Raw genomic sequence first — 72,089 nt, forward strand, 5'->3', positions numbered from 1 at the left:
CGCAAACCGGATGGAATAGCATGCCGCTGCAAGATGCTGTGGTAGCCATGCTGGTTCAGTATGCCTTCAATTTTGAATAAATCCCCAACAGTGTCACCAGCAAAGCACCCCCACACCATCACACCTCCTCCTCCATGTTTCACTGTGGGAACCAGGCATGTAGAGTCCATCCGTTCACCTTTTCTGCATCGCACAAAGACACGGTGGTTGGAACCAAAGATCTCAAATTTGGACTCATCTGACCAAAGCACAGATTTCCACTGGTCTAATGTCCATTCCTTGTGTTCTTTAGCCCAAACAGGTCTTTTCTGCTTGTTGCCTGTCCTTAGCAGTAGTTTCCAAGCAGCTATTTTACCATGAAGGCCTGCTGCACAAAGTCTCCTCTTAACAGTTGTTGCAGAGATGTGTCTGCTGCTAGAACTCTTTGTGGCTTTGATCTGGTCTCTAATCTGAGCTGCTGTTAACCTGCGATTTCTGAGGCTGGTGACTCGGATAAACTTATCCTCAGAAGCAGAGGTGACTCTTGGTCTTCCTTTCCTCATGTGAGCCAGTTTCTTTGTAGCGCTCGATGGTTTTTGCAACTGCACTTGGGGACACTTTCAAAGTTTGCCCAATTTTTCGCACTGACTGACCTTCATTTCTAAGTAATGATGGCCACTCGTTTTTCTTTACTTAGCTGCTTTTTTCTTGCCAAAATACAAATTCTAACAGTCTATTCAGTAGTACTATCAGCTGTGTATCCACCTGACTTCTGCACAACACAATTGATGGTCCCAACCCCATTTATAAGGCAAGAAATCCCACTTATTAAACCTGACAGGGCATACCTGTGAAGTGAAAACCATTTCCGGTAACTACCTCTGGAAGCTCATCAAGAGAATGCCAAGAGTGTGCAAAGCAGTCATCAAAGCAAAAGGTGGCTACTTTGAAGAACCTAGAATATAAGACATATTTTCAGTTGTTTCACACTTTTTTGTTAAGTATATAATTCCACATGTGTTAATTCATAGATTTGATGCCTTCAGTGTGAATGTACAATTTTTATAGTCATGAAAATACATAAAAATTTTAAATGAGAAGGTGTGTCCAAACTTTTGATCTGTACTGTATCTCTCTGATTTAAGGGCATAAAAATTCAAATTTTGAAAATTGCAAAATTTTCTAAATTTTCACCAAATTTCCGTTTTTTTCACAAATAAACGCAAGTGATATCGAAGAAATTTTACCAAAATCATGAAGTACAATATGTCACGAAAAAACTATCTCAGAATCAGTGGGATCCATTGAAGCATTCCAGAGTAATTACCTCATAAAGTGACAGTGGTCAGAATTGTAAAAATTGGCCTGGTCATTAACGTGCAAACCACCCTCGGGGGTTAAGGGGTTAAGGCCCAGGGCACAGGGACGTATTATTATGCCTCATGTCAGAAGGGGGTTGATATTAGAGATGAGCGAATGTTTCAATGTTCGGTTTGGATTATGATCGTCGAATTTGCAATAATCGCCGATTTATTTGTCGAATATTCGTCGAACATTACCGAATGCCATTGGATTCAATGGGGGGAAAAACAAACGCATACACAACACCTTCAAACGGGCCCAAAAGGTGCCAAAACACACCAAATTAGGGGCAGACACCAGGAAAGTGCCATCAATTGACCCAGAGTACAAGTACTATAATTATTATTATTATTACAGCGACATTTATTTTGTGGCGCTTTACATGTGAAAAGGGGTCACTGACTGGTACAAGAGGAGAGTGAACCCTGCCTGCGTGGGCGCACAAACAATCTACAAGGGATGGGTGAGGATACAGTAGGTCAGGGTATAGCTGGTTGTGCAACAGTATGCTGGAGCAAGGGTTACCGCAGATTGTAAGTTTGTCAGAAGAAGTGGGTCTTCAGCTTCCTTTTAAAGGTTTCCATGGTAGGCGAGAGTCTGATGTGTTGGGGTGCATAGTTACACAGTAGGGGAGATGCACGGGACAAATCTGCTGAGAGCCTAAATGAAAGTAAGCTTCCAGGAGCTTACAACTGAGCTGAGCAGATTAACCCCTGTATATACAGTTATATGGAAAAGTTTGGGCACCCCTATTAATCTTAAGCTTAATGTTTTATAAAAATTGGTGTTTTTGCAACAGCTATTTCAGTTTGATATATGTAATAACTGTTGGACACAGTAATGTTTCTGCCTTGAAATGAGGTTTATTGTACTAACAGAAAATGTGCAATCTGCATTCAAACAAAATTTGACAGGTGCATAAGTATGGGCACCCTTATCATTTTCTTGTTTTAAATACTCCTACCTACTTTTTACTGACTTACTAAAGCACTTTTTTTGGTTTTGTAACCTCATTGAGCTTTGAACTTCATAGCCAGGTGTATGCAATCATGAGAAAAGCTACTTAAAGTGGCCACTTGCAAGTTGTTCTCCTGTTTGAATCTCCTCTGAAGAGTGGCATCATCGGCTCCTCAAAACAACTGTCAAATGATCTGAAAACAAAGATTATTCAACATAGTTGTTCAGGGGAAGGATACAAAAAGCTGTCTCAGAGATTTAAACAGTTTCCACTGTGAGGAACATAGTAAGGAAATGGAAGAACACAGGGACAGTTCTTGTTAAGGTCAGAAGTGGCAGGCCAAGAAAAACATCAGAAAGGCAGAGAAGAAGAATGGTGAGATCAGTCAAGGACAATCCTCAGACCACCTCCAGAGAGCTGCAGCATCAACTTGCTGCAGATGGTGTCACTGTGCATCGGTCAACTATACAACGCACTTTGCACAAGGAGAAGCTGTATGGGAGAGTGATGCGAAAGAAGCCGTTTCTGCAAGCATGCCACAAACAGAGTCGGCTGAGATATGCAAAAGCACATTTGGAGAAGCCAATTTCTTTTTGGAAGAAGGTCCTGTGGACTGATGAAACCAAGATTGAGTTGTTTGGTCATACAAAAAGGCGTTATTCATGGCGGCAAAAAAACACAGCATTCCAAGAAAAACACTTGCTACCCACAGTAAAATTTGGTGGAGGTTCCATCATGCTTTGGGGCTGTGTGGCCAATGTCAGCACCGGGACTCTTGCTAAAGTTGAGGGAAGCATGGATTCCACTCAGTATCAGCAGATTCTTGACAATAATGTTCAAGTATCAGTGATAAAGTTGAAGTTACGCAGGGGATAGATCTTTCAGCAAGACATTCATGCAGAGGAACAATTACAATGTTCTGGAATGGCCATCCCAGTCCCCAGACCTGAATATCATTGAACATCTGTGGGATCATTTGAAGAGGGCTGTCCATGCTCGGCGACCATCAAACTTTACTGAACTGGAATTGTTTTGTAAAGCGGAATGGTCAAAAATACCTTCATCCAGGATCCAGGAACTCATTAAAAGCTACAGGAAGTGACTAGAGGCTGTTATTTTTGCAAAAGGAGGATCTACTAAATATTAATGTCACTTTTCTGGTGAGGTGCCCATACTTATGCACCTGTCAAATTTTATTTGAATGTAGATTGCACATTTTCTGTTAGTACAATAAACCTCATTTCAAGGCAGAAACATTACTGTGTCCAACAGTTATTACATATATCAAACTGAAATAGCTGTTGCAAAAACACCAATTTTTATAAAACATTAAGCTTAAGATTAATAGGGGTGCCCAAACTTTTTCATATAACTGTATGTAAGCAAAAGGATTCTAATGAGTGCAGGAGTTGGAGGAATCAGACGCTGCGGTCTTCTGGCTCCTCTCTGCCACGGTAAACCCATGACACCTTGCAAGCTTCAACACAATGTTGAGGTCACAATTTCCTTAGATTGCTGCTGGTATTTTTCTGTGGGAATGAGCTTGTCTCCAACCAGTCTGGAATATTTCCAGTGAATTATGGTACGTCATGGTATTAGCAGTACCAGAAGTGAAGCAATCCACAAATTCCTCAGGAATTTTATTTGGTAGACTGAGTGGCTGCCCAAACATTAATTTATCCCAAAGGAGCTGAAGATACTGAGTGGCAGTAGGTGCAAGTTCCTCCAACATGTTAGTTATCAAAGAGAGAACAGAGAGAGAAGCACGGTGTCTCAGTGGTAAGCACTGCAGCCTTGAAGTGCTGGGGTCCTGGCCTGGGTTCAAATCCCACCAAGGACAACATCTGCAAGTAGTTTGTATGTTCTCCCCGTGTTTGCGGAGGTTTACCTCGGGTTCTCTGGTTTCTTCCCCAGTAAAAAGCAGCCATACAGTGTCCAGGAACCTTCACACAGTCTTTTCTTAGCCAGGGCTGCTTCTCGGCAGGGTTGGATTGGCCCACCAGGAACTGGAGGATCCTCCAGTGGGCCCTGGCTTCTCATTCAGGAGAGTTCATAGCGCAAATCCTACAGCTGCTATGCTCTTGAGCGGGGGAGAAAGGTGGGCCCTCAGAATCAAATCCTTTGGTGGGCCCAATGTTCTTCAGTTTGACACTGCTTCTCGGTGAGAGTTGTATTTCACCTCAGCCATATTCTTTAGGTCCATGAAAGGGCTGGCATAGAGGGAAACTGTATCTACTCTAGCTGTAGTAAAGCCATGCTTTAGGCTACTAAAAGTCATCATTAAGCGAAACTTATACAGATTTCCCACAGACTGAAAGACAGACTTCCAAGACAGCCAAGACTTCCCTGTCCTCACCAAGAGGACTACTGTCCATGTTCTCCTCCTCCTCATTATCACACAATCCGCGTTGAGTTGAGATGAGATGAAGCTGGGCTGTATAGTGTCACCCCGTATAGTTCCTTGCTCCGCCTGCAATGTCTCCTCTTTAATTGTGAGCAGAGGGGGTTTCAGTAGACAGAGAAGCAGGATGGTGATGCTAATTATGGCGTAATCGACGCTCGCCATCTTGGTGGAGTCCTCAAAGTTTTGGAGGACAACATAGATGTCAGACATCCATGCCCACTCATCAGCTGTTATGTGTGGAGGCTGACCTGAATTTCAACGGGCGTGTTGAAGCTGGTACTCAACAACTGCCCTCTGCTGCTCACAAATCCTTCCAAACATCTGCAGTGTAGAGTTCCAACACGTGGGGACATCACACACCAGTCTGTGAGCCGGACGCTGCAAACGCTGCTGAAGCACGGCAAGGGCGGCGGAAGATGTAGCTGACTTTCTAAAATGGGCACACAGGCGGCGTAATTTGACAAACAGATCCGGCAGCTCCAGGTAGGATTTGAGAAACCGCTGAACCAAGGTTAAGCACATGGGCCAGGCATGGTACGTGTGTGAGCTCACCTCGCCTCAGAGCCGCCACAAGGTTCCGGCCCTTGTCAACTGCAAAGTTGATTTCAAACATGTGGTGATATCGCACAGCAGTCGGTGAGCTGGAAGCTGCAAATGCTGCTGAAGAAATGCCAGGGTGGCGGAAGCTATAGCTGAGTTTTGGAAATGGGCACACACTAGTGATGAGTGAGTATGTTTTCTTAACCCTTTTGCCGAGTATGCTCGGGCGAGTACCGAGTAGTTACAGCTGCTCAGTGTTATGTTTGAATAACTTCCGTGTGCATGATTTGCAACTGTTTGACAGCTTTAATACATGTGAGGAATGTGTAAGAAATAGACATTCCTCACATGTATTAAAGCTGTCAAACAGTCGCAAATCATGCACACGGGAGTGATTCAAACATAACACCGAGCAGCTGTAACTACTTAGTGCTTGCCCGAGCATACTCGGCGAAAGGGTTAACAAAACATACTCGCTCATCACTAGCACACACGTGTTATACTTTCACAAGCAGCTCTGGTAGATCTGGGTAGGTTTTGAGAAACTACTGAACCACTAAGTTAAGCATATTTAGTGCTCGCTTATCACTAATGTGTACTAGTGATTAGCGAGTATGTTTGGTTAACCCTTTCGCCGAGTATGCTCGGGCGAGCACCGAGTAGTTACAGCTGCTCATTGATATGTTTGAATCACTCCCGTGTGCATGATTTGCGACTGTTTGACAGCTTTAATACATGTGAGGAATGTGTAAGAAATAGACTGGGTGAGTGAGTGAGATGCAGGCTGAGATGTTATAATGGATTGATAAATTTGTGGTGTGCTCATTCTCTGAGATCGGTCAAAAACAGCAGGCATGTCCTCTTCCGTTATAGCTGACGGGCTCTCACTCAGCTTGACTGGAGCAGGTAGAGAACCCGAGGTTCAGCGGTCGGAGACCTGCACAACAATACTTGGCACGGTAACAGATGAGGAGGAAGAAGCAGCAGATGCCAGCGTTGCCAGCGTAACGCATGTTGATTGCGCATGTGAAGGTACATGCATGTAGTAGTCAAATTATTGCATTTTTTCCCTCTAATGAGTTTTTTTCTTGCAAAGTTTGCAGATAATGTGAGTTGGCTCATCTTTTGCAGTCTCAAAAAAGGCCCAAGCTAGGCAACCCTTGCTGCCCCTGTGAGCTGCAGACCCGCGACCGCTACTGGCCTTATCACTCCGTCTCTGCGCCGTAGGGCGAAACGTAACCTCCTCATCTTCCTCCTTCACCTCCTCAGATAAGCTACTCGGCTGCGTGACTCTGAGTTCACACCAAGTAGGATCTTCAATCTCATCATCATCCGATGTGTTATCCCATTCCTAGCCCTGAGACTGACCCCTCTCCTCTTGTTGCCCTGACAGCACAGTACAGTTCGCATGAGCCTCAGGTATCTGAGTCTCATCAGGATCACCTCCCTCCCTGGTGGTTAACATCTGGTGATGAGGGTCAGGAACCTGCTCGAACCCTACTTCATCCTGCCCCAAATCCAAGCTAAAATAATTTTGGGCATCGGTGAAGATGCTTTCCTCGTCTTGACACTGTGAATGGAGTTCACTTCTGATGCCCATGGTATAGAATGGGTGAACAGTTCTACAGACTCACCCATCTGTGGTTCGCTACAGTCAGTTGGGCAGTTGTGATGCAGGGGGAAGCAAGGGTAATTGGGGTGCCACCTCTGTGGATTGTACTGTATGTGATGTTGAGGTGAAGAATAAGAGGAGAGGCCACTTGAAGCAGCGCTTGCCATCCATTGCAGCACTTGCTCTTTCTGACTCTTATCAACAAGGCGTATCGCTGTGCGTCTGCCAAAGAAAAGGAGTGGAGTAGCCCGTCCACTAACAGAAGTTGTCAGTTGTCTTCGGATAGGACATGACGGTGTTGGTTCACTAGTGCTTTCACTAACATTACCACCTACCCCACATATAACTTGAACACCAAGCCTATTTCCCCTTCCACCACGACCTCTCTATTTTCCCACTCATTTTGCTCAGATAGTGCGGTAGGAGCAAAAAAAAATAGATTTTTTCTTCTTCAACTGCTCCGCACACAGCTGAATTTCAGCGGCACTAAATGAAAATGTAAGATATGGCTTGCTGTATAACGTTAGCAACAGAAGAAAGTATTTTATTAGTGTGGATGAGGCCTGTATAACATACGAGATATTCTCCAAACTATTTCAAGCTGAGATGTCCCTTGCTGTATAACGTTAGGAACAGAAGAAAGTATTTTTTTACTGTGGATGAGGCCTGTATAACATAGAATATATACTCCAAGAAATTTCAAACTCAGATCTAGCCAGCTGTATCACGTTAGCAACAGAAAAAATATATTTTTTTACTCTAAAAACCGCTGAAGTTCAATGCCACAAAAGAACTAGGTGGCTTATAGCAGACTGTATCACATTTGCGACAGAAAAAAATATTTTTTGGATTCTGGGTAGCAACAGAATAAATATATATATATTTTCCTGTGCACAGCTGAATTTCACCCCAAAAAAATGTCAAGGTGGGCTACTATAACTTGTGCTATCACATTACCAAATGAAAAAAATAGTTTTTTGTACTCTGTGTGGTATCCCACAAAGTGGCCATTTCTATGGGATACTTGATATATAGTGTGTTTCATATAAATGCTGTGTTTTTTTGTGTGTAAACTGTGCATTTTAAATACATTGTAAGACCTGCTGACAGGCAGCACAAAAGGGTTAATCTTGTGACCCTGCTCTGTTTAATATGCAGAAGCTTCTGGAACAACGCCTCTGGGCAGTCAGCCAATGACTGCAGCTCTAACAGTCACATGGGAGTGTGAGGAGCTAAATCCTGTCAGGTAGTTAAGGATTGAAGTGGCAGTTGGTGGCCAGACATTTTGAGAAGAGGAAGCCATTTTGTAGGTGAAGGAGTTACCTACCTTCTCCCTGACTGCTGTACTTAAAAAGGGGACATACACAATAAGGGGAGCTAATAGTCTTCATATTAGGAAAATTACAATTGCACCTCTAGGAGGAAGAATTACCTAAGGGCAGAAACAGAGCACAGTGCTGAGGAAGGAATATTCAGATTTAATGAAACCAGAGGTTACCAGGATCTGCCTGTCTGCAGGTACACAGCAGTCTTCAACCGTGAGTGTAATCCTGTACCTCAGTTCCCTACCATTTGTGAATAAGAATTTGCCCCATTATCTTCAGAAAAGAGACTTCTGTTTAAGTTCTTAAGGCTTCTTTATGACTAGGGCTCGGGTGCACAGACTACTACCACCATCATCACCCTCTACCTGGAGGCATTTACTGGAAAAACATTATATTGTGGAGTTTCATGTGTGTGTGTAATTTGAGAAGAGAGGACTCTTCTCCTGACAAAAAATGGCCACAGTGAGATACATTGTAGATTGCCAGGAGCGCAACACCCTGCCATACACCACATGAGAGTACCACATCTGCACTCAGAAGCTCTGCATACAGCTGAATTTCAACCCCACAAAATGAAAAGGTGGGCTAGTAGGGCTTGCTTGCTTTATCACATTAGCAAGTGAACAAATAGATTGAAGGGATACTCCTGCATAGAGCACAATACAAGCAGGGCACAACACAGTTCTATGACATGGGCCCTGCTGTTTTTGTCTGGACCTCAGTAATAACACAAAAAAAAATCTGCTGAAAGGTCGATTTCACAGACACGCAGGACACTAGTTATCTAAACTATCTGATTTAGAAGCAATCGCCTATCTATCTAGCTAAAATCACTCAGTACACAGCAGCAGGGTGCAGCAGCAGCATCTGTGACCAGTTACATGCATAAATTGGCGCTCAGAGAAAATGGCCACTCTTTATATAGAGAGGACATGTGATTTCAGCAGCCAATGGCACAAGCCCTTGTGTCTGGACAGTGTGGATGCTTCCTGCGCTCTGATTGGCTAGCCGCAATTTGCACACATTAAGTTAGAGAGAAAAAAAATTAGAAGCATGGCGCTGCTCTCAGCTTGTGTCTGCTCTCCCCCCAGCCCCTCTCCTCATCAAACACGTCCCCACGCTCATCATACACAAGCAGTATGCTAGGCAAAGCATTAAAAACACACCACAATAATTTTCCCTCACTTGGTCCCCGAATGTTGCCGATTTTAAAAAAAAATGCTCGCGTTTCCGATCACGAATCCGAATGTGCCATATTCAACATTTGAGATTGGAATTCAAACATATTCACTCAACACTAGTTAACATATTTATTAATGACCTTGTAGGGGGCATACAGAGTAGAATTACAATATTTGCAGATGACACTAAACTTTGCAGGGTAATCAACACAGAGGAGGATAATTTAATAATGTACATGAGTTTTTTCATCGGAATTGTTTTGTCATTGGTGATACAAGGATTTTCTATGGCAGATATATCAGGATAGGTATTAGATCCTCTATAAATCCAGTGACACACAGGTGAGTTCTCTGATAGGAAACATTCTGTTTCCTTTTTCTTCTCCATCTGGCTCAGACCGCTATTATTACTTTTACTGAACATTGCTCAGTTTGTGAGACATAGCACCTCACTTTTGCCTCCACTATCAGCCTTTATAAACTGATTTTACCATGTTATTGTGAGAAATTGATGTGAAGAAAATAAATATAATTTATTTTAGAATATGTCTGTAACAAAGTGAAAATAAATACTTTTTAAGTACACTGTATGCTACTTTGACTTAGAGCTCGTTCACATGCTATGTTTTGCTATGATTTTTTCCATGCATTTTTACCATGGAAAAAAGTTATTTTGAAGACTAAGTGTTCTGTAAAAAAAAGAAAAGAGACATGTCAGTTTTTTTTAACTGAATGACAGATCAAAATCATTCATACAAGTCTATAGGCCTATGAAAATTAAGCATGATCAAATTTTAACATTGTAGTAGATAGGAAAAGCTTTTCAATATATTTTTTTAGCATGTGAGAAAATCACTGATGAAGCACTGATAGGAAAAACTGACCAAGCACTGATTAAAAATTTGATCCAAATTGGTCTGATTTTTGTGTATCAGATAAAATACTGACGTATAAATGAGACCTAAGGCTGTTGTTACCCACGCAGATTTTTATAGCAGTGTTTAGTGCAGTTTTGATGCAGCTTTTAAGGAGTCAATATAAAAGGAATGGGAAATATAAAGTAGGCGCTTATATTTCTAATTCCTGCTGGACCCTCTCCTGGCTTTTGGCATAAAACACTGCATCTAAAACTTAATTTTAATTCCTGTTGATTTATGTTAACTCTAAATCTAAAGTTTATTCTGTAACAATTGCAAATCTAAATATAAAGTTTATTCTGTAACAATTATTAATATGTGACCCTATCTAACTCTTGAACTTATTCTATCTAGAGAAAATGACTTGTTAATTTAAAGCATTAACATAGATGTTTGTGGATAAGCTTTACATATAAACTAATGAGTAAAATATAAAGAAAAGTTTTTTTATTCCTTTAAAAATATAAAGATTGACACTGTGTCTTCTCTGGAATGGTTGAATTTTTAACAGTTTGTTTTTGCTGTGGTTTTTAAGATATACAGTATTTATATGAGCAACAAAAGGAAAACCATCAATTTTGACGTTTACAAAACCTTCTTCCTAGCATCTGGTTCATGAGAAAAGAGAATAATTAAGAGGTCCAACTTTTTCTAGCAATGAAACCTTGGAGGAGGTAAATAGTTACACATTTAATTATTTAATAATTTATTATTTTAATTAAAGTAAAGCACTTGAGATTAAGATTTATTTTCACAATAAAACCTTTTAATGGTACATACACGGAGTCTATTTCAGCTACATTCTGCCCAAAATACACCAGAAAAAGCACCCCATAAAATGAGCATAGCGCACCACAATGTCAAACCGATATTGCTGTGCACACGTTCCGTGAAGTGGTTAAAAGAAGTGTCATACTCATACTACATGCCCATGATGAGTATTTTCTGAGCTTTGATGCTACAGATTTTTGCATCATTTCTGCACCTATTTGGTTATCTCCATTTTTTTCTTTGCATTTTTAAGTGTGTTTTAAACATGCATTTTTATCGCGTTTTTTGACGTTGTGGTCTTTTTCTCATTTTGGCATGTCAAAATTTAAATTAATTTGATTTGTTTTTCATATCTCCTGGTGTTTGGCTTAGACAAAACTTTATTGATACAGTCCTGTATCTTATACAGTTGTGCTCAAAAGTTTACATACCCGTCAGAATTTTTCCTTTCTTGGCCTTGTTTCAGAGAATATGAATGATAACAAAAAACCTTTTTCTCCACTCATGGTTATTGGTTCTGTGAAGTCATTTATTCACAAACTACTGTTTTCTCTTTTTAAATCTTAATGACAACCAAAAACATCCAAATGACCCTGATCAAAAGTTCACATACCCCAGTTCTTAATACCATTTATTGCCCCCTTTAACATCAATGACAGCTTGAAGTCTTTTGTGGTAGTTGTGGATGAGGTTCTTTATTTTCTCAGATGGTAAAGCTGCCCATTCTTCTTGGCAAAAAGCCTCCAGTTCCTGTAAATTCCTGGGCTGTCTAGCATGAACTGCGCGCTTGAGACCTCCAGTGAGTGACTCAATTATATTGAGGTCAGGAGACTGAGATGGCCACTCCAGAACCTTCACTGCTGTAGCCAATGACAGGTCGACTTGGTCTTACGGTTTGGATCCTTGTCATGTTTGAACGTCCAAGTACGTCCCATGCGCAGCTTCCAGGCTGATGAGTGCAAATTTGCCTTCAGTATTTGCTGATAACGTGCTGCATTCATCTTTCCTTCAACTTTTATTAAGTTTACTGTGCCTTTGTAGCTCACACATCCCCAAAACATCAGCGATCCACCTCTGTGCTTTACAGTAGGAATGGTGTTTCTTTCATCATTGACCTTGCTGACCTCTCTCCAAATGTAATGTCTATGGTTGTGGCCAAAAAGTTCAATTTTGGTCTCATCACTCCAAATTACCTTGCTCCAGAAGTTTTTAAGCTTGTCTCTGGGCTGTTTGGCATATTGTAGGTGAGTTACTTTGTGGTATTTGCGCAGTAATGGCTTTCTTCTGGCGACTCGACCACGCAGCCCATTTTTCTTCAAGTGCGTCCGTATTGTGCATCTTGAAACAGCCACACTGCTAGTTTTCAGAGAGTCCTGAATTTCAGCTGATGTTATTTGTGGGTCTTTCTTTGCTCTCGAATAATTTTCCTGGCAGTTGTGGCCGAAATTTTTGTTGGTCTACTTGACCGTGGTTTGGTTTTTAAAATCCCTGATTTTCTATTTGTTAATCACAGCTTGAACGCTGCTGACTGGCATTATCAATTCCTTGGATATCTTTTTCTTTAACTTTCCTGTGTTGTACAGTTCAACTACCTTTTCCCGTAGATCCGTTGACAATTCTTTTGCTTTCCCCATGACTCACAATCCAGAAACATCAGTAGCTGGATGAAAGATGCAAGAGTCTGTCTGGATCCCAGAAACTCACTCAGCTTTTATGCACAGGCACTGATTACAAGCAGACAAGTCACAGGTGAGGATGTTACCTTTAGTAGCCATTCAAACCCATTTGTGTCAAATTCTGAGCATGTTATCAGGCCAAAATCACCAGGTTATGTGAACTTTTGATCAGGGTCATTTGGATGTTTTTGGTTGTCATTAAAATTTAAAAAGAGAAAACACAGTAGTTTGACAATAAATGGCTTCACCCAACCAATAACTATGAGCGGAGAAAAAGTGTTTTTATCATTCATATTCTCTGAAACAAGGCCAAGAAAGGAAATATTCTGCCAGGGTATGCAAACTTTTGAGCACAACTGTATATGTTTATAATGCATTTTTACAGTGGAAAAGCACTAAAAATGCATTGGCATTTTTCACCTGAAAATGTTTCGCATTTATGCAATTCTTCTTAAGTCCGCACATTAAACCTTAGCGTACCCGCAAGAGAGATTGACATGTTGTGGATTTCAAAGATGCACCACAGGTCAGTTTACATGGTGCCAGCAAAGCAGAATTGCCGTGAGATTTAGCTCTCACTCACACTACCATATATCACGGCCGAGTGATATCCGATGTTTTATCGGATAGCACTCGGCCCAATGTTATACTATGGGTCAGTGCTGATCTGCGATTGTTTTCTCATGTTGATTCGGTATGAGAAAACAATCACAGCATGCTGTGAGTGGCTATGGGTGCATTGTGAAACATCGCACTGCACTTGGGTGTCATCCGAGTACAGTGCTATGTATTCGCACAGAGTCAATGGAGAAGATGGAGAAATTAAGTTCTCTCTCTTCTCCGCACCTGTGCTGCGATTCTCTCATGCGAGAGAATCGGATCACACTAAGATGACACTCGGATCAAACTCTGACAGGAAAATCCTTTTAAGATTTCAGGATAATTTAAAGGATTAAAACTAATAGTGTTGAAGACTCTATAAGTACGGTCGCTTAGTCGTTAGCACTGTTGATTTGCAGTGCTGGGGTCCTGAGTAGAGATGAGTGAACTTGTTCGGAAAATGTTCGCCAATCTCAAAGTTGGCACAAACATTGCACATTCGGATTCGTGTTCGGATCCCCAAGCATTTTCCCCAAATCGTCAAAATTCGGCCAAAGTTTGGAAAATGATCGCATTTCCACTAATGCTTTTGTTGGGACTTTGGCTAGGACATTGAGGGGGATGTGATTGATGAAGGGAGGTGGTGGGGAGAGGTCAGAAAAGCAGCAGACAGTTATTTATTTTTTTTTATTAACTTAAAGTGAAGATTCTGGCAGCCAGTCAGGGCTCAGAAACCATCCACAACGTTAATACACAAGGGCTTGTGTCATTGGCTGTCGAAGTCACATGTCCCTCTCCATATAAAGAGCGGTCATGTTGATTTGGCGCCATTCTATCAGTGTAACAGCGCAGAGAGGCTGCTCCTGCTACTGCTACAGGATAGTCAGATAGTTATCTAGGCAGTTGATTGTCAGTCAGTTAGTTCAGTTCGATAGGATTCTGTGTGAAATCGACCTTCCAGCATATCAATCCTTTGTGTTTATTGTGTGATCCAGACACCAGGCCACATTTCAGCATATAAATCTTTTCTGCTAATATTGGGCTATAGCCAGGAGTCCATATTTCAGAATCTAAATCCTTTGTGCTAATAGTGCGGTCCAGCCACACTATCTCAGCAGATAAAGATTTTCAATTTAGTGACAGGCGACTGACAGGTCTGGGACTAGGGTTTTTAAATAGCTGGTTAAAAGAGGGGAAGGGTACATTCAACATGAGTGGGAAAAAGCAAGGTTGTGGTGGAAGGGGGAATAGGCTTGGCGTTCAAGGTGCACGTGGAGTAGGTGGTAATGTTGCTGAAAGCTCTACTGAACAAACACTGTCTCGTCCTATCCAAAGACAACTGACAACTTCTGTTACTGGACGGGCTACTCCACTCCCTTTCTTTGGTAGCCACACAGTAGATAAGGGCCAGAAAGAGCAGGTGCTCCAGTGGATTGCAAGCGCTGCATCAAGTGGCTTCTCTTTATCTTCCTCCACCTTAATATTACACACAGTACAGTCTTCAGAGGTGGCACCCCAATTACCCTTGTTTCCCCCCATGTCACAACTCTCCAACCGCCCAATTGACTGTGGGGAGCCACAGATGGGCGAGTCTGCAGAGCTGTTCACACATTCTATTCCATGAGCATCAGAGGTCTGCTCCAAAGATTCACACACTGAAGAGGAGGAAAGAATCTGCACAGATGCCCAAAATTTTTTTCATTTGGATCCGGGAACCGGACAAAGTAGGGTCCGAGCAAACTTCAGACCTTAGTTACCAGACATTAACCCCCGGGGGTGGAGGTGATCCTGATGAGACTCAGGTACCTGAGGAGCTTGCGGACTGTGCTGTGCTGTCAGTTAAGGAAGAGGAGGAGGGTGACTCTCAGGAAGAGGAGTGGGAGAGGATGATGATGAGGTTGTAGATTCCACTTGGTGTGAACCCAGAGGCACGCAGCTGAGTAGCTCAGCAGAGGTGGTGGAGGAGGAGGAAGATGAGGTGGTTACGTTGCATCTTCCCACAAAGACACAGAGTGATGCAAACATGACAAGCACTGCATCTTCAGCCACAACTGTGGCTGTGGTCAGTAGCGATCATGGGTCTGCAGTTCGCAGGGGCGACAAGGGTTGCCTAGTCTGAGCCTTTTTTGAGAATGCAAACGATGACCCAACTCACGTTATCTGCCAAGTTTGTAAAAAACGACTCCATAGAGGCAAAAATTGCAATAATTTAACTACTATATGCATGAACCGGCAAATGCGCAATCAACATGCGTTAGTCTGGGAATCTCACTGCGCTAAAATGCAAACTAGCGGGCCTTGCCAACCACCGGCTGCCCCATCAACCGCATCTGCTGCTTCTTCCTCCTCCGTCACTGTGGCAAGTGTTCTCACACAGGTCTCTGGCCGCATAACCTCCACTTGTTTACCTGCTACAGTCAGGCTGAGTGAGAGCCCATCAACTGTTATAAAATTGGACATGCCTGCTGTTTTTGTTTCACTGAGCACACCACATCTTTCTCAATCCACCATAACATCTCCCCTAGCACCTCACTCACAGTCCAGCAGTTTGTCGTGTTCACTCTACTCCACTCTCTCGCAGCACAGCAGCCAGCCCTCAGTCCTGCAGTTGTGGTCACATAAAAGAGTGTTTCCTTCTACACATGCCAAATCCAAGAGTTTGAAAGTCACCATCTCCAATCGGTTGGTCATGGAAATGCTGCCTTTCCACTTAGTGGATACAGATGGTTTCTGGGAGCTGATGGCTGTCGCAGTCCCCCAGTACCAGTTGCCATTACTTCTGCCTGCGCTACACCAGCATGTCGCAGACAACATCACCCGTTGCATAAAAAAATCAGTGTCTGCCAGGGTGCATTTCACCACTGACACCTGGACGAGCAAGCATGGCCAGGGGCATTATATCTTGCTGACTGGGCACTGGGTGACTCTGGTGGCTGTGGATGCAGGCGGGGAAGGGGCTGCTCTACAAGTCTTGGAATTCCCAAGGCTTGGGGGACAAACCTCTGTATCTAAGACTTCCTCCAATTCTTTTTAGCAATGGCTGTCTCCACTGAACCTGGAGCCAGGGAAGTCTGTGTGCGATAACGGTGGGAACCTGGTGGCGACCCTATGCCAGGGCAACCTCACACACGTGCCTTGCATGGCTCACATCCTCAACCTGGTAGTACAGCAATTTCTCTGCCACTATTCTGGCCTGGATGCGCTGCTGCAGAAAGCACGGTTGCTCACTTCCACTGTTCGAACCCCATGGGTCAACGACTTGCATCGCTAAAGATGTCTTTCAGCCTACAGGTTAACCGTCTGATATGCAATGTGCCAACACAGTGGAATTCCACTCTGCACATGTTGCAGCGATTGTGGCAGCAGCGACAAGCCCTGGTGCAGTATGTCATTTTGCATAGCCTGAGCCAATGCAGTACGGATGTGGTGCAAATCACGCTTGCGGAGTAGGAACCGATGAATGACCGCTTCCCCCTTCTGCACAGTTTTGAAATGGTTAGCGCTGATGATGTCATCTTCAGCATCACTATTCTGGTCATCTACATGCTGGAGCACACTTTGAATATTCTGTGGGAGGAGATGGTGGTCCCAGAGGAAGAGGAGGAAGCAGAGGAGGATGTGGAAGGGATAGCAATATCTCTAAGTTCCGGACTGTCGTTACACAGGTGGGTGCCAAGTGAGGATGGATTATAGCAATAGAGGGGGGCTCATGGTACCAGAAAAACTGTTAGTGAAGGTGCCGGAGCCAAGGAACAAATGGAGGAGGAGGAAGAGGTGATGGGCGCGTAACAGTCAGGAGATGAGGAGGATAATGATGCCCTCCCTGTTGTCCGTGGTTGGCAGGAGGGGATGGAGGAAGCAAGCTTCAGTGTTACTTCGCCACCCATACACCATGGACTTGGACCTCATGAAGTGCCCAACACATGAGTGCCTTCTTGCTGCTTCTCTGCAACATGATGCCCATATTGTTAGGATTAGAAATAGTGCTGACTACTGGTTTGCCAATCTGTTAGATCCACGGTAGAAGAGTAAATTTTGCCAGATGCTTCCCACCCTGGAAAGGGACGCTCATGCTGAAGTATTGAAACACCCTTGTAGACAATCTTAAGGGTGGTTTTCACCAAGACCGTAGTGAGGCACACAGTGTGCATCGCAGTTCCAGACTTCCAACCCCGGGATCTTCGAGTCATCAATACAAAAACATTAGTAGCAGCAGCAGTTTAAGTGGCAGAAGCAATTTCTGTGAGTCATTTCACACATTTTTTAGACCAGCCCATGCACCAGCAGAACAAGAGTATAAGTCTGACAACTATTGAACGACTAAACTAGATGGTGCAGGAGTATCTCGAGCTCAATATTAATGCCATCAGTAAGGGTTTGGATTCATTTGCATTTTGGTCTCCAAAAATGGAAGAGTGGCCTGAGCTCAACTGTCACGCCTTGGAGGTTTTGTCATGCCCGTTAGTCAATGTTGTCTAAGAACATGTCTTCAGCACTGCTGGTGGTGTGTCCTGATAGATAAGCACATCTGGCTGTCCCCTGAAAGTGTAGACAGCCTAAATTTCATCAAGATGAACAAGTTATGGATCTCCAAAGACTTTTTCACTCCAGTCACAGACTGGGCAGACTAGGGGATGGTGTAGTTTTTAGTGTACTGCATTGATCTTGCGTTATTGCAGTCTGTGACACCTTTGTCATGGCTTCTGTGCCTACTGTTGCTACTGCTTCTGATGTTACTAACAATTTTTTGAAATGTGGAGACTCCAAGTTAGGTCTTCATTTGGTGGGTTGCCTGTAGTGGGAGGGAAGTCATAGACCCATATTCTATTTCTGCTCTGTGGAAATTGATGCCACTTTAGTTGTGTGTAGCAATATTTTTTTGAAATGTGGAGACTCCAATTTGGGTCTCCATCTGGTGGGTTGCCTGTAGTGGAAGGGGTGTCAGAGCCCCATTATACCATTTCTACTCTGGGGAAATTGATGCCACTTTAGTGGTGTCTGGCAATATTTTTTTGAAATGTGGAGACTCCAAGTTAGGCCTCCATCTGGTGGTCTGGTGGGTTGCCTGTACTGGAATGGGTGTCAGAGCCCCATTATACTATTTCTACTCTGGGGAAATAGATGTCACTTTAGTGGTATCTGCCCCTAATTTTTGGAAATGTTTGCATTTCAAGTTGGGTCTCCTTCATGTGAGTTGCCTGTAGCAGTAGGGCTCCCAGACTGGCAGGCCTGCACTTACTTTCAGTCAACTATCTGTGTTTCTATCCTTAAATTTTTCTAACAATAGTAGTCTATGAAACTGATGTTTGTGCCACCTTAGTGCGGCTGAGCAGAAACGCAGTTTGAGCTGTTGCATGAGGTATCAGGGCTCCCAGCACTGCAAGCCTACACTTACTCCTCACCAACCTCATCTTAATTTGAAATTACATTCAAAGCTGCAAATGCTGGCCCAGACCCTGATACCTCATGCATGGCTGACTGCTGCTGTGCCATTATCTAGTTTCTACTGTGGGTTGGTTAATTGATGCCACTTTTCCTGGTGCCTGCCACTAATTTGTGCTATTTGGGCAGCTTTTGGGCCACCCTGAAGGTGTTGTCTATGCATTTGGTTTTGCCTCCCTCCTATTGAATTCAATGAGATTCGGATATGTTCGATGAATTGTTCTGCGAACATCGGGGCACTCGCCGATCCGAAGCCAACCGAACCTTGAAAGGTTCGCTCATCTCTAGTCCCGGGTTCAAATCTCACCAAGGACAATATTTGCAAGGAGATTGTATGTTCTCCCCGTGTTTGTGTGGGTTTCCTCTGGTTTTCCTCCCCCCACTCCAAAGACATAATGATAGGGAATTTAGATTATGGGGACAGTGATGACGATGGCTGTAAAGTGCTGTGGAATTAATAGTGCTATATAAATAAGCATGATAAATAATACAACTTCTAAACAAAATACAATTGTCATACGTCACATTGTTCAATTAGCTGTAAACTGTGTTTTCAGCTCAGGAATTGGGTGCCTGGTATTTCACTGCTTGCACGGTTATTATAGCAGGAAATCTCTGTAACACAAGGCCAGGTCTCCAGCTGCATATCTTCAAGCCTCACAAAATCCAAGTAAACTTTAACTTTTCTGGTGTCCACAGAGCATCAAAGCTCATCCACATTCACTGCTCATTACTTCATATCAACAAGTATATGTGATTCATAATAAATGATGCATCTAGGATTATCAGTGCTTCGCACAAAAGATTTAGTTGTTTAGAATATTGTTGAAGGATTTGCGATTTTAGTTTCATTTTTTCGCATTCATAAGGATAAATTATTTTACAGCCCAATTGGTATCCTGTCTGTAGGGCCTCATTCAGAAGTCTGTTTTTCCTGTACGTCATCTATCCACGGATAGAACACATACCCATTACAGTCTATGGGGCTATTCACATGTTTGTGAGTTCACAAAAAATCACAGAGACATGTCCATTTCTTATCATCACCGATTTCATCATGGATGAAAATCACACACAGGTCTATGGGTTCGCGAACAGCACACAGGTGGCTCCAGTGTGTAATCCAAGTGCCGTCCGTGATTAACATTTTAATGGATAGGAGAACCTTTGTAACTTATTTATTTATCTATTCGAGAAAATCATTAATGGTAAAAACAGGCACTGACCAAACACTGTTGAAACTTGGATCCAAAACAATGATGACACTCGTACCATTTTTTTTTTGCATATGTGAAAAATCACTGACGTCAAAATGAGACCTTAGGCAAAGTTCACATGACTGTAAAGAAAAAAATAGTCAGATTTTCATCCAGAAAAAATAGACAATTTTTCATCTGTATTGTCACCCTTACGGCATTTGTTTTTATACATCAGCAGTGAATAAAATTTAAAAGACCAAATATGTATCCGTGAGAATCGGATGCTATATGGTTGTTCTTTATGATATCTGATTTTTTTCCCACACCCATAGACTTGAATGGGCGATTTTCACCTGAAATACAGGAGAGTAATGCGTGCTGCGATTTTTTTTTTTTTATGTGGACATTTGGTCCATGTTGAAAAACGGCCATCAGAAAAACCCTATTCATTACTATGTAAAAATGACTTTCTGTTCATATGAAACAAATTAAAAGAAAAAATCAAGAGCCACATAGTTTGAAATTGTAAAATAAATGTAGCATGATAAAAAAGGTTCTCATCTTATTAAGTTGTGATCAGTTAGAACTACTTTAGTGAGTTTAGAGATAAGGATGAATAAGCACTTCCAGCAGCAGAATTTCTGAAATAACGAATATCTAAAGATGAAGATATCACAGCCTGTAGCAATGGAGATAAAAATTAATTCTTGTAAATACAAATAATTAAAAACAGAGATCCAGTGCAAAGAAGGCAAATCACAATATTTGTTGTCTAATAACATATAATGTTTTCTCGGGATGAAGCCCCTCTTCAGATATAGGTGGTATACCACACAAACAAACTGTCAAGTTTAAATAGGAAAAAGGTTGGCGTCAAGCAAGTATTATGAGTGGAGAAATTGTTGGATAGACAGCTGTCAATATGGATAAAACAGATTTTCCATTGTGAAATAGAATTATGCATAAGAATCAGTATGAATATTTTTATAAAGAAGATGCACCATACAATAGAAGTCAATGGGAACCTTAAAAATACGCTCCTGATCACACCCGGGCATTATGAGTGTTTTGTAAGCTTTTCCGTCACAAAAAACACTAGGATTTTCTTCATTCCATTATGGATAGCAAAAAGAGTCCAAAAAACTCCCCCCAAATACTTAAAAATGCCCCAAATCATTAACCCCTTTACCCCCGAGAGTGGTTTGCACGGTAATGACCGGGCCAATTTTTACAATTCTGACCACTGTCACTTTATGAGGTAATTACTCTGGAATGCTTCAACGGATCCCCCTGATTCTGAGATTATTTTTTCGTGACATATTGTACTTCATGATAGTGGTAAAATTTGTTCGATATCACTTGCGTTTATTTGTGAAAAAACCGGAAATTTGGCGAAAATTTTGAAAATTTTGCAATTTTCAAAATTTGAATTTTCATGCCCTTAAATCAGAGAGATATGTCACACAAAATAGTTAATAAATAACATTTCCCACATGTCTACTTTACATCAGCACAATTTTGGAACCAACATTTTTTTGTTAGGGAGCTATAAGGGTTAAAAGATGACCAGCGATTTCTCATTTTTCCAACAAAATTTACAAAACCATTTTTTTAGGGACCACATCACATTTGAAGTCACTTTGAGGGGTCTTTATGACAGAAAATACCCAAAAGTGACACCATTCTAAAAACTGCACCCCTCAAGGTGCTCAAAACCACATTCAAGAACTTTATTAACCCTTCAGGTGCTTCACAGGAATTTTTGGAATGTGGAAGAAAAAAATTAACATTTAACTTTTTTCACAAAAATGTTACTTTAGACCCAATTTTTTTATTTTCACAGGGGTAACAGGAAAAAATGGACCCCAAAATTTGTTGTCCGATTTCTCCTTAGCACGCAGAAACCCCATACGTGGGGAAGAAACACTGTTAGGGCGCACAGAAGAGCTCGGAAGAGAAGGAGCGCCATTTGAATTTTTGAATGTAAAATTTGCTTGAATAATTAGCGGGCGCCATGTTGCGTTTGGAGAGCCCCTGATGTGCCTAAACAGTGGAAACCCCCACAAGTGACACCATTTTGGAAACTAGACCCCTTAGGGAACTTATCTAGATGTGTGGTGAGTACCTTGAACCCCCAGATGCTTCACAGAAGTTTAGAACATTGAGCCATAAAAATAAAATTTTCACATTTTTGCAACAAAAATGTTTTTCAACCTCCAATTTTGCATTTTCATGAGGGTAACAGGAGAAATTGCACCATGCAGTTTGTTGTTCAATTTCTCCTGAGAAAGCAGATACCCCATATGTTGGGGAAAACCACTGTTTGGGCGTACGGCATGGTTTGGAAGGGAAGGAGCGCCATTCAACTTTTGAATGTAAAATTTACTTGAATACTTAGCGGATGTGCCCCTGATGTGCCTAAACAGTGGAAAAACCCCACAAGTGACACCATTTTGTAAACTAGACCCCTCAGGGAACTTATCTAGATGAGTGGTGAGTACCCTGAACCCCCAAGACTTTGCAGAAGTTTAGAACATGGAGCCGTGAAAATAAAAAAAATCAAACTTTTTCCACAAAAATAATGTTTTAGCCCCAATTTTTTTATTTTCACAAGGGTAGGAGGAGAAAATGGACCCCAAAAACTGTTGTGCAATTTCTCTTGAGTACGCCAATACCCCATATGTGGGGAAAATACAGTGTTTGGGCGCACGGCAAAGTTCAGAAGGGAAGGAGCATTGTGTGACTTTTTGAATGCAAAATTGGCTGGAATTGAGAGCAGACGCCATGTCGCGTTTAGAGAGCCCCTGATGTGCCTAATCAGTGGAACCCCCCCCACAAGTGACCCCATTTTTGAAACTACACCCCTCAAGGATTTTATCAAGGGGTATAGTGAACATTTTGAATCCAGAGGTACGACACAGAATTTGATAACATTAGGTCATCATATTGAATAAGTTGTCATTAGTCTTGAGCGCAAGTGCTCACTACTTGAGTTTGCATCGGGTACTCGGGTATACAACATGTATCGCGTGTGCTCGAGTGACATGCTTGAGTCCCTGCTCGCATGTTTATGGTTATTAGACACCCAAAAAAAACATGTGGGGATTGCTCGTGCATGGCAGGCAATCCCCGCAAGGTTTTTTTGGCCACGAAGCATATGGGGAAGAGACTCAAGCATGTCACTCGAGCACCCGCGATACTCAGTGCATTCCTGAGCACCCGATGCAAACTCAAGTAGCGAGCACTACTAGTCGCCATATCGTCATCTAGCGCAACCCTAACCCTAACCCTAGAGTTTATTTTTTACGCCGTTCCTCATGCAGTATAAGTGATTAGACGACTTTATTCTTCGGATCGGTGCGATTACAGCGATACCAGAATCATATCGGGTTTTTATGATTGACAGCTGTCACACACTAAAAGATGCATTTTTTTTGCAAAATCTAGTTTTTGCATCGCCATATTTTGAGAGCTATAATTTTTCCATATTTTGGCCGACAGAGTCATATGATGGCTTGTTTTTTGCGGGATGACTTGACATTTTTATTGGTGCCATTTTCAGGCACTTGACATTTTTGATTGCTTTCTATTTCGATTTGTGGGAGGCAGAATAAACAAAAACCAGCAACTCCAGAATTTTTTTATGGTTTTTTTTTTATGCTGTTCCGTGTGTAGTAAAATTGATAAGGCAGCGTTATTCTTCGGGTCAGTACGTTTACAGCGGTTCCACATTTATATAGTTTTTCTATGTTTTGCGCTTTTACACAATAAAAGCTATTTTATAGAAAAAAATATTTTTTTGCATCGCTTAATTCTGAGAGCTATAACTTTTTTATTTTTCGGCTGATGGAGCTGTATGGTGGCTTGTTTTTTGCAGGACAAGATGATGTTTTCAGCGGTACCATTTTTATTTAGATTCATCTCTTCGATCGCGTGTTATTTCATTTTTTGTTTGGCGATATGATGATAAAGCATTGTTTTTTTGCTTTGTTTTTTATTTTATTTTTTTACCGTGTTCACTAAAGGGGTTAACTAGTGGGACAGTTTTATAGGGCAGGTTGTTACGGATGTGGCGATACCAAATATGTGTACTTTTATTGTTTTTTTTGGTTTTTTTTTCATAATAATATTTATTGATGGGTACATTTTATTTTTGGTGGATTATTTTTTTTATTTTTTTTTTTATATTTTTACAATTTTTTTTTTTCATTTTTTAACACCTTTTGGACTTTTATTTTGTGTCCCACTCTGGGACTTTCACTTTTTTTATTCTGATCTCCTGTATAGCACAGGAATGCAGCACCATCCCTGTGCTATACAGGCTGTCAGTGCTGCACAGGGAGAAGATTCTTTGGTTATGCACTGCGCATGATCAAAGAATCTTCCTGCTGTCTGGTGACCCGGATGTTGTCATGACGACATCGGGTCATCATGGCAACATCCAGGAAGCCGCGGCAGACAGCGCTGGAGGCTGGAAGAGGAGGTGAGTATTGCGATCACCTCCCCTTGCCACCGCAATGCTGCAATCGACTTCACATAGTACCGGGTGTCAGCTGTGACAATCAGCTGACACTCGGCGGCGATTGCCCCGCACCGCTTGTGTACGTTATTGGTCCAATCGTCCCAGGTCACCAAGACGTACTATTAGGTCATACATCAGAAAGGGGTTAACATGAAAAAAAACAATTAACAAAGCGCTTCAGTAAAAGTTAAAACGTTTACAAAAATGCTTTGGGATAAAGAAAAAACTTTGGGGTTTTCTAAAAGAGGTTTACACTTGAAAGCCTAGTCACCTGAAAAAAATATGTCAAGTGAACATACCTCTAAAAGGCAATAAAAATTAGTCCTGCAATAAATGGAAGAAATTTGGTAAAATGGTATTTTCATGCCTTGTCTCTTTCAGTCAAAAATGTCAGTTTTTTTAAGCACAAGACTCTTCAGGAAACTCTTTTAGATTCCATATTTTTTAGCTATCCCAGGTGAAGTAGCTTCTGGAAGACGCTGGCGGTCACTTTCCTGAAGTGGCTTTGCAAGAATTTTTGTTGTCGTTCTTGCTCCTCTGCCGATTTCTTTTAGTTTATGGTTGAAAGTGTTGAGAGCTGGTGATTTCTAAGCGGTAACCGCTAACAAATGTACAAGACACTTCTTTTAACCGCTCTTGTGTTTGTGAACCCTGAACCAGTTAAAAGAAGTGATATAAGATGGAACATGTACCCAACAATGTAATTTTTACATTGCTGTGCATTTTTTTTTTCATTTTATTGGGTGCTTCTCCAGTGCTACGGCCACCATCTTGATGAACAGTAGAGATCTGGCACAAGGTTAAAAAGAAAAAAAATACTTACCATGTCGCTCACCTCTCTGGCTGCTCCTTGTCAGATGGCCGGTCCTCTGTGCTTCTGTTTTACCACATCTCCAGCCCCGTGTTGACTCTAGGCTGTTTCTTCTGGCTGCAAGAAGGCCATGGAGTTCACTACATATGCTCCAGGGTGGCCGGAAGCCCTGGTCTAGAATATACTCTGGGCCAGAGGTGTGAAGAAACGGAGGAGCTGAGGACTGGACAGCTGGCAGGGAGCAGTCTGGAGAGGTGAGTAGTAAGGTATTTTTTACATCTGACATTTATTATGCTCTGGGGTCTGGAGAAACCCCAGAGCATAATAAGGTGCATTACATTCATGGAGAATAATTTCTTTGTGAATCAAATTTCCTGGTAAAATCTACACAAACAGGCAAATCCAAATTTTGCCTTTTCCACCCATCTCTAATGATCAGTATTAAAACAAAAATGGAGATCTTGAAAATTTAAACTGGCAACTAAGGCTATTCTAGATTTTATTCCAGTAAATTTGCATGAACATTAGCAGCAATAGACTGAACCAGATTCTTTTGTTTGTATTGACGCATCTAAGAGCATGTGAAATTGTGTTTGTGAAGGGCAGGGGAGCAGGAAGAGCTGATTCAACTGATCTAACTATTATGAATGTTGGATCCTGTGCTACTAGCTGTGTATAGAGGTGTTACACACGTGGTCAAAATTGTTGGTACCCCTCGTTTAATGAAAGAAAAACCCACAATGATCACAGAAATAACTTGAATCTGACAAAAGTAATAATAAATTAAAAATCTTTGAAAATGAACAAATGAAAGTCAGTCATTGCTTTTCAACCCTGCTTCCACAGAATTTAAAAAAAAATTAAACTCATTAAATAGGCCTGGATAGAAATGATGGAACTCTTAACTTAATATTTTGTTGAACAACCTTTTGAGGCAATCACTGCAATCAAATGATTCATGTAACTGTCAATGAGACTTCTGCACCTCTCGACAGATATTTTGCCCACTCCTCATGAGCAAACAGCTCCAGTTGTCTCGTGTTTGAAGGTTGCCTTTTCCAGACGGCATGTTTCAGTTCTTTCCAAAGATGCTCAATAGGATTTAGGTCAGGGCTCATAGAAGGCCACTTCAGAATAGTCCAATGTTTTCCTCTTAGCCATTCTTGGGTGTTTTTAGCTGTGTGTTTTGGGTCATTATCGTGTTGTAAGACCCATGACCTGCGACTGAGACCAAGCTTTCTGACACTGGGCAGCACATTTCTCTCTAGAATGCTTTGATAGTCTTGAGATTTCATTGTAACCTGCACAGATTCAAAATACCCTGGGCCAGATGCAGCAAAGCAGCCCCAGAACATAACAGAGCCTCCTCCATGTTTCACAGTAGGGACAGTGTTCTTTTCTTGATATTCTTCATTTTTCTGTCTGTGAACATAGAGCTGATGTGCCTTGCCAAAAACTTCCATTTTTGTCTCATTTGTCCATTGGACATTCTCCTACAAGCTTTGTGGCTTGTCAACATGTAGTTTGGCAAATTTCAGTCTGGCTTTTTTATGATTTTTTTTTTCAACAATGGTGTTCTCCTTGGTCGTCTCCCATGAAGTCCACTTTGGATCAAACAACGACGGATTGTGCGATCTGACACTGATGTTAATTGAGCTTGAAGTTCATCTTTATTCTCTTTAGAAGTTATCCTGGGCTTTTTTGTTATCATTCGTATTGTTCGTCTCTTTGATTTGTCATCAATTTTCCTCCTGCGGCCACGTCCAGGGAGTTTGGCTACAGTCCCATGGATCTTAAATTTCTGAATAATATGTTCAACTGTATTCACAAGAACATCAAGCAGCTTGGAGATGGTCTTATAACCTTTACCTTTAGGCTATGTGCCCACGATGCAGAAATGAAGCAGAAAATTTCTGCAGCATTTCTGCATCTCCCTGGCAGAAAAAACGCATGCAGATTGTGCATGCGTTTTTCCTGCAGAATACATGCGGATTCACTTGCGTTTCCGCATGCAGATTGACAAGCGCTTTCCATGTGATAGCATCACTTGGAAAGTGCTTGACAACTAGGTCACACTGTATAAATCCATGCAAACAGCATGGATTTATACAGTGTGAACCGTAAAAATTAAAACAAATAAAGCTATACTCACCCCCGAGGCCCCGGCGTGGCTGCAGCGCTGCTTCCTGGCTGGTTCCCGGCTGCCGGCATATCGCGAGACAGAGCGGTGAAGGGCCTGCGGTCACATGACTGTGACGTCACCGCAGGTCCTCAAGCGATGCCGGCATTCAGAGACAAGCCGCCGGACAGGTGAATATAAACTTTATTTGTTATTTTATTCTTTTTTTACAGGTAGAATGGTACCCAGGTCTGGATGAGAGTCTCCTCTCCTCCAGAACTGGGTACCATCCGCACATAGAGACGCATAGAAGCCGCTTGTAAAAATGTACAGTCGCGGTTTCTATGCGTCTCAATGCAAGTCAATGGCGGGAGTTCCGTTGCGCTTCCGCAAAATTAAATGACATGCTGCGGATTTTTGTACGCAGCATAAACGCTGCGGAAAAATCCGCAGCATGTGCATAGAACATGCGGAATCCCCTTGGGGACCATGGGGTGCGGATTACCTAGCGTTTCACAAGCGTTTATGCTGCGGAAATTCCGCAGCATAAACGCTTGAAAAACGCTACGTGGGCACTCAGCCTTAACATGCTTGTCTATAATTTTCTTTCTAATCTCCTGAGACAACTCTTTTCTTTGCTTCCACTGGTCCATGTTGAGTGTGGTACACACCATGTCATCAAACAGGCACAGTGAGTATCTGTAGCCCTATTTACAGGCCCACTGATGGATTACAAGATTGTAGACACCTGTGATGCTAATTAGTGGACACAACTTGATTTATCATGTCCCTTTTGTCACATTATTTTCAGGGGTACCATTATTTCTGTCCAGGCCTATTTCATGAGTTTAATTTTTTTTTAAATTCTGTGGAAGCAGGGCTGAAAAGCAATGTCTGACTTACATTTGTTCATTTTCATAGATTTTTAATTTATTATTACTTTTGTCACATTCAAGTTATTTCTGTGACCATTGTGGGTTTTTCTTTCATTAGCGAGGGATACCAACAATTTTGACCACGTGTGTACCTATCATTGTATTCTTGCCTGTGATGATATTGAGACTTCTGAAAAGTCTTCCAAAAAGAACAGAAAGCATGGGTCTAAAATAGTCCCAGTAGGCAGCATGATTTTTTTTTAATATAATTTGTGATATGAAAAAAAATAGGTTTTCTTTAATTTTTTTGTTTATATTTTTTTGTCAATAGTGAGAAAATAAAGGAAATATGTGTCTTTTTTATGACCACAAAGAATCATTAAAATATATTTTAAAATTACATAACTATTTTTTGTCATATAGACTTCTTTATATTGGGGTTTTGAGTGTAACTGTGATTTGGATTGGCAGAAGCCTTATTTATGTTTTTGTTTCTCATTTTTTTCACACATTGTGTTCCCCATAATATCATAAAAAAAAATCTTTGGGGGTCTGTTCAGCATTTAAATACTTTTCGTTTTATCTCATTTACCCTGTAACTGGGGCTGGTATATTAGCTCCAGTTAAAGTGGAAATGTTTTCTCCTGGCTGCAATACAGAAGTGATTGGGTGTCCTTGGAACCAGCAGCTCCTACTCCCTACACCCAGAGATAATATGATCGCTGGGTCTGGAGGAGTAAGCACTGTTAGCAATTCTATACTGTGTACTAGAGATGAGCGTTGTTCTACTCGAACTGTTCGCCAATCTCAAATTCGAGCTGTTTTGGGCGGTGTTCGAGCCGTTCGGCGAACACGAACAATTTGAGAAAAATTCGGCTGTTCGAGGTTATGTTCGATAACTGTTCGTGCACCAAAATCATAACTGGATTTTTTCTCAGTAATGATGAAAATTAATGTTAATACGCAGTTTGAGTGTACAGCGGGGTGGGGGGAGGGGCAGGGGATGGATCTCTGCAGGAACAATGAAGATCTCCATTTTTTTTTTCTCTTTCCCGCATTTACAGTGGGGAGGTGCAATCTGTCAGCCTATCAGCAGCGCACACACGGAGCGAAGTGCTTTTTTTCACACAAGCAAGGGCATGTGTCATTGGCAGTGTATGTCACATGTCCTTGCCCTATAAGACCAAGCCATTTTCCCCGTCGCCACCATTTTCTCACTGCTGCAGCTGCGTGTTAGACGGCACCGCTGTTGCTGTGTGCGCTATACCTTGTTAATTTCAAGCCAATTTTCGCACAAATCTACAGATAGCTTGGGAGTAGGGAATAGTTGTGATTGCAGTCCTTTTAAGGACTAGGTTACAGCATTTCCTACGACTTTTATCAGGCAGGTCTGTGCTCTTAAATAGATAGATTGTGGGAGTAAAGACTAATTGTAATTGGAGTCCTTTTCAGGACTAGGTTACATCAGTTCCTATCAGTTTTTGCCAGGCAGGTCTGTGCCAGTGCTGTGCAAGTTTTTTTCACAGCATTTGGCTGAATCTAGCAAAGCTAATCCTTTTTGGCCTATTGCAGAGTGTGTTAGTCAGTGGAGTAGCCTATCTGTGTTGCAAGATATACCACCTGTGTATAGAATACCAATTTTTTTACTGCACCTAGTGAAGTAAAATCTTTTGGGCATAGCATCATTCTATTAGTCCATCTATACTGACCTCCATCAGGTTGCAAATTGAATATAATTTTTTTCTGCATCTAGCTCTGAAAAAATATTGGGCTTCTAGCTGTGTGTGGGACTTGTTGTATTAGTCCATCTACACTGACCTCCATCAGGTTGCAAACTGAATATATTTTTTTCTGCATCTACCTCTGAAAAAATATTGGGCTTCTAGCTGTGTGTGGGACTTGTTGTATTAGTCCATCTATACTGACCTCCATCAGGTTGCAAACTGAATATATTTTTTTCTGCATCTACCTCTGAAAAAATATTGGGCTTCTAGCTGTGTGTGGGACTTGTTCTATTAATCCATCTATACAGACCTCCATCAGGTTGCAAACTGAATATATTTTTTTCTGCATCTACCTCTGAAAAAATATTGGGCTTCTAGCTGTGTGTGGGACTTGTTCTATTAATCCATCTATACAGACCTCCATCAGGTTGCAAACTGAATATATTTTTTTCTGCATCTACCTCTGAAAAAATATTGGGCTTCTAGCTGTGTGTGGGACTTGTTGTATTAGTCCATCTATACTGACCTCCATCAGGTTGCAAACTGAATATATTTTTTTCTGCATCTACCTCTGAAAAAATATTGGGCTTCTAGCTGTGTGTGGGACTTGTTCTATTAATCCGTCTATACAGACCTCCATCAGGTTGCAAACTGAATATATTTTTTTCTGCATCTACCTCTGAAAAAATATTGGGCTTCTAGCTGTGTGTGGGACTTGTTGTATTAGTCCATCTATACTGACCTCCATCAGGTTGCAAACTGAATATATTTTTTTCTGCATCTACCTCTGAAAAAATATTGGGCTTCTAGCTGTGTGTGGGACTTGTTCTATTAATCCATCTATACAGACCTCCATCAGGTTGCAAACTGAATATATTTTTTTCTGCATCTACCTCTGAAAAAATATTGGGCTTCTAGCTGTGTGTGGGACTTGTTGTATTAGTCCATCTATACTGACCTCCATCAGGTTGCAAACTGAATATATTTTTTTCTGCATCTACCTCTGAAAAAATATTGGGCTTCTAGCTGTGTGTGGGACTTGTTCTATTAATCCGTCTATACAGACCTCCATCAGGTTGCAAACTGAATATATTTTTTTCTGCATCTACCTCTGAAAAAATAATGGGCTTCTAGCTGTGTGTGGGACTTGTTCTATTAATCCATCTATACAGACCTCCATCAGGTTGCAAACTGAATATATTTTTTTCTGCATCTACCTCTGAAAAAATATTTGGCCTTCTAGCAGTGTGTGGGACTTTCTCTATTAGTCCATCTATACTGACCTCCATCAGGTTGCAAATTAAGAATAATTTTTATCTGCATCTAACTCTGAAAAAATATTTGGCCTTCTAGCAGTGTGTGGGACTTTCTCTATTAGTCCATCTATACTGACCTCCATCAGGTTGCAAATTAAAAATAATTTTTATCTGCATCAAGCTCTGAAAAAATATTTGGCCTTCTAGCAGTGTGTGGGACTTTCTCTATTAGTCCATCTATACTGACCTCCATCAGGTTGCAAATTGAATATAATTTTTTTCTGCATCTAACCCAGCCAATAGTTTTGGCCTAATACCACAGTTTGGCCACTCAGCTCTGCTCGGTTCCCATCCATTGTTTTTTTGTGCAAACAACTCCAGAGTTGTTAATTAGTTAACCACCAAAATGAGTGGAAAAAGGCCTGCTGCTGGTGGAAAGGGGAATAGGCGTGTTGGGAAGGGGAAAAAAGGTTGTGTCCGTGGGGTAGGTGTTAAAGCAACAGTAACATCTGCAGAAGAAAGACCATCTTCCAGCCAAACTAAAATGTCTACTTCTTTTAGCGGACAATGTGATAAGATCCCTTTCTTACGGCCACGCCAATCGCTACAAATTCCAGATGAGGCACAAAAACAGCAGGTGCTTCAACGGATATCAAGTGCTCCTTTAAGTGGGCTCTCCTCCACATCAACTTCAACATCACAAATACTCCAGTCCTCAAAGGTGTCACCCCAATCGCACTTGCTTCCTCACAGCTCCCAAATCTCCAGCTGCCCGTCTGAGTATGAGGTAGAACAGATGGTTGAGTCTGCAGAGCTGTTTACTCATACTATAGCCTGGGAATCAGAGGTCGACTCCAGCGCTTCTGTGAATCCAGACGAGGAAATGATCTGCACTGATGCCCAGAATCTTTATGAGTCGGATCCAGGACCAGACGCAGAAGGTTCTGACCATAATGTAGACCCTCATTCCCAAACTGTAACTCCTGTTGGTGGAGACAATGAGGAAGACGATGATGAGACTCAAATACCTGATTGGAGCGACAACTTTAGTTTTTTGTCAGGGCAGGAACAGGTTGGCTCTGAGGACGACGGGTGTGATAACGCACAGGGTGATGATGATGAGGTTGGAGATCCCACTTACTGTCAACCCACAGTCAGCCAAGAGATGAGGTCAGCAGAGGAGGTGGAGGAAGATGCTAGTGACGACGAGGTCAGGTTGCGCCTTCCTGGACAGAGACGTAGTACTGGAAGCACGTCAACAACTGCATCCTCAAACACAACTCTGCCTCTCACCACAAGTCATGGTGGCTCTTCAGGTCGCATGGGTGCTAAGCCTTGCATAGCCTGGGCATTTTTTCAGATCGATAAAGATGACCCAACTCGTGTTATCTGTAACATTTGTCAGCAAAAGCTAAGTAGAGGCCAAAAAATATATAGTTTGAGTACTTCATGCATGAACCGGCACATGGACATGAAGCATAAGTTGCAGTGGGAAGCTCAGTGTGCTACAATGCGGCCTAGCCGGCCGGGCCAACCACCGTCTGCCATATCTTGTGCATCCGCGGCCTCTTCATCCTCTGTGACTGGGGGACAGCAGTCACACCTGTTTTGGGGCGCAGACCTGCCACCTCTTTACCCGCAACAGCCAGCGTGATTGGCAGGTCATCATTTTCTTTGGAGGTGGTAACACCAGCTGGTGTTGAGCGCTGTCCGACATCGATAGCACCACCTTTGGATCAAGGCAACCTAACATGTCCGCCTGCATCTTCCTCACAGACCGGCAGTTTGCCGAGGAACACCCTTATCAACCCCGTCTAAGCACAATAGCCAGCCCTCGGTCCCTCAGATGTGGACAAGTAAAAGACCATTTCCTCCTAGCCATGAGAAAGCTAAGAGGTTGAATTTCACCATCTGCAAGCTCTTGGCTACAGAAATGCTGCCTTTCCGCCTGGTGGACACAGAGGATTTTCGAGACCTTATGTCCATCGCAGTGCCCCAGTACCAGATGCCCAGTCGGCACTACTTCTCAAAGAAAGGTGTGCCTGCGCTCCACCAGCATGTCGCACACAACATCACCGCTTCTTTGAGAAACTCTGTGTGTGACAGGGTGCATTTCACCACAGACACTTGGACGAGTAGGCATGGACAGGGGCGTTACATGTCGCTGACTGGACACTGGGTAACTATGGTGACAGCAGGACAAGGGGCTGCTGTCCAAGTCTTGCCGTCCCCACGAGTTGTGCGTCAATCCTCTTTATGTCAAAGTTCCTCCACTGCTTCTGCCTCCTCAACCTCCTCTCGGTCTTCCACCTGCACCCAAAGCCTGTCTGGTCATGCCACAAGCTTTCTAACTGCGCAGAAGGGATCCTGCACACCTCCTTACTATGCTGGCAGTAGGGCTCAACGTCATCAGGCGGTTTTTACTTTGAAATGTCTGGGAAATGTGAGTCACACAGCTGAGGAGTTGTGGTCAGCTCTGGAGAACCAATTTCATGAATGGTTGTCTCCACTGGACCTGAAACCAGGGAAGGCCGTGTGCGACAATGCTGCAAACCTGGGTGCGGTCCTTCGCCGGGGCAATGTCACACACGTGCCTTGTATGGCTCACGTGTTGAACCTGGTTGTCCAGCAATTTTTAGCCCACTATCCCAGACTAGATGGCCTTCTGCAGAGGGCACGGTCGCTGTGTGCTCACTTCCGCCGTTCGCATCCCGCAGCTCAGCGACTTACATCTCTACAGAAGTCGTTGGGCCTGCCACTTCACCGGCTAAAATGCGATGTGCCTACCCGGTGGAATTCAACTCTGCACATGTTGCAGCGACTGTGGCAGCACCGACAAGCCCTGGTGCAATACGTTCTGACGTATAGCCTGGGCCAACGAGATCCGGAGGTGGGGCAAATCACGCTGGAGGAGTGGTCTCAGATCAGGGACCTATGCACCCTTCTGCACAGTTTTGAAATGGCGACGAAGATGTTTAGTGCTGACGATGCCATTATCAGCATGACTATTCCGGTGATTTACATGCTGGAGCACATGGTAAACAGAATTCGGAGTCAGGTGGTGGCACAAGAGGAGGTGGAGGAAGTAGAGGAGGAGGAGTTGTATGCGGAAGGGCTAACATCTGCAAGGTCCAGACGGTCGGCAGCACCAAGGCGGTAGGCATGTGAGGGTGGGGGAGATGGTTTTACCAGGGCGCATGGTAGCAGCCAAACTAGTGAGGAAGGTGCAGGAGCCCAGGAAGAAGTGGAGGACGAACTGATGGAAGACTCATCAGATGAGGGAGACCTTGATCACATTTCTGTTGTGCGAGGTTGGGGGGAGAGGACAGAGGAAGGAAGCATGATTGTTACCTCGCCACCAACACAACATGGACTTGGTGCTCCTGGATGCGCAACACACATGAGTGCCTTCTTGCTGCACTACCTGCAACATGACCCTCGAATTGTGAGAATTAGAAATAATCCTGACTACTGGGTTGCCACACTGTTAGATCCCCGGTACAAAAGTAAATTTGCAGAAATTATTCCTGCCATAGAAAGGGATGCACGCATGCAGGAGTATCAGCAGAGACTGTTGCAGAATCTTACATGTGCTTTTCCACAAAACACCAGTGGTGCACGTAGTGAATCTCACAGTTCCAACTTGCCAACCGTGGGACCGTCAAGTGTTCAGCACTCAAACCGTAACAGAACCACAGTATCTGCTGGTAACATCAATTTTGCGGAATCATTTCACCACTTTTTTAGCCCATCCTTTGCAAGGCCACAGGAGACAAGAAGTCTGACACATAGTCAACGCCTAGAGACGATGGTACAGGAGTATCTCCAAGTAAACATTGAAGCCATGACTGTGTCACTGGACCCTTGCTCTTTTTGGGCTTCCAATCTGGATAAATGGCCGGAGCTAGCCACTTACGCCTTGGAGATCTTGTCATGCCCCGCAGCCAGTGTTCTGTCTGAACGTGTGTTCAGCGCTGCTGGTGGTGTGCTGACAGATAAGCGCACGCGGCTCTCCACTGATAATGTAGACAGACTCACGTTCATAAAGATGAACAAATCATGGATCCGAAACGACTTTTCTACCCCTGTGTCATCCTGGGGAGAGTAAAAGCTTGATGATTGGTTAAAATCACCCTACCAACCGTTTTAAGCTTTCAAATTACAAATCATGTTTATCTGTATCTTGACTGGAAAATAATTTGGGCTTTGTAGCAGTGTGCAGCACTGATCCTATTAGCCCATCTATACTAAGCTCCACCAGATTTAAAATTAATAATAATTTTTAGCTGCATCTAGCCCGGAAAATAATTTTGGGGCTCCGAGATGCGCAAGACACATAAGTGCCTTCTTGCTGCACTACCTGCAACATGACCCTCATATTGTCAGAATTCGAAGTAATCATGACTACTGGGTTGCCACACTCTTAGATCCCCCAAACTTTTCGATCAACCTTTTCATTTTAATAAAGACCAAAAAAATGGTCATTTTTGAAATTATAAGCATTAGCAGGTTATTAGAAACTGAAATCAAACAGTTTTCAACTCAAAACTTTATTCTAGGTGATGTTACATTTTCACATAGGAACCCTTGTTCGAAAGGAGCTTCTGAACTCTCTCGTCCATTGAATTTGTCAGGTTTTGGATGGTTTCTGCTTCAATTGTTTTGCATGAGGACAGAATACCCTCCCAGAGCTGTTGCTTAGATGTGAACTGCCTCCCGCCATCATAGACACTCCTTTTGATGATGCTCCAGAGGTTCTGAATGGAGTAGAGGTCAGGGGAGCATGGGGGTCACACCATAAGTTTGTCCCCTTTTATGCCCATATCAGCCAGAGATGCAGATGTTTTATGTGCAGCATGAGATGGTGCATTATCATGCAAAAAAATGATCTTGCTGTGAAATACATGGTTCTTCTTCTTGAACCATGGCAGGAAGTGCTGTTTGAGAAAATCCACATACATTATGGAGTTCATCTTTAGCGCCTTCAGGGATCCTAAAGGGGCCGACAATATCTCTCCCCATGATTCCAGCCCAAAGCATTACTCCACCTCCTCCTTGTTGGCGCTGTAGCCGTGTTTGCGTGGGGTGTCCATCAACCAGCCATCCTCCACTCCATCCATCTGGACCATCGAGCGCTGCACGGCACTCATCCGTGAACAAAACAGTTTTGAAATCAGTCTTCATGTAATGTTTGGCCCACTGGAGCCGTTTCTGCTTGTGTGAAGTGGATAGAGGAGGTCGACAGGATGGCATATGCACAGCTGCAAACCTCTGAAGGACCCTGCATCTTGTTGTTCGGGGGACGTTGGAGGCACCAGCAGCTTCAAAAACTTGCTGCTATGACAAGGCTTTTTTGCCGCTGCTCTTTTAACCTGACGTAATTGCCTGTAGGAAAGAGTCCTCAATTTGCCCTTATTAGCACGCACACGTGTGTACTGTGAATCAGCTACATACTTCTTGATTGCCAAGACACTTCATCCTGATCATCGCTCAATGTTGATTGTAGTCATGCCTTGACCTAAACACTCCACAATTTGTTGCTTCTCAGCAGCCGACACATCCTTTTTCTTTCCCATTTTGGCAGAAAATGTAGGCTGCTTAATAATGTGAGACAGCCTTCTTAAGTAGTCTTGCCTTTCATTGGACACACCTGCCAAACTAATTAGCACAGGTGTCTGCAATTGCTTACAGTGATATAAAGAGCCCTGACACACATCACCATCAATGAGTTTAACTGACAAACAAACAAATTCTTCCCTTATCACTCCTAAACACTTTTTGCATAATAATTTGGAACACAATGTACATGTGCTTTTCCACAAAACACCAGTGGTTCACGTAGTGAATCTTACAGTTCTAACTTGCCAACCGTGGTCTGTATGGAGTTGTTCAATAAAGGGCCCAAAATTAAGATAACATAGATGGGAGAGGTCTCTATGAATAGGAATTCCTAAGTATTTGATACCCTGTGAGGGCCAGGCAAAGGGAAAGTTGGACTGGATGGAATCCTATATGGATTTGGGGAGGGAGACATCGAGGGCCTCAGACTTCGCTGCATTGATTTTAAAATTTGACCATGTAACAAAGTGATCTATTTCAGCCATAACAGCATGGATGGATATATGTGATTGAGTGATATATACTAGTACATCATCAGCAAATAGAGAGCACTTGTACTCGGTGCCTCCCACCTCAATCCACCTAATATTGGGGTTATGGCGAATTGATGAGAGCAGGTGCTCCGTCACTAGGATGTATAAGAGAGGGGACAGAGGACATCCCTGCCTTGTCCCATTGGTGATTGTGAAAGGTGATGAAAATGTTCTGATGCACCCCCTGGGCCTTGGGACACCCGGAGCCGGACCCTTTTTGGTGGATGCTGGTGGTTGTAGTCTTCGTGGCGGCGACCCGGTTCCGTGGCTCAGGGTGGTCAAACCAGTGGCGGAACTATTTATGTGGTTTTGATGTTTAAATGTCCGACTACGCCACCCGTGGATTGTGGTCAGAGTGAACCGCCGCTGCAGGGCAGACCGCTGAGGCTGGTGTTGTGGGTGCAGCAGAGCGTAGCATAACTCCCCACGGGAGGAGTATAGCCTCAGGGCAGTGTATGCGGAGGATGGGGGTGATGGTGCAGGGCAGCAGCAGTAACGACACGGAGTCAGTGATGCAGTCCAGGGCCTTTACTCACAGTTCTTATTATCCAGACCACGTCTGCAGGTAACGGCTGCCCACGTCATACTGTGCTCACCAGGTGAGGGGCTCAGACAACTCCCAGATAACTTTGGAGCGCTTCACAGGACCCCCTTTGTGTGTCCTTTGTCTGGCCTTTCTTACCAACCCTTCTGTCCGGCTGCCTCGGGCCTCCTCTTGGTAAACTTGGCGCCAGTTTCCCTGACCCTATGTGCTGCCCTCCTAGTGGGTGTAGCGAGGGGCTGCGCCACATAAAATGTCACAGCCTCCGGTTTCTAGCTGAGGGTCGTTTCCTGCCTCCACTAGTTTCGGGGACCGGTCTCCCCCTTTGGCCTGACCCCTCCATGCAGGTGGATTCGGGAGTGCGGTGGCGACTCGCCCGTCCGCACCCCTGGGATCCCTTCGTTCCTCGTTCCTGGAGCCTTCTCCGCTCCTCTTCCTTCCTTCTCCCTCTTCCAGGCCTGGGCCTCTGTTACTAGGCCCGCCTCCGGAGCAGAGCTCATGCAGAGCCCCTGCTCCCTGCCACTTCTGCTCAGACTTCTCTGCACTGAACTAAGATGGTGCCCACCTTTTATACTCCCTTCTCAATGCACCCAGGAACTGCTTCCTCCCTGCTCCTGCACTACAGGGTTGCCCTTCCTCAGTGTTCCCTCCCCCCACTCCAGCCAGGGACAGGGACTGTCGTGCCCATCTCAGGGGCATATTGGTCGCCCTGCCCCACGGCAATGTGGTGTAATGCATGCAGGTGTCGGGTCCTGATCCACACTCCATCCTTACCTGAGAGTGAGATATCACACCTCTGGGTGAGGTGCAATACCTCTGTAGCAACCGAGCCCTCAGGGTGCTACAGTTCCATTTATCTTCAGCCTAGGTGACGTATTGCGATACAGGGCCGTGATTTTGGCTATAAAAGGGTCCCCTAGACCCCTACCCCAAGCTTTTTAAGAGAATCATATATGGCGTGCCAGGAGACTCTATGGAATGCTTTCTCAGCATCCAACGAGAGTATCTAATTATAAATTTTTAACTGCATCTAGCCCAGGAAATACTTTGTGCCTAGTAGCAGTGTCTGCTAGTCAGCGGATTATCCCGGCTGTTAAGCAAGCTACACCACCTGTAGTTTGGACACTTAATTTTTTCAAAGGAAATGCTTCGGGACCACGGGATACTCAGTGAAGAGCATCAGGAGGCACCCCAAGGCATAGGGGCTGGGACTGGCAGTAGGATGCCTTGCGGTGGACAGCCGAGCTCGATCCTTATAAAAGCTTTTTAACTGCAGCAGCTTTAGTGGACGCTACTGGAGCTGGAATTACGCGGCTGCTGGCATGAGACTTGCCCTCCAATTGATCCTTGTAAATGGATTTAAAGTGTATTCATTCAAATTAGAGAGACAATTTAAATTAAAAAGCTTAGAGCTGCCTCCACCACAGGGGGGCTCGCTCGACCCACCAGCGGACAGGCACCAGTATTGGGAGAGGGGGGCTGGCCGTCAGGGTTCACCGCGGCTCTGGCACAAACCCGGCGACACGGAGGTGGCACGGGCAGGAGCGGACTGAACGTGTCGGCTTCTCACTTTTTGGATTTTAGAAGGGCATGACATGCCTATATCTGTGTCTCCCCCTCCTTTTACTCCTCCACCTCTTTTCTTTTCTCATGACTTTATGTACTTGTCACTTTTCCATGTGTTAGTTGTGTCTTCTGAGCAGTTTGTCAGCTTTTGGACACCTTTGAAGGTGTTTTCTATGTGTTTCTATGTGTTTTTGTTTGCCTGCCATTGGTTTTAACGGTGTTCGAAGGTGTTCGACGAACAGTTCGACGAACAGTTCGGCGAACACACGGGTGTTCGACGAACCGAACTCGAACACTACGGGGGTGGCTCAACACTACTGTGTACACAGTGCTTTTTCATGGCTGTGTAAACTGTAATCGAGAAGGCAGAGATATTAATAAACCTTCTCTTCCTTCTCTATGGAGAGTCCCACTGTTTCTGACAGCTAGCTCCCCACGCCTGCAGATGGTTTAGATCATCACTGCAAAGTGGAACGTGGACGGGCCAGGAGTTTATAGTCTGTGTGGTCTGGAAAAAGTTATGGTTCAGATTTTGTATTTTTTCCCTTCCACTTCTTTCTATAACCAATATCTTTATAGTCTATTGTTTACTAAGCGTATTTTAAACATTACCATAGGAGTAAGCTTAACACTATGACTACATTGGACCCAGATATTTCACATGGCTGCACTGCAATCCATTGGGTAATTGTTGCAAAATACTGTTGACATGTCTTTATAGCAATGTAAAAAAAAATACTGGCAATTATTTGACTACGTATTTTACATTATTGCTTAATTTCGACTATTAAGCTTTTTACGCAGTCACAATGAGAGTCATGCGGATTTACACTCTGCCACAAATATTTTTCACAGCAATGTTTTGGGAAGTAATAAATATGTATTATGAAATCTTTCTGAATCAATGACAGCATCTTCCTAAACATTGAAAAAATGGAATCTTGAATTAATTATTTACTATGAATGTGGGAAACAGTTTCCATGCATTAATGCTTCTTACTGTACATATTCGTAAGACAGAAGTTGATGAATCAACTCTAAACAAGTGAACACTGGAATACTGGTGTTGAATTCTACTGATCTATCTTTTCACTTCATATACTTTTTTACATTAAACTAATATGCCCCATAAATGTTAGCTATTGTCCTGGGTTAAGGCACAATTACTGTAACCCCTTAAGTGCCAGCTCCAGAGTCTACATAACAGAGCAGACACAGTATTTAGCAAACTTCTACTCAACATGTTCTCAAATGGTGAGATGTGCTCATGTCTAAGGGCTCATTCAGAAATCTGTGCACATCGATCCAAGATCAGACTGTAATGCACGGACTGGCCGCAGTGCTCACGACCCAAGCATGACAGCTTCATCTATTTCTATGAGGTTGTCCCACTCGGGTCGGGAGAGCCACGGCCAGTCTATGCATCGCGGTCTAATCTTGGACCAATTTGCATGGACGTCTTAATGAGCCTTCAAGCTCCTAGATAATGAGGCAAAATTCAACAACAGATAAAACAGATATCAATTTAAGTGGAATTGACCAGTCAAGTTCTGTACCTCCTAAAGAAGTGCACATTGTCGCAAAGAAAAGGTGTAAAAATGATTGACAAGATTGAAAGATAGTATTTTGGGGTCTGTATACCCTTTGTCTGATACAAATGAAATCTGTCATGAGTGCCAGGAAAAATTATGGATACTTTTTAAACCTGTGAGGAATTTATCATATGCGACAGATTCTTAGTTCATTTTGTGATATTTTTTTTAGTTTTTAAACACAAAAAATCAAAAATTACATGTACCATTTCTTTATGTATTTTGCATCAAGTTCATCATTTAATTTTAAGCATAACAAAAACAGGCGGGTCCCTGGGATTTATATAGGTTTTGCCATATCTATGACATGCAGCTTTTTTAAAATGTCACCAAATCACTCCAGTAGAGGTTGGCGTAAAATTGGAAAATCAGTTCTTTACACCTAAAAATATGCCAAATTTATCAATCATCATGTAATGTTTTAATAAATATGGCGCAAGTAATGACAATACAGCTAGAAGCAAAACTGATCTAAAAAAAATTCTCTCTTTATAAATCCTCTTCATAATGTCCAATTGAGCAAACCCGAGCTGCAAAGTTCTCTCTCTTTTCCAGGAGAAGTCCGTGTTCGGAGTTCATCACTAGACACGAACCCCGAATTTTCCAGTTTGGATTCGCTCATCTCTACCTAACTACATGGCAGTCACAATGTTTCTAGCACTGGCGATTACTAGGTTGCCCAGTTATAGGTGACTAGGAGTCATCCTAAGTGAAATTTAATACAATGTTTATTCAGTTTTGAAAGCTAGTTATCATCCACTGAGACTGAACACACACAATTTTTTCACAAAAAGTAGTACAATATAGGTGGTTTGGCATCAATTGTGGTAAATGGGGGAGTTCAGGTTCCAGACAAACGACTGAATGTATGTTTCTTGGGCACATAAAAAGTTAACTAATGATAAATTGACTATGCAATGGAGAAAAAGGAGGAAGAGTATGGAAAGCATTAGATGAAGATTATGATGGAGCTGATGACAACTACCAGACACTACTTGTGGCTACCAGAAAAACGATCATGAGGAGATGGAGGACAGCATGATCCTTGTTCATCTTGCTGATGAGTTCCTCCACATGAGAAGGTGATGCCATTTCATGTGCTGATGGAGAATTCCTAGTGGATGTGTGGCAGGATGTACGCAGCTTATTTTAAACAGCAGAGCCCACACAGTCCAATAGATTGGTCCTCTGGCAAAGTGGAAAGGAATTCCCAAATTTGAGTTGTCCGTATGTAGGATTTACAGGAGAACTGTACAGAACACTGACTCAAACTGCGCCAATTACGCAAGTACAGATGCAGTCTTGTGGAATTGGCGCATTCTAATGCAAGTCAATGGCAGCGAAAACGCAGCACTTCCGCAAAATAATTGGTAGTGCTGCGTTTTTTTCCGCAATGATAATCCGCAGCGGAAATTTCCACAGCATGTGCACAGCACATGCGGATTATCATTGGGGAACATGGCAGGCCTTCTACCATGCGTTTTTTAAGCGTTTCTGCAGCGTTTTTGCTGCTGCGGAAACGCTTAAAAAATGCATCGTGGGCACACAGCCTAACTTGGCTAAACAACAAAACAAAAGATAAACTGTAGCACAGTCCATATATGTGTGTGCGGGTCGTCCACATAGGTTATGTCCAGCCTTCAGTTCCCTCCTGAGCTATGGCTGTCCAGTCTGGAGACCTTGCCTCTCCAAACACAACTCAAAGAAAAAAAAACAGGACTGAACTTGTAAACGATGCTCAGCCACACCCTGTGGTGGAGGTATGGGGAATTACGTCCCTCCCATCACTGTCATTCTTTTGAAACCACACCCTTTAAGTGAGTTAACCCACCAGCATATAACATGCTGGCAGAAAGTCCAATGGTTTCAGTTCACACAGGCTAGCAACCTGTACGACACATACCTCCACTCATATATCATACCAGTGACTCTGTCACATATTCCCTCCCTCTGCCCAAAGCCAGGGGTTTGAGCACCTTCCGATACCAGACAGGGAATTCTAGAAAGGGCATCAGCGTTCTCGTGTAACTTCCCGGGCCTATGCGCTACGTGAAAGTTGAAGTCCTGAAGAGCTAGGAACCATGTAGTTACCCTGGCATTTTTACCCCTCTTTTCCCTCAACCATCTCAATGGGGCATGGTCTGTTTCCAACTTAAACTTCCGGCCTAGTAGGTAGTATCTTAGTGTATCTATGGCCCATTTTATGGCTAGACACTGTTTTTCTACTATTGCATAGTTTTTCTCGCAGGACGAAAGCTTCCGGCTCAGATAGAGAATGGGATGTTCTTCTCCATTTATCTCTTGAGAGAGTACGGCTCCTAGACCAACCTCTGAAGCGTCTGTCTGGACCACAAACTCTCTCTTGAAGTCTGGTGCGACCAGGACCGGCTGTTTAGACAGTACTGACTTCAACAGTTGAAACGCAGTCTGTTTCCTCTGTCCACTTCACCATGGGTGATCTGGTGCCTTTTAGGAGATGCGTCAGTGGTGCGGCCATCATGGCAAAATTTGGGATAAACCACCGGTAATATCCCACCATTCCCAGAAATGCTCTCACTTGCTTCTTGGAGAGTGGTTTCGGCCAGGTCTGGGTTGCTTCCACTTTATTAACTTGCGGCTTTATTTCGCCTCTCCCGACAACATAGCCCAAGTACTTGGCCTCTTCTTTTCCAACGGCGCAGTTTTTTGGATTTATTGTAAATCCCGCCATCCTTAGAGCATCCAGAACGGCCTGTAGTTTAGGTAGAAGACTTTCCCAGTCTGGGCTAAAGACTACAATGTCGTCAAGGTAGGCTGCGGCATACTTCTTATGTGGGGCTAGGATCCGATCCATAACCCTCTGGAAGGTGGTTGGGGCCCCCTGTAGTCCGAACGGCATCCGAGTGTATTGCAAGCACCCATCAGGTGTTGAGAAAGCCGTCTTCTGCTTGGCCGTCTGAGACATGGGAATCTGCCAGTAGCCCTTCGTCAGGTCCAGATTGGTGATGTACCTTGTCGGTCCAAGCCTCTCGATGAGTTCATTGACGCGGGACATCGGGTACGCGTCACACTTGGACACCTCATTCAGCTGGCAGTAATCATTACAAAACCTCCACTCTCCATTGGGTTTTGGCCCAAGGACGATGGGGCTCGACCATCCACTCTTTGACTCCTCTATCACACCAAGTTCTAACATCTTCTTCACCTCGGCGGAGATCACCTCCCGGCGTGCTTCAGGAATTCTGTGTGGCTTCAGGTTCAACCTTATATGCGGCTCTGTTAGCACATCATGTTCTACCACCTGGGTATGCCCCGGCAACTCTGAGAACAGGTCCCGATTCTGCTGGAGCAGTTCTCGACACTGTTGCTTCTGGGCTGGCGAAAGGGTCTCCGCTATCGTGACATCTTCCACCTGGCCTTCGGGAGTGGCTCCCAGGCAAGGAGTTCCCACGGGTTCCTGATCTCGCCACGGCTTGAGCAGGTTTACATAGTACACCTGGTGTGGCTTTCTTCGGCCAGGCTGGTGGACTCTGTAGTTCACTTCACCGAACTTCACCACCTCATATGGGCCTTGCCACTTGGTCAGAAACTTACTTTCAACGGTGGGAATAAGAACTAGGATGCGATCCCCAGGTTGGAACTGTCTCAGCCTTGCCGACCGGTTATACATCTTCGCCTGGGCTTCATGCGCCAGCAGGAGATGTTCCTTCGCGATGGGCATCACCTTTGCCATTCTCTCCTGTAACTGGGCGACATGTTCGATGATGCTCCGGTGGGGCGTGACATCGGCTTCCCAGGTTTCCTTGGCGATGTCTAGGAGACCTCTTGGATGCCGTCCATACAGGAGCTCAAATGGAGAGAAGCCAGTGGAGGCTTGAGGAAATTCTCTGACAGAGAAAAGCAGAAATGGGAGCAGGTAGTCACAGTCTCGCCCATCCTTTTCAATGACCTTCCTGAGCATGTTCTTTAAGGTTTTATTGAAGCGTTCCACTAAGCCACCTGTCTGTGGATGATAAACTGAGGTCCGAATCTGGGCAATCTGAAGGACCCTGCATAGCTCCTTCATCACCTAGCTCACAAAGGGGGTTCCTTGGTCTGTCAAAATCTCTTTTGGCAGACCTGTCCAAGCAAAAATATAAACTAGCTCTTGGGCTATACTTTTACTGGACGAGTTCCTTAGGGGTACCGTTTCGGGGTACCAGGTCGCATAGTCCATGACCACCAGGATGCATTGGTGGCCCCAGGCTGATTTAACTAAGGGACCCACGAGGTCCATGGCAATCCTCTCAAAGGGAACCTCTATGACAGGTAGTGGAACTAAGGGACTACGGAAGTGGGAGGTGGGCGCGGTTATCTGGCAGATGGGGCAGGACCTACAATAGTTTAAGATTTCCCGATAAGATCCTGGACAATAAAACCTCCTTATTATTCTCTCCTGGGTTTTCTCAAACCCTAGGTGTCACCCCAGAATATGTGAGTGTGCCATGTTTAATATCCTCTGACGGTATGAACCTGGAACTAACAGCTGTTTCACTACTTCTTCACTTTTTAGTTTGGTCACCCTGTATAATAGCTCCCCCTGAACTGCAAAGTGTGGGTACCTGGTGTCCGCCCCCGGGTCTTGAGCAACACCATTACAAACAGTAACATTATCCCACACCCCTTTCAAGGTCAAGTCCCGAACCTGAGCTGACCCAAAGTTCTCTCCAGGCACGTCTAATTCAAGGAGTTCGATCACCTCAGACACAGTCTCGTCCTCATCGCCGACAAGGACAAATAGTGGGAACTCATCCACTTCAGATGTTGACCGGGGTATTTCTCTAGGGTCCTGGCTTTTTCCCACGGGACTCGGTCTGGATCCCTTCCCCCACAAGTCCCAGAACAAGGGAAAATCGCGTCCCAAAATGACGGGATGTATCAGGTCCCTGACCACCCTGACCTCATGGGATTGGGCGCCAACGGTCACTCTGGCCACCGGGTAGTTCTTGGCGTCCCCATATAAGCAGCGGTCGCCCACAGATTTGGTAGGGATCAGCTGGTGGGGAAGGGTGGCACTGATTAAGGTTACCAGACTCTCAGAGTCCAACAGCCCCAGGACCATCTCTCCGTTAACGGATACGGCACACGCCTGCGGGCCCTCGCTGGGTTGACAGTCCACACTGCAGGCAGGGTAAGCATAATATGAACATCATCTGCCTAGGCTGCAGTCCATTGGCTCAGCAGACGTATGACACTGGGCGGCTACGTGTCCCGGATTGCGACACCACCAACAGATCACATCATTAACAACAGTCCTTGCGGCCCCTTCAGTGGAAGTGGGACGACACCAAGTTGTGGCTCTGAACCCCTTCCGTGGTGAGTCCGCCCCCTTTTGGGCACTCCAGTAGGGAGAGGTGATTATGTCGGGTTTCCCTAGGGTTTTTTCGACCACTTGGTACCTCTCTACCAGGCCAACAAGGTCATCCGTATTCTGAGGGTCGCCCTGGGCAACCCAGGTCTGCACCGGCCTGGGTAGGGAATGGATGAACCTGTCCATCACCACACGCTCAACCATCTGGACAGGAGTGGAAGACTCTGGCTTTGAGCCAGGTGCTTAATGAGCTCCTCCATGCTGCCGGACTTCTCTGGCTGGCGACCTTTACTCAGAAAAACCACCGATCTCTGTGGCAGGTACACTTGTTCCTGGAATCTTGCATGCAATCTTACACCAACTGTGGTAGGATGCCTCGCTCGGCCACTTCCGGAAGTAGACACAGGAACCTGGGTTTTCTTTGCAGGCTTTAATAACAGCATAAAGCTCTGCACTCCAGCAAAATAAATACAGCCTTACTTGGCTAAGCAACAAAACAAAAAATAAACTGTAGCACAGTCCATATATGTGTGTGCGGGTCGTCCACACAGGTTATGTCCAGCCTTCAGCTCCCTCCTGAGCTATGGCTGTCCAGTCTGGAGACTTTGCATCTCCAAACACAACTCAAAGAAAAAAAAACAGGACTGAACATTTAAACGATGCTAAGCCACACCCTGAGGTGGAGGTATGGGGAATGATATCCCTCCCATGACTGTCATTCCCCTGAAACCACACCCTTTAAGTAAGTTAACCCACCAGCATATAACATGCTGGCAGAAAGTCTATTGGTTTCACTTCACACAGGCTAGCAACCTGTGCGACACATACCTCCCCTCATATATCATACCAGTGACTCTGTCACTACACATACACATACACATACACATACACATACACACTGCTCAAAAAATAAAGGGAACACTCAAATAACACATCCTAGATCTGAATGAATGAAATATTCTCATTGAATACTTTGTTCTGTACAAAGTTGAATGTGCTGACAATAAAATCACACAAAAATCATCAATGGAAATCAAATTTATTAATGGAGTCGATTTTGAGTCACCTCCAAAATTAAAGTGGAAAAACACACTACAGGTTGATCCAACTTTGATGAAATGTCCTTAAAACAAGTCAAAATGAGGCTCAGTATTGTGTGTGGCCTCCACGTGCCTGTATGACCTCCCTACAATGCCTGGGCATGCTCCTGATGAGGTTGCGGATGGTCTCCTGTGGGATCTCCTCTCAGACCTGGACTAAAGCATCCGCCAACTCCTGGACAGTCTGTGGTGCAACGTGACGTTGGTGGATGGAGCGAGACATGATGTCCCAGCATGATGTGCTCAATCGGATTCAGGTCTGAGGAATGGGCGGGCCAGTCCATAGCTTCAATGCCTTCATCTTGCAGGAACTGCTGACACACTCCAGCCACATGAGGTCTGGCATTGTCCTGCATTAGGAGGAACCAAGGGCCAACCGCACCAGCATATGGTCTCACAAGGGGTCTGAGGATCTTATCTCGGTACCTAATGGCAGTCAGGCTACCTCTGGTGAGCACATGGATGGCTGTGAGGCCCTCCAAAGAAATGCCACCCCACACCATTACTGACCCACTGCCAAACCGGTCATCCTGAAGGATGTTGCAGGCAGCAGATAGCTCTCCACGGCGTCTCCAGACTCTGTCACGTGACTCTGTCACGTCTGTCACATGTGCTCAGTGTGAACCTGCTTTCATCTGTGAAGAGCACAGGGCGCCAGTGGTGACTTTGCCAATCCTGGTGTTCTGTGGCAAATGCAAAGCGTCCCGCACAGTGTTGGGCTGTGAGCACAACACCCATCTGTGGACATCGGGCCCTCATACTACCCTCATGGAGTCAGTTTCTAACCGTTTATGCAGACACATGCACATTTGTGGCCTGCTGGAGGTCATTTTGCAGGGCTCTGGCAGTGCTCCTCCTGTTCCTCCTTGCACCAAGGCAGAGGTAGAGGTCCAGCTGCTGGGTTGTTGCCCTCCTACGGCCCCCTCCACATCTCCTGGTGTACTGGCATGTCTCCTGGTAGCGCCTCCAGCCTCTGGTCACTACACTGACAGACACAGCAAACCTTCTTGCCACAGCTCAGATTGATGTGCCATCCTGGATGAGCTGCACTACCTGAGCAACTTCTATGGGTTGTAGAGTCCGTCTCATGCTACCACAAGTGTGAAAGCACAACCAACATTCAAAAGTGACCAAAACATCAGCCAGAAAGCATTGGTACTGAGATGTGGTCTGTGGTCCCCACCTGCAGAGCCACTCCTTTATTGAGTGTGTCTTGATAATTGCCAATAATCTCCATCTATTGTCTATTCCATTTGCACAACAGCATGTGAAATCAGTGTTGCTTCCTAAGTGTACAGTTTGATTTACTTGGAGTTATATCCTGTTGTTAAAGTGTGGAATTATATACTTAACAAAAAAGTGTGAAACAACTGAAAATATGTCTTATATTCTAGGTTCTTCAAAGTAGCCACTGTAACGGGTCTGGGAGGCGGAACCTCTGAGCAACTTATACAAGGGGGCAGTCCTTGTAAGGAAGCGGGTGGCGACCAGGGAAGACAGGCAGGCGGTCACAGCAGGTGACCGGGACAGTCTCTGGGTAAACGGGCAGGAGGTCACAGCAAGTGACCCGGTCGGAATTAAACTGGTGGGACTGGTGTTCAAAGTGCAGGGTGCACTGGTTAATGAAGCCCCGAGCTTGAGCGGAGTCGCCTCCGAAGCGAGGAGGTGCAGAAAGCCGGAGTCCAGAGCAGGATACTATGGTATTGGTGGGCAGCGGAGCAGCCGGGCTGCGAGTCATGACACTAGCGGTGGTTGCTGGTGGGGCAGTCAAAGTGTCCAGACGAGTATTGACATTCCGCAGGTGACCCAGGATGGACTCCTGTTGGGACCTCTGTTGGGACAGTTCATGACAAAGGTCCGAGAGCGAGGGAGCTTGGGTGCCACCGGGTTCCATGGCCCGAGCAAACTGTAATGGGTCTGGGAGGCGGGACCTCTGAGCAACTTATACAAGGGGGCAGTCCTTGTAAGGAAGTGGGTGGCGACCAGGGAAGACAGGCAGGCGGTCACAGCAGGTGATCGGGACAGTCTCTGGGTAAACGGGCAGGAGGTCACAGCAAGTGACCGGGACAGTCTCTGGGTAAACGGGCAGGAGGTCACGGCAAGTGACCGGGGCAGTCTCTGAGTAAACGGGCAGGAGGTCACGGCAAGTGACCGGGGCAGTCTCTGGGTAAACGGGCAGGAGGTCATGGCAAGTGACCGGGGCAGTCTCTGGGTAAACGGGCAGGTACGACCTGTGACGGCTGAGCCTCCAGGTAGGCTAGCAGGCAGATGGCAGATGAGTGCTCCCAGGTGAGCAGGCGAGAGTCTCAGGATAAACAGGTGGTCACAGCATGTGACGGCGGAGCCTCCAGGTAGGCTAACAGGCAGGTAGCAGATAAGCGCTCCCAGGTGAGCGGGCAAGAGTCTCTAGACTGGCAGGTGGTCACAGCACGTGACGGCGGAGCCTCTAGGTAGGCTAACAGGCAGGTAGCAGATGAGGGCTCCCAGGTGAGCGGGCAAGAGTCTCTAGACTGGCAGGTGGTCACAGCACGTGACGGCGGAGCCTCTAGGTAGGCTAACAGGCAGGTAGCAGATGAGCGCTCCCAGGTGAGCGGGCAAGAGTGTCTGGACTGGCAGGTGGTCACAGCACGTGACGGCGGAGCCTCTAGGTAGGCTAACAGGCAGGTAGCAGATGAGCGCTCCCAGGTGAGTGGGCAAGAGTCTCTGGACTGGCAGGTGGTCACTGCACGTGATGGCGGAGCCTCCAGGTAGGCTATCAGGCAGGTAGCAGGTGAGCGCTCCCAGGTGAGCGGGCAAGCTGGTCCATAGACAGACTGACAGGTGTCGGAAGGCAGACCGTCGGACCTCAGGCTAGCAAGCAGGAAAGCGGATGACAGGCAGGAATCAGGCAGCAAACTGGCAGGAGACTGGCAGGTAACTGGCAGGTAACTGGCAGGTAACTGGCAACGGGACCTGAGGGCTGAAGCAGAGTGGTGAACAGTGCAACAACATTGCTCGGGCACCTCCATTTTGGAGGAGGTGCCTTATATATGGAGGGATCCTCCGGCCATTGGCCGGGGACTCCTTAGGGCGACGCGAGCGGCCCCTTTAAGAGAGGGGGAGCGCGCGCGCCCTAAGCACAGTGACCGGGGGAGAGCAGGCGCTGCAGGCAGAGCGGGAGGAAGCCGCCGGGCACGGAGCAGAGAGGTGAGGGGAACAGCGTCCCTGCCTAGCAGGAGGCAGGGACGCCGACGCTACAGCCACCTTTTGCTTTGATGACTGCTTTGCACACTCTTGGCATTCTCTTGATGAGCTTCAAGAGGTAGTCACCGGAAATGGTCTTCCAACAATCTTGAAGGAGTTCCCAGAGATGCTTAGCACTTGTTGGCCCTTTTGCCTTCACTCTGCGGTCCAGCTCACCCCACTTATACTCTACCTAATATTATTGGTTTTGTAGGGTTAAATAAGTGACAGTCAAAAGAACTAATGCAATAAAAGCACGCCCATAGTATCGGTGTGATGTCTATGAGTCTCCTATCGGCAAACTTAAATAAGTGTTCCAAATACAGACTGAAATATCTAAATTAAGTGTAATGTCTTTTTAGATTTTTTTGCTTAACAAACTAAATCCTCCTGGCCAAAACGTCAATGTAACAACAAATGCAAGGTAGGTAGATGACTTCCAAATCTGGCAACAGACCTCAATACAGATGTGGGGTGTACAGCTGTCAAACTGGTCTAGTAAAACAAGTATGCAATAACTAAAACGTGTAAACATCTTTATTTTTTGTTTATTAATCTTACACAATATTTTACTTCTGCTCCCTGACAAAAAGCCATACCCAAGAATGCTACATTGGTACTGTAGGTAGGTACATGCATGGAAAGGAAGATGCTGCACCAGCCCAATTTATTGTTTTTGGTGTACGGTCCAAGTAGGTATTCATCCCAAAAGTCAGAACCTGCATCAAGCCACTGTATTTGTGTGGTGGGTACATCTGTAATATTACAAAAAGAATGCAACAAAAATTTATGTTGTTTATGGCTAACAATATGATAAACAAGCCTTGGTTTCATTATTTTTCTTCAGTAGGAAAATGAGGACTGATGGGACTTAAACTGCCCTCCTTTTTTGTAGCGCTTCAATCAATAAAATTGTGCTATAAAGGTTCTTTACTGTAGTATATAGAGGATCAATTAATTCACAATTACATTTACTCTGCAGGTCCAGCACCTCCCTATCACTTGTATCTGTGTATTATTATTCACAGACAGACTGTTAAGGGGACCGTTGCAAACAACTTTATTAAATGATGGAAAGCAACCGAACCCGGGGTCCGCGATGCAGCCTAGGAGAGCACCTCATTTTGTAGATTAGGAGGAACGAACGTCCTCCCAGAAGGAAACTGGTTTAGGGACACTGGAGCCACCATCTGCATACTTCCCGAAGGAATGGTAAGCCTGGGCTCATCATCGTCCTCAGCCGTATCCATGGACCGGGACAAAGGGTCTATCCGAGGGTTCTTTTTGATATAATCTGACAAGAACTGGGTCTCGGGGACAGACAGAGGATCCGTGCCGGGGACCAAATCAATAGGACAGCCATATGGTCGGCGGCGAGGTAAAGTGTCTGCAGCCTTTTTGGGAAAGACATCCGCAAAAGTCTGATATTGCACAGGGAGAGCGACCAAGTCGGTGGAAGGCTCAGAGACTACCCTCTGGGTGGCTGTAACCATACACTGGGACACATAATTCTCACCCCAGGAAGAAATTCTCCCCGTATTCCAGTCAATGTGTGGAGTGTGACAACGTAACCATGGAAGACCCAATAGCACCTCATCCAATCCACCGGGAATAATAAGAAATTAGACAACCTCCCGGTGACCCTGAGGGAACGACATGGTGAGGGGAATCGACTGGTGAGTGATTTGCATGTCCAGCAGTGAACCATTGACTACCCTAATGATCATTGGTTTTGGCAGTAACTCCATAGGAATGGCGTGCTTCTGGGGAAAGGTAGATGACAAAAAATTGCCATCGGCGCCAGAATCCACCCACGCCTTGGCAGTAACCATGGTTGTTCCGAAGAGCAACGTCACCTTATACAATAATTTCGAGGAAGAAGCCCCGGAATCTAACACACCTCCTCCAACGGCGGTTAGACACTTTTTTTCCCGACCGCTTGGAACCCTTATTAATGGGGTACTCTAAGGGATGTGCAGGTCGGGAACAAGAGGGGCTAGACTCAGTCTGGGATATATCCATAGCCTCAGGCTCCAGGTCGGAAGTCGTGGGTTTGGAAATGGGTCTAGAGAATGAAGGTGCCAACCGAAACTGAGGTCTGGAGACCTCCAGCTCTAACTTGTGTTCTGCATGACCAAACCTATTCGGTTAGCGAGAGAGATTAACTCTTCTAGGGAGGTTGGAATCTCTCTGGTAGATAGAGCATTTTTAATATGCCCAGCCAGACCCTTCCAGAACACCGGGATTAAAGACTGCTCAGACCAATCCAATTCAGCCGCTAAGGTTCTAAACTGGATGGCATAGTGGCTGGCGGTGACTGAACCCTGGACCAACGCAAGAAGCTTAAGAGCCGTATTATGCGTGACCTGAGGACCTAGGAAAACACTTTTTAGGGCTGTAAGAAAGAGACCCGCATTAGCCACTACCGGTCACTCAGCTCCCACAGAGGTGTAGCCCACTCCAAGGCCCTGTGAGAAAGTAACGAGAAGACAAAACCCACTTTGGCCCTTTCAGAGGGGAACCGTGCCTCCATCATCTCCAACTGAATGGAGCACAGATTAATAAAACCTCTGCAGGATTTGCTGTCACCAGAAAATTTTTCCGGGAGAGCAAAACAGGGTAATGGGGCAGATGCAGCTGCCGCAGCATTCGCCGCAGCCGTGTTAACCAGATTGGCCGCCTGAGAAGCTGCCTGGGTAGCTACTGCAGTGATATCAGCCACCGGGGCAGTTTGTTCGAGAGTCCTAAGTCTGGCCTCAAGTTGCTGTATATAGCGCTGCAGTTGCTGGTTGTCAGCCATGTTCGGCAAGACCCTGTCGCTCTGATACTGTTAAGAGGACGGTTGCAAATAACTTTATTAAATAATGGAAAGCAACCGAACCTGGGGTCCGCGATGCAGCCTAGAGGACTGCGGCCAAACACCTTCCGTGTAAGAAGGTAAAATAACCAACTAATGTATAAATCCCTCCAGTGTTACTTCACACCAAGACGGGAAAAGGGATTCGCACTATCCATTAACTGCATGAGAGATGTGCGACAAATAACGTAGCCGTAGCCCTGTTAACTGCACAGAGGCTACGGAGCAGACGCTAGGAAGTGTGTGTGACTCATGCCGGCATGTACGTGCTCCCAGCCGGTGTGAGACCGGACTGCGGAGTAACTCTCCACGTGACTAACAGGCGGTACCAGGGTGCTCGGGGTGTATAGCGACCTCCTTGACGGAGCCAGACTGTCAAACGGAAACTACCTGCCTCCCTCCAGCTAACACTGCCTATCCCCAGCTAAACCTGCCCGTCCAAAGCTAGGCCTGTCTAAGCAACCTGTGCTAAACAGCCGAACGAACTCTGGCATCGGCAGGTCACGGAGAGAGCAGCTAGAGAGCACGTGGAGCCCAAACAGACAAGCATCCACACAGTAACACAACCTTAGCTCAATGATCAGAGCCCGCCACCATGCTTGTGGGCGGCCTATTTAAAGACTAAGCCCTGCCCACTGTCGCATTATTGGTCGCACTACTGATGACGTCTCCCGCGGCCAATCAGGCTGTGCCAGGACACCGGATCAGCTGACACCAAAGCACTAATCACGGTCCCCCATGTCACGGGCATGCTTAGTGCAGTGCATCCTGGACTTGTTCCCCTCCTCAACCTATGCTTAATACTACTAGGAACAAGGACCCAAGAGACAGCCTGGACTTCTCATGCACTGGCTAGGCATTGGGACTGAGGGTGATGCTAAGCAGCATCTGCTTTGGCTGTACCAGAATGGGAAACCACAGATGATTCTGACCCAAGTTCAGGTCCAGCAACTGCCTAGCACAGACTACCACTCACATTGCCTATGTTCTTCAGCACAGCAATAGTATACAACAATCTGCTTTAGGTCTTTCTATATCTATTTGTAATGCTGAGCTGTGTGCCCTTTTCCTTTTATCCCGATGTTGTAAAACCCTAAAATGGTCCCTGCTTTCTCTGCCCTCATGTTTTATATTGCCATGATAGACCCTCCTGTTTGGTGGCGCCAGACCATGTGATGTGATACTTATGGAAAAACCAAACGCAACTCATCTCATGACATTTGAATTCACCAAAACTTGTGAATTTCATGAAATTCGCTGCACATCGATTCATTAGATCATCTCAACCATTTATATTAAGTTGGAATGTAGACTAATGAACATTATTTAACTGTTCCCCACAACTAACTTAATTATAAACCACATACTTAGCAAGATTATTTTTCTTCAGTTTCATTATTTGTAAAATTGAAGATATTAGTGCTTTATGATGTGGAGTCATTTCCTTGAGTCAGCCATGTCAATGTGTTAGTAATGTTAAGGTCCACTGTAAAAATAAAGCTGTGCCTTAAGGGAGCAGTATAATAATTTGCAGCTGCTGATGGAAATTATGTTCTGAGCAATGTGTAATCATGCAAGAAAAGGAACATTTTCATTAACATGTTTTTGCTGATAACCCAAAACTATGTAAGATTCTCAACACTTAGCTCAATTGTAAAATAATGCAGAAAGACCTAAATAGGCAGACATGATAGACAAGAACATGGTAAATGAAAATTAGAGTTGAAAAAAAAAATAATGCACCAATCATAGCAATTCTCTTCTGTATATACATTAAATGAAATACTACTAGGAATTAGAGTTATAGAGCAGAGCAGTAAACTAAGCAACTGCATTCAATATCAAGCAGCAGCTGCAAAAGCAAACTAGATTTTAGGAAGTTTAATAGTGATGAGCGAATGTGCCAGACACTACTCGGTACTCGCCCAAGCATCACGGTGCTCGACAAGCTCGGCGAGTATTTCCGGCTTGCTTGGGCAGGAGCTCGGGTCCCTGCCCTGCATGTTTGGCGCTCTTTAGAAAGCCAATGAACATCCAGGGATTGCTTGCCACGCACTGTAATGCCGTAGCCATGTTGGTTGTGGCATTACAGTGATTGACTGGCTGCATAGTCATCTATTTAAGACCTGGTGATGCTAGGCTTGTCACAGTCTACCCCAGAAACAGGCAAAGTAGGGAGTGATGCTGCTGCGTGAGGGAGAGATTTGTTTATTGGTTAGTGTAGGTATTCCACAGCATATCTATAAATCCATCTGAACTAACAGTCCTTCAGAGGACTAATCCAGCTGCATACAGTGGGTATGGAAAATATTCAAACCATTTTAAATTTTTTACTCTTTGTTTCATTACAGCCATTTGGTAAATTCTAAAAAGTTCATTTTTTTCTCATTAAAGTACACTCTGCACCCAATCTTGACTGAAAAAAACAGAAATGTAGAAATTTTTGCAAATTTATTAAAAAAGAAAAACTGAAATATCACATGGTCATAAGTATTCAGACCCTTTGCTCAGTATTGAGTAGAAGCACCCTTTTGAGCTAGTACAGCCATGAGTCTTCTTGGGAATAATGCAACAAGTTTTTCACACCTGAATTTGGGGATCCTCTGCCATTCTTCCTTGCAGATCCTCTCCAGTTCCATCAGGTTGGATGGTGAACGTTGTTGGACAGCCATTTTCAGGTCTGTCCAGAGATGCTCAATTGGGTTTAGGTCAGGGCTCTGGCTGAGCCAGTCAAGAATGTTCACAGAGTTGTTCTGAAGCCACTCCTTTGTTATTTTAGCTGTGTGCTTAGGGTCATTGTCTTGTTGGAAAGTGAACCTTCGGCCAAGTCTGAGGTCCAGAGCACTCTGGAAGAGGTTTTCATCCAAGATATCTCTGTACTTGGCTGCATTTATGTTTCTTTCAATCGCAACTAGTCATCCTTTCCCTGCAGCTGAAAAACACCCCCATAGCATGATGCTGCCACCACCATGTTTCACTATTGGGATTGTATTGGGCAGGTGGTGAGCAGTGTCTGGCTTTCTACACACATACCGCTTAGAATTATCACCAAAAAGTTATATCTTCATCTTATCAGGCCAGAGAATCTTATTTCTCATAGCCTGGGAGTCCTTGATGTGTTTTTGAGCAAACTCTATGTGGACTTTCAAATGTCTTGCACTGAGGAGAGGCTTCCGTCGAGCCACTCTGCCATAAAGGCCCAACTGGTGGAGGGCTGCAGTGATAATTGACTTTGTGGAACTTTCTCCCATCTCCCTACTGCATCTCTGGAGCTCAGCCACAGTGATCTTGGGGTTCTTCTTTACCTCTCTCACCAAGGCTCCTCTCCCACAATTGCTCAGTTTGGCTGGACGGCCAGGTCTAGGAAGACTTCAGGTGGTCCCAAACTTCTTCCATTTAAGGATTATGGAGGCCACTGTGATCTTAGGAACCTTGAGTAATGCAGAAATTCTTTTGTAACCTTGGCCAGATCTGTGCCTTGCCACAATTCTGTCTCTGAGCTCCTTGGGCTGTTCCTTTGAGCTCATGATTCTCATTTGGTCTGACATGCACTGTGAGCTGTGAGGTCTTATATAGAAAAGTGTGTGCCTTTACAAATCAAGTCCTATCAGTTTAATTAAACACAGCTGGACTCCAATGAAGGAGTAGAACCATCTCAAGGAGGATCACAAGGAAATGGACATCATGTGACTTAAACATGAGTGTCTGAGCAAAGGGTCTGAATTCTTTTGACCATGTGATATTTCAGTTTTTCTGTTTTTAAAAATTTGCAAAAATTTCTACATTTCTGTTTTTTTCAGTCAAGATGGGGTGCAGAGTGTACTATAATGAGAAAAAAAAACTTTTTAGAATTTACCAAATGGCTACAATGAAACAAAGAGTAAAAAATTTAAAGGGGTTTGAATACTTTCTGTACCCACTGTATATTCAGTGGTTATAGCAGGAGTAAGGCAGGCAGAGAAATTTGTGAAAACTATACAGCACAATAGTGTCCATTGCACTTTCTGTCTGCTCCTGCTGTTAGAGACATCCGCAGACATAGCCCCAGATATCAGGGGCCAGGGCTAATTTTTTTTATTTTAATCCTGATTATTTGCTTAAAAAGCAAACCAGAGTACATAATTTTTCTGCTCCACTTGCTTGTTAGCACTGCACAATACAGCCAGATCGTTTCCATATTACAGCGATAAAAATCCAGAAATTTGTAGTGAACGTGGAAAATATTGGCCTCCATTTACAGTTTGTTGCAGTGTGTCAGTGAAGCTAATCACTCGTGCTCGCTGTGAAGAATAGTAAACCACAAGCTCGCTATTTAAAACCATGGTTGTCGTCAACCAGATGTATCACATATAACTGCCGTCCAAATTCAGCCATTTCTGTCCTTCAATTACAGTTTGTTGCAGTGTGTCAGTGGAGCTATTCACACGTGCTCGCTGTGAAGAATAGTAAACTACAAGCCCGATATTTAAAACCGTGGTTGTCCGTCAGATGTATCACATATAACTGCCGTTCAAATCCAGCTATTTGTAGTGAACGGGGAAAATATTGTCCTCCACTTAAAATGGGCAAGGCGCATGGCAAGGGATGGGGAAGTGGACGTGATGGTGATGGTGCATGCAAAGGCCGAGGCCGTGGGCAAGCTGAAATTGCGCCACAACAAATACCCACATCTTGTCGTTCGACCTTCCTGTCCTAATTACTAGGGGACTGCAGAACACCACTATTGAACACAGAGCAGTGTCAAAAGGTTGTTGGTTGGATAGCAGATAATGCTTGCTGCCAAATTGACACCACCACCACCCTGTCTTCCACACTGTCAATTCTCAGTAGCCGTGAGTCTGGACCGCATATTCCTCACCCTGATCTTCCTTCCTCCTACCATGACAAGTGCCCGGAGACAACTGGACACCAGCAGAGCTGTTCACTTTTCCATTTATGGATTCGGGCCTCTCGCCCGGTCAGCTTCAAGCGGGGCAAGAGGAGAATTCTTGTAGCGATTCCCAAATATTTAAGTAGCCACGGTCACATGTAGGCAATGGTGGGAAAGTGCAATTACTGTCGCAAGAGGTAGATGATGATGAGACACAATTGCCAGAAAGTCAGGAGGAGGACCAGGGTGCGGAAGTGAAAGACAAGGTGGTGGAGGATATAGTCAATAACCCAACCAGGCAGGAGGACATTCAGAGCGAGGACAGCAGGGGGAGGGAGGCGTAGCACCACAACAGGCAAGAAGAAGCAGTGTGGTGGACCGCAGATACAAGGCGGGCAAGTGTTCCCCGGAACACCAACATGAAAGAAGTTGGCAGTACAACTGTTAGGTCTTCCCGAGTCTGGTTGTTTTTTAACCCCTTAACAACATTTGCCGTACTAATACGCGTCTGTGCCCTGGGACTTAAGAGCCAGACCCGTATTAGTACGTCATGGCGATCGCGCGCGCACACAGGCTGTGCGGGCGCGATCGCCGCCGGGTGTCAGCTGATTGTCACAGCTGACACCCGGTACTATGTGCAGGGAGCGGTCCTGCACCGCTCCCAGCACATTAACCCCTGCGATGCTGCGATCGAAGTCGATCGAAGTCGATCGCGGCATTGCGGGGGCAAGGGGAGGTGATCGCCGATACTCACCTCCTCTTCCGGCTTCCAGCGCAGTCTGCAAAGGCTTCCCGGGTGTTGCCATGACGACCCGATGTCGTCATGACAACATCCGGGTCACCAGACAGCAGGAAGATTGCTTGGACATGCGCAGTGCATCTCCAAGCAATCTTCACACTGTGCATTTCTGACAGCTTGCATGGCACAGGGATGGTGCTGCATTCCTGTGCCATGCAGGCGATCAGAGAAAAAAAAGTGAAAGTCCCATAGTGGGACAAAGTAATAAAGTGTATAAACTGTGTGAAAGTGGAAAAAAAAAAAAAAAAATTTGCAAAAATATAAAAAAAAAAATAAAAAAAATAATCCACCAAAAATAAAAATATAATGTACCCATCAATAAATATTATTATAAAAAAAAAAAACAATAAAAGTACACATATTTGGTATCGCCGCGTCCGGAACAACCTGACCTATAAAACTGTCCCACTAGTTAACCCCTTCAGTGAACACGGTAAAAAAAAAAAAAAAAAACGAAGCAAAAAACAATGCTTTATCACCATACCGCCAAACAAAAAGTGGAATAACACGCGATCAAAAAGACGCATATAAATAAAAATGACACCGCTGAAAACGTCATCTCGTCCCGCAAAAAACAAGCTGCCATACAGTTCCATCAGCCGAAAAATAAAAAAGTTATAGCTCTCAGAATAAAGCGATGCTAAAAAATATTTTTTTCTATAAAATAGCTTTTATTGTGTATAAGCGCCAAAACATAGAAAAATGATACAAATGTGGTACCGCTGTAAACGTACTGACCCGAAGAATAAAGATACCTCATCAATTTTACCACACGCTGAACAGAATTAAAAAAAAAAAAAAAAACAATTCCTGAATTGTTGGTTTTTGTTTATTCTGCCTCCCAAAAATCGGAATAGAAAGCGATCAAAAAATGTCACGTGCCTGAAAATGGCACCAATAACAACGACAAGTCATCCCGCAAAAAACGAGCCGTCACATGACTGTCTGCCAAAATCTGGAAAAATTATAGCTCTCAAAATATGGCGATGCAAAAACTAGATTTTACAAAAAATGCGTCTTTTAGTGTGTGACAGCTGTCAGTCATAAAAACCCCATATGATTCTGGCATTGCTGTAATCACACCGACCCGAAGAATAAAGTCGTCTAATCACTTATACCACACAAGGAACAGCGTCAAAAATAAACTCTTGGGTTAGGATTGGGCTAGGGTTAGGGCTGGGTTTGGGGCTAGGGCTGTGCTGGGGCTAGAGTTGTGCTGGGGCTAGGGTTGTGCTGGGGCTAGGGTTGTGCTGGGGCTAGGGTTGTGCTAGGGCTAGGGTTGTGCTAGGGTTAGGGCTGGGGTTGGGATTTTTTTCAAAAGTAAGAAAAAAAGATGACGATATGGTGACTAGTGTTGAGAGCAAGTGCTCGCTACTTGAGTTTGCATCGGGTGCTCTGGTATGCATTGAGTATCGTGGGTATTTGAGTGACATGCTCGAGTCTCTGCCCCATATGCTTCGCGGCCAAAAAACTTTACGGGGATTGCCTGCCATGCACGAGCGATCCCCGCATGTTTTTTTTTGGGGTGTCTAATAACCGTGAAACATGCGGAGCAGGGACTCGAGCATGTCACTCGAGCACACGCTGTACATGGTGCATACCTGAGTACCCGATGCAAACTCAAGTAGCGAGCACTTGCGCTCAAGAATAATGACAACTTATTCAATATGATGACCTAATGTAAACAAATTCTGTGCCGTACCTCTGGGTTCAAAATGTTCACTATACACCTTAATAAAATCCTTGAGGGGTATAGTTTCCAAAATGGGGACACTTGTGGGGGAGCTCCACTGTTTAGGCACATCACGGGCTCTCCAAACGCGACATGGTGTCCGCTAACAAATTGAATGGAAAATCGGCTCAAATTGTTAGCGGACACCATGTTGCGTTTGGAAAGCCCCTGTGTGCCCAAACTTTGGAGCTCCCCCACAATTGACCCCATTTTGGAAACTAGACCCCCCAACGCACCTATCTAGATGCATAGTGAGCACTTGGAACCCCCAGGTGCTTCACAAATTGATTCGTAAAAATGAAAAAGTGAAAAAAAAAACATTTTTTAATTTTTATGAATCAATTTGTGAAGCACTTGGGGTTCCAAGTGCTCACTATGCATCTAGATAGGTGCCTTGGGGGGTCTAGTTTCCAAAATGGGGTCACTTGTGGGGGAGCTCCAATGTTTGGGCACACAGGGACTCTCCAAATGCAACATGATATCCGCTAACAAATTGAATGGAAAATTGGCTCAAATTGAATTGTTAGCGGACACCACGTTGGGTTTGGAGAGCCCCTCTGTGCCCAAACTTTGGAGTTCCCCCACAAGTGACCCCATTTTGGAAACTAGACCCCCCAAGGCACCTTTCTAGATGCAAAGTGAGCACTTGGAACCCCCAGGTGCTTCACAAATTGATTCGTAAAAATGAAAAAGTGAAGAAAAAAAACACTTTTTCATTTTTATGAATCAATTTGGGAAGCACCTGGGGTTCCAAGTGCTCACTATGAATCTAGATAGGTGCCTTGGGGGGTCTAGTTTCCAAAATGGGGTCACTTGTGGGGGAGCTCCAATGTTTGGGCACACAGGGACTCTCCAAATGCAACATGATATCCGCTAACAAATTGTCGGCTCAATTTGTTAGCGGATATCATGTTGCATTTGGAGAGTCCCTGTGTGCCCAAACATTGGAGCTCCCCCACAAGTGACCCCATTTTGGAAACTAGATCCCCCAAGGCACCTATCTAGATTCATAGTGAGCACTTGGAACCCCAGGTGCTTCTCAAATTGATTCATAAAAATGAAAAAGTGTTTTTTTTTTTCACTTTTTCATTTTTACGAATCAATTTGTGAAGCACCTGGGGGTTCCAAGTGCTCACTATGCATCGAGAAAGGTGCCTTGGGGGGTCTAGTTTCCAAAATGGGGTCACTTGTGTGGGAGCTCCAAAGTTTGGGCACAGAGGGGCTCTCCAAACGCAACGTGGTGTCCACTAACAATTTGAGCCGATTTTCCATTCAATTTGTTAGCGGATATCATGTTGCATTTGGAGAGTCCCTGTGTGCCCAAACATTGGAGCTCCCCCACAAGTGACCCCATTTTGGAAACTAGACCCCCCAAGGCACCCATCTAGATGCATAGTGAGCACTTGGAACCCCTAGGTGCTTCACAAATTGATTCGTAAAAATGAAAAAGTGTTTTTTTTTTCACTTTTTCATTTTTACGAATCAATTTGTGAAGCACCTGGGGGTTCCAAGTGCTCACTATGCATCTATAAAGGTGCCTTGGGGGGTCTAGTTTCCAAAATGGGGTCACTTGTGGGGGAGCTCCAAAGTTTGGGCACAGAGGGGCTCTCCAAACGCAACATGGTGTCCGCTAACAATTTGAGCCGATTTTCCATTCAATTTGTTAGCGGATACCATGTTGCATTTAGAGAGTCCCTGTGTGCCCAAACATTGGAGCTCCCCCACAAGTGACCCCATTTTGGAAACTAGACCCCCCAAGGCACCTATCTAGATGCATAGTGAGCACTTGGAACCCCTAGGTGCTTCACAAATTGATTCGTAAAAATGAAAAAGTGTTTTTTTTTTCACTTTTTCATTTTTACGAATCAATTTGTGAAGCACCTGGGGGTTCCAAGTGCTCACTATGCATCTATAAAGGTGCCTTGGGGGGTCTAGTTTCCAAAATGGGGTCACTTGTGGGGGAGCTCCAAAGTTTGGGCACACAGAGGCTCTCCAAACACAACATGGCGTCCGCTAATTATTCAAGCAAATTTTACAATCAAAAAGTCAAATGGCGCTCCTTCCCTTCCGAGCCCTGCCGTGCGCCCAAACAGTGTTTTTTCCCCAAATATTGGGTATCTGTGTGCCCAGGGGAAATTGTACAACAAATTTTGGGGTCCATTTTTTCTTGTTACCCCTGTGAAAATAAAAAAAATTGGGTCTAAAGTAACATTTTTGTGAAAAAAGTTAAATGTTCATTTTTTTCTTCCACATTCAAAAAATTCCTGTGAAGCACCTGAAGGGTTAATAAAGTTCTTGAATGTGGTTTTGAGCACCTTGAGGGGTGCAGTTTTTAGAATGGTGTCACTTTTGGGTATTTTCTGTCATAAAGACCTCTCCAAGTGACTTCAAATGTGATGTGATCCCTAAAAAAATGGTTTTGTAAATTTTGTTGGAAAAATGAGAAATCGCTGGTCATCTTTTAACCCTTATAGCTCCCTAACAAAAAAAAATTTTGGTTCCAAAATTGTGCTGATGTAAAGTAGACATGTGGGAAATGTTATTTATTAACTCTTTTGTGTGACATATCGCTCTGATTTCAGGGCTTAAAAATTAAAATTTTGAAAATTGCAAAATTTTCAAAATTTTCGCCAAATTTCCGTTTTTTTCACAAATAAACGCAAGTGATATCGAAGAAATTTTTCCACAATCATGAAGTACAATATGTCACGAAAAAACAATCTCAGAATCAGGGGGATCCGTTGAAGCGTTCCAGAGTAATTACCTCATAAAGTGACAGTGGTCAGAATTGTAAAAATTGGCCCGGTCATTAACGTGCAAACCACCCGCGGGGCTTAAGGGGTTAAAGACTGCAGATAACCCCAGAAAGGCCATTTGCACCATCTGCCAGGCCGGCATCAGCAGGGGTAGCAAAACTAGCAGCCTGACCACCACCAGCATGATCAAGCACATGACAGCAAAGCACCCGACTAGGTGGGCCGAACGCCATGGTCCAGAAACACTGTCTACGGGTGATAACATTGCTTTTTCCGTTGTTGTGCGAGCACGCCAATCCCCTGTCCATGGCACATGCTAAGATACCTCCCGCCCTGCTCCTGTAGTTGCACACTCTCAACTAACACCATCAGCAACCACGTCCACGTCCCAGCGCAGCATTCAGTTGTCCCTACCTCAGTCCTTGAAACGCAAGCATAAATATACAGCCAATGACCCTCAGGCCACACTGCTAAATTCACACATTTCACAAATGCTTGTGCTTGAAATGTTGCCTTTTAGGCTCGTGGAGACGGAAGCTTTCTGCAACCAGATGGCGGCGGCCATCCCTCGGTACTCGGTCGCCAGCTGTCACTATTTCTCCCGGTGTGCCATCCCCGCATTACGCAAGCATGTGTCTCACAACATTAGCTGTGCCCTCAACAACGTAGTTACTAGGAAAGTCCACCTAACTACGGACATGTGGACAAGTGCTTGTGGGTAGGGACAGTACACCATGCTGACAGCATACTGGGTAAATATAGTGGAAGCCGGGACCCAGTCTGACCTTGGGAAGGAACACATCCTCCCAACGCTGAGGATTGCGGGCCCTGCTCCCACATTTTACAGCTCCTGCACCTCCTCCTCCTCTTCAGCCTCCATCTCCGAAATGATCACATCAGTCACAAGCTGGAAGCACTAACGCACTGCCTCGGCCAAGCTGCAACAGGCTGTGCTGAAGCTAATATGCTTAGGTGACAAACTGCACACAGTATGGGAGACCCACTTCCTAATAATGGGAACATTTTTTTCATGAGGCCCTCCACTATGTCTCTTGCAAGGGGCATTGGAGTGCCTCCAAATTTTTGGCAGCCGTTGCATTCACTGCATAGGCAATAACAGTATGGGAGACTCGCTCCCTTCTATAGGAACATGTCATTACTGAGGCCCACCTCTATGTGTATTTAAATTGGTATTGGGTTTTTTCCCAAGTTTTTGCAGCCCTTTCAGTCACTACATGGGCATTACCACTATAGGAGACCCACTCCTTTACAATGGGAACATTTTTTTTTACTGAGAACCTTCTCTATGTCTCTTCAAAGGGGTATTGGGGTGCGTCCAAATTTTTTGTAGCCCTTGCAGTCACTGCATACACAATAACAGTATAGGAGACCCACTCGTTAATAATAAGGACAACAAAGCATAGCCGGCTGATGGCTCTCTAACAATAGTCAGGGCCGACTGCTGGCCCTTTAAGAATAGTAAGGGCCGTCTGATGGCCCTATAAAAATAGGCTTTGTGACTTTCAGAGTCCCTCCTTCATAAATGAAACAGGATGTGTTTGATCATATCTCACACACCACATGGCCAGATAAGGTAGTAAAATGTTAAGATGACATTTACCGGTGAATGCATTTTTCACCGTTGAAAGCAATGCAAAAGTGCAAAAACACATCAAAAACGCTGTGTGTGAACATAGCCCAAGGTGTGGAGCAGTATTTTTGTTTTTGGTTATTTATTTTACCTTAGATACAAGTCATTACCCTGGAAAGGATGTTCCTTAACATTTTTCCCCAGGAAAATCCATTTTGGTTTTGTTTTTGTATGTTTTATTGTGAGTCCATAAAAGTGGCGTAACACCTCTGACAACATTGGTGACAGCAGTGACCTGGGAGTCAGAAATGCTTCCAGGGGTCTTCCCCATGCTGTTCCCATGTCATTTTAGCACTGTTCCCATCAATTTGGGCAATTTTTAAACCCTTTGCAGACTGCCGGAGGACAGGGGCTGCCGGAAAAATGATCGAGTTTCCCATAGACTTACAGTGGGCTTGTTTCCAATTTGCTCGACTTGAACCACGAGTAGCCGAGCATTTTAGTGCTCGCTCATCACTAGTGTTTAAAACAAAAAAAAAATTAACTATACTAATTCCTCTCCATAAATAAGTTATAAGAATCATCCTTACTTACCAGCTTTTATGAAGAGGTAAGTTCCGGACTGGACCAAGAAAATGCAGTGGATGTTGTGTATATGGACTTTTCAAAAGCTTTTGATACAGTTCCACACAAAAGGTTGATACATAAAATTATAACAAAGGGGATAGGGGAAAATATATGTAAGTGGGTTAAGAACTGGCTCAGTGATAGGAAACAAAGGGTGGTTATTAATAGTGTTGAGCCACCCCCGTAGTGTTCGAGTTCGGTTCGGTTCGTCGAACACCCGTGTGTTCGCCGAACTGTTCGTCGAACTGTTCGTCGAACACCGTTAAAACCAATGGCAGGCAAATAAAAACACATAGAAACACATAGAAAACACCTTCAAAGGTGTCCAAAAGCTGACAAACTGCTCAGAAGACATAACTAACACATGGAAAAGTGACAAGTACATATAGTCATGCGAAAATAAAAGAGGTGGAGGAGTAAAAGGAGGGGGAGACACAGATATAGGCATGTCATGCCCTTCTAAAATCCAAAAAGTGAGAAGCCGACACGGCCAGTCCGCTCCTGCCCGTGCCACCTCCGTGTCGCCGGGTTTGTGCCAGAGCCGCGGTGAACCCTGATGGCCAGCCCCCCTCTCCCAATACTGGTGCCTGTCCGCTGGTGGGTCGAGCGAGCCCCCCTGTGGTGGAGGCAGCTCTAAGCTTTTTAATTTAAATTGTCTCTCTAATTTGAATGAATACACTTTAAATCCATTTACAAGGATCTATTGGAGGGCAAGTCTCATGCCAGCAGCCGCGTAATTCCAGCTCCAGTAGCGTCCACTAAAGCTGCTGCAGTTAAAAAGCTTTTATAAGGATCGAGCTCGGCTGTCCACCGCAAGGCATCCTACTGCCAGTCCCAGCCCCTATGCCTTGGGGTGCCTCCTGATGCTCTTCACTGAGTATCCCATGGTCCCGAAGAATTTCCTTTGAAAAAATTAAGTGTCTAAACTACAGGTGGTGTAGCTTGCTTAACAGCCAGGATAATCCGCTGACTAGCAGACACTGCTACTAGGCACAAGGTATTTCCTGGGCTAGATGCAGTTAAAAATTTGTAATTAGATACTCTCGTTGGATGCTGAGAAAGCATTCCATAGAGTCTCCTGGCACGCCATATATGATTCTCTTAAAAAGCTTGGGGTAGGGGTCTAGGGGACCCTTTTATAGCCAAAATCACGGCCCTGTATCACAATACGTCACCTAGGCTGAAGATAAATGGAACTGTAGCACCCTGAGGGCTCGGTTGCTACAGAGGTATTGCACCTCACCCAGAGGTGTGATATCTCACTCTCAGGTAAGGATGGAGTGTGGATCAGGACCCGACACCTGCATGCATTACACCACATTGCCGTGGGGCAGGGCGACCAATATGCCTCTGAGATGGGCACGACAGTCCCTGTCCTTGGCTGGAGTGGGGGGAGGGAACACTGAGGAAGGGGAACCCTGTAGTGCAGGAGCAGGGAGGAAGCAGTTCCTGGGTGCATTGAGAAGGGAGTATAAAAGGTGGGCACCATCTTAGTTCAGTGCAGAGAAGTCTGAGCAGAAGTGGCAGGGAGCAGGGGCTCTGCATGAGCTCTGCTCCGGAGGCGGGCCTAGTAACAGAGGCCCAGGCCTGGAAGAGGGAGAAGGAAGGAAGAGGAGCGGAGAAGGCTCCAGGAACGAGGAATGAAGGGATCCCAGGGGTGCGGACGGGCGAGTCGCCACCGCACGCCCGAATCCACCTGCGTGGAGGGGTCAGGCCAAAGGGGGAGACCGGTCCCCGAAACTAGTGGAGGCAGGAAACGACCCTCAGATAGAAACTGGAGGCTGTGACATTTTATGTGGCGCAGCCCCTCGCTACACCCGCTAGGAAGGCACCACATAGGGTCAGGGAAACTGGCGCCAAGTTTACCAAGAGGAGGCCCGAGGCAGCCGGACAGAAGGGTTGGTAAGAAAGGCCAGACAAAGGACACACAAAGGGGGTCCTGTGAAGCGCTCCAAAGTTATCTGGGAGTTGTCTGAGCCCCTCACCTGGTGAGCACAGTACGACGTGGGCAGCCGTTACCTGCAGACGTGGTCTGGATAATAAGAACTGTGAGTAAAGGCCCTGGACTGCATCACTGACTCCGTGTCGTTACTGCTGCTGCCCTGCACCATCACCCCCATCCTCCGCATACACTGCCCTGAGGCTATACTCCTCCCGTGGGGAGTTATGCTACGCTCTGCTGCACCCACAACACCAGCCTCAGCGGTCTGCCCTGCAGCGGCGGTTCACTCTGACCGCAATCCACGGGTGGCGTAGTCGGACATTTAAACATCAAAACCACATAAATAGTTCCGCCACTGGTTTGACCACCCTGAGCCACGGAACCGGGTCGCCGCCACGAAGACTACAACCACCAGCATCCACCAAAAAGGGTCCGTCTCCGGGTGTCCCAAGGCCCAGGGGGTGCATCAGAACATTTTCATCACCTTTCACAATCACCAATGGGACAAGGCAGGGATGTCCTCTGTCCCCTCTCTTATACATCCTAGTGACGGAGCACCTGCTCTCATCAATTCGCCATAACCCCAATATTAGGTGGATTGAGGTGGGAGGCACCGAGTACAAGTGCTCTCTATTTGCTGATGATGTCCTAGTATATATCACTCAATCACATATATCCATCCATGCTGTTATGGCTGAAATAGATCACTTTGTTACATGGTCAAATTTTAAAATCAATGCAGCGAAGTCTGAGGCCCTCGATGTCTCCCTCCCCAAATCCATATAGGATTCCATCCAGTCCAACTTTCCCTTTGCCTGGCCCTCACAGGGTATCAAATACTTAGGAATTCCTATTCATAGAGACCTCTCCCATCTATGTTATCTTAATTTTGGGCCCTTTATTGAACAACTCCATACAGACCACGGTTGGCAAGTTAGAACTGTAAGATTCACTACGTGAACCACTGGTGTTTTGTGGAAAAGCACATGTACACTGCGTTCCAAATTATTATGCAAAAAGTGTTTAGGAGTGATAAGGGAAGAATTTGTTTGTTTGTCAGTTAAACTCATTGATGGTGATGTGTGTCAGGGCTCTTTATATCACTGTAAGCAATTGCAGACACCTGTGCTAATTAGTTTGGCAGGTGTGTCCAATGAAAGGCAAGACTACTTAAGAAGGCTGTCTCACATTATTAAGCAGCCTACATTTTCTGCCAAAATGGGAAAGAAAAAGGATGTGTCGGCTGCTGAGAAGCAACAAATTGTGGAGTGTTTAGGTCAAGGCATGACTACAATCAACATTGTGCGATGATCAGGATGAAGTGTCTTGGCAATCAAGAAGTATGTAGCTGATTCACAGTACACACGTGTGCGTGCTGATAAGGGCAAATTGAGGACTCTTTCCTACAGGCAATTACGTCAGGTTGAAAGAGCAGCGGCAAAAAAGCCTTGTCATAGCAGCAGACAAGTTTTTGAAGCTGCTTGTGCCTCCAACGTCCCCTGAACAACAAGATGCAGGGTCCTTCAGAGGTTTGCAGCTGTGCATACGCCATCCTGTCGACCTCCTCTATCCACTTCACACAAGCAGAAACGGCTCCAGTGGGCCAAACATTACATGAAGACTGATTTCAAAACTGTTTTGTTCACGGATGAGTGCCGTGCAGCGCTCGATGGTCCAGATGGATGGAGTGGAGGATGGCTGGTTGATGGACACCCCACGCAAACACGGCTACAGCGCCAACAAGGAGGAGGTGGAGTAATGTTTTGGGCTGGAATCATGGGGAGAGAGATTGTCGGCCCCTTTAGGATCCCTGAAGGCGCTAAAGATGAACTCCATAATGTATGTGGATTTTCTCAAACAGCACTTCCTGCCATGGTTCAAGAAGAAGAACCGTGTATTTCACAGCAAGATCATTTTTCTGCATGATAATGCACCATCTCATGCTGCACGTAAAACATCTGCATCTCTGGCTGATATGGGCATAAAAGGGGACAAACTTATGGTGTGACCCCCATGCTCCCCTGACCTGTACCCCATTCAGAACCTTTGGAGCATCATTAAAAGGAGTGTCTATGATGGCGGGAGGCAGTTCACATCTAAGCAACAGCTCTGGGAGGGTATTCTGTCCTCATGCAAAACAATTGAAGCAGAAACCATCCAAAACCTGACAAATTCAATGGACGAGAGAGTTCAGAAGCTCCTTTCGAACAAGGGGTCCTATGTGAAAATGTAACATCACCTAGAATAAAGTTTTGAGTTGAAAACTGTTTGATTTCAGTTTCTAACAACCTGCTAATGCTTATAATTTCAAAAATGACCATTTTTTTGGTCTTTATTAAAATGAAAAGGTTGATCGAAAAGTTTGGGGGATCTAAGAGTGTGGCAACCCAGTAGTCATGATTACTTCGAATTCTGACAATATGAGGGTCATGCTGCAGGTAGTGCAGCAAGAAGGCACTTATGTGTCTTGCGCATCTCGGAGCCCCAAAATTATTTTTCGGGCTAGATGCAGCTAAAAATTATTATTAATTTTAAATCTGGTGAAGCTTTAGTATAGATGGCCTAATAGGATCAGTGCTGCACACTGCTACAAAGCCCAAATTATTTTCCAGTCAAGATACAGATAAACATGATTAGTAATTTTAAATCTGGTGGGGGTTATTATAGATGGCCTAATAGAATCAGTGCTGCACACTGCTACAAAGCCCAAATTATTTTCCAGCCAAGATACAGATAAACATGATTAGTAATTTGAAAGCTTAAAACGGTTGGTAGGGTGATTTTAACCAATCATCAAGCTTTTACTCTCCCTAGGATGACACAGGGGTAGAAAAGTCGTTTCGGATCCATGATTTGTTCATCTTTATGAACGTGAGTCTGTCTACATTATCAGTGGAGAGCCGCGTGCGCTTATCTGTCAGCACACCACCAGCAGCGCTGAACACACGTTCAGACAGAACGCTGGCTGCGGGGCATGACAAGATCTCCAAGGCGTAAGTGGCTAGCTCCGGCCATTTATCCAGATTGGAAGCCCAAAAAGAGCAAGGGTCCAGTGACACAGTCGTGGCTTCAATGTTTACTTGGAGATACTCCTGTACCATCGTCTCTAGGCGTTGACTATGTGTCAGACTTCTTGTCTCCTGTGGCCTTGCAAAGGATGGGCTAAAAAAGTGGTGAAATGATTCCGCAAAATTGATGTTACCAGCAGATACTGTGGTTCTGTTACGGTTTGAGTGCTGAACACTTGACGGTCCCACGGTTGGCAAGTTGGAACTGTGAGATTCACTACGTGCACCACTGGTATTTTGTGGAAAAGCACATGTAAGATTCTGCAACAGTCTCTGCTGATACTCCTGCATGCGTGCATCCCTTTCTATGGCAGGAATAATTTCTGCAAATTTACTTTTGTACCGGGGATCTAACAGTGTGGCAACCCAGTAGTCAGGATTATTTCTAATTCTCACAATTCGAGGGTCATGTTGCAGGTAGTGCAGCAAGAAGGCACTCATGTGTGTTGCGCATCCAGGAGCACCAAGTCCCTGTTGTGTTGGTGGCGAGGTAACAATCATGCTTCCTTCCTCTGTCCTCTCCCCCCAACCTCACACAACAGAAATGTGATCAAGGTCTCCCTCATCTGATGAGTCTTCCATCAGTTCGTCCTCCACTTCTTCCTGGGCTCCTGCACCTTCCTCACTAGTTTGGCTGCTACCATGCGCCCTGGTAAAACCATCTCCCCCACCCTCACATGCCTGCCGCCTTGGTGCTGCCGACCGTCTGGACCTTGCAGATGTTAGCCCTTCCGCATACAACTCCTCCTCCTCTACTTCCTCCACCTCCTCTTGTGCCACCACCTGACTCCGAATTCTGTTTAACATGTGCTCCAGCATGTAAATCACCGGAATAGTCATGCTGATAATGGCATCGTCAGCACTAAACATCTTCGTCGCCATTTCAAAACTGTGCAGAAGGGTGCATAGGTCCCTGATCTGAGACCACTCCTCCAGCGTGATTTGCCCCACCTCTGAATCTCGTTGGCCCAGGCTATACGTCAGAACGTATTGCACCAGGCCACAGTCGCTGCAACATGTGCAGAGTTGAATTCCACCGGGTAGGCACATCGCATTTTAGCCGGTGAAGTGG

The sequence above is a fragment of the Phyllobates terribilis genome, unplaced genomic scaffold, assembly GCF_046119375.1.
Source record: "Phyllobates terribilis strain yellow unplaced genomic scaffold, ASM4611937v1 Scaffold_1__5_contigs__length_1240528914, whole genome shotgun sequence".
NCBI lineage: Eukaryota > Metazoa > Chordata > Amphibia > Anura > Dendrobatidae > Phyllobates > Phyllobates terribilis.